We start from the raw sequence: 72,089 nt of genomic DNA on the forward strand, positions 1-72,089 counted from the left end.
GATATGTTTCCTGTAAAATAGTTGGGCATGCTACCGGATAGGGATATTGATTTTGGTATTGATCTAGTGCCGGGCACTCAGCCCATCTCTCTTCCACCGTATCTTATGGCACCAGCAGAGTTGAAGGAATTAAAGGAGCAGCTTCAGGAACTCCTTGATAAGGGGTTCATTCGGCCTAGTGTTCGCCTTGGGGTGCACCTGTTCTATTTGTAAAGAAGAAGGATGGTTCTATGAGGATGTGCATTGATTATAGGCAGTTGAACAAAGTAACAATCAAAAACAAGTATCCTTTACCTCGTATCGATAATTGGTTTGACCAGCTTCAAGGAGCGAGAGTGTTCTCTAAGATTGATCTTCGTTCAGGTTATCACAAATTGAAGATCAGGGACTCGGATATTCTTAAGACACCTTTTAGGACCCGATATGGTCATTATGAATTCTTGGTGATGTCTTTTGGGCTAACCAATGCCCCAACAACGTTCATGCATTTGATGAACAGTGTGTTCCAGCCTTATCTCGACTCGTTCGTCATAGTTTTTATTGATGATATTCTGGTGTATTCGCGTAGTTAGGAGGAGCACGCGGAGCATTTGAGAGTTGTGTTGCAGATATTGAGAGAGGAGAAGCTTTATGCAAAGTTCTCCAAGTGTGAGTTTTAGATCAGTTCAGTGGCTTTCGTGGGGCACGTGGTGTCCAGCGAGGGTATTCAGGTTGATCCGAAGAAGATAGAGGCAGTTCAGAGTTGGCCCAGACCGTCCTCAGCCACAGAAATTCGCAGCTTTCTTGTTTTGGCAGGTTATTACTACTGGTTTGTCTAGGGGTTCTCATCTATCGCATCGCCCTTAACCAAGTTGACTCAAAAGGGTGCTCTATTCAGGTGGTCGGATGAGTGTGAGGAGAGCTTTCAGAAGCTCAAGACTTCCTTGACCACAGCTCCAGCATTAGTTTTGCCATCAGCTTTAGATTCATATACCGTGTATTGTGATGCTTCGAGAGTTGGTATTGGGTGTGTATTGATGCAGGAGGGTAGAGTTATTGCTTATGTTTCTCGTCAGTTGAAGCCCCATGAGAAGAACTACCCTATTCATGATTTGGAGTTGGCTGCCATTGTTCACGCGTTGAAGATTTGGAGGCATTATTTGTATGGTGTGTCTTGTGAGGTGTTTACTGATCATCATAGCCTCCAGCACTTGTTCAAGCAGAGGGATCTCAATTTGAGGCAGCGAAGATGGTTGAAGTTGCTAAAGGATTATGATATTACTATTTTGTACCATCCCGGGAAGGCCAATGCGTGGCCGATGCCTTGAGTGGAAAGGCGGTGAGTATGGGAAGTTTGACATATATTCCAGTTGGGGAGAGGCCTCTTGCAGTTTATGTTCAGGCCTTGGCCAATCGATTCGTGAGGTTAGATATTTCGGAGCCCAGTCGGGTATTGGCTTGTGTGACTTCTCGGCCTTCCTTATATGATCACATCACAGAGCGCCAGTATGATGATCCTCATTTACTTGTCCTTAAGGATAGAGTTCAGTACGATGATGTCAGATATGTGACTATTGGTAATGATGGGGTGTTGAAGATGTAGGGCCAGATATGTGTGCCCAATGTAGATGGGCTTCGGGAGTTGATTCTGGAGGAGGCCCATAGCTCACGGTATTCCATTTATCCGGGTGCCACAAAGATGTATCAGGATGTGAGACAATATTATTGGTGGAGGAGAATGAAGAAGGACATTGTGGGATTTGTAGCTCGGTGTCTCAATTGTCAGCAGGTGAAATATGAGTATCAGAGACCGGGTGGCTTGCTTTAGCAGATGTATATTCCAGAGTGGAAGTGGGAGCAGATCACCATGGACTTTGTAGATGGGCTCCCACAGACTTTGAATAAGTTTGATGCTATTTTGGTGATTGTGGATCAGCTGACAAAGTCCACGCACTTCATTCCTATGTGTCCTACCTATTCTTCAGAGCGGTTGGCAGAGATCTATATCCGGGAGATTGTTTGTTTGCATGGTGTCCTGGTTTCCATCATTTTAGATAGGCGCACTCAGTTTACTTCGTAGTTTTGGAGGTCTGTGCAGCGAGAGTTGGGTACTCAGGCTGAGTTGAGCACAGCTTTACACCCTCAGATAGAAGGGCAGTCCAAGCACACTATTCAGATATTAGAGGACATATTGTGTGCTTGTGTTATTGATTTCGGATGGTCATGGGATCAGTTTATACCGCTCGCAGAGTTTGCTTATAACAACAGCTACCAGTCGAGTATTCAGATGGCTCCATATGAGGCTTTGTATGGGAGGCAGTGTAGATCTCTAGTTGGTTGATTTGAGTCGGGTGAGGCTAGGCTATTGGGGAAAGACTTGGTGCAAGATGCTTTAGAAAAGGTGAATGTAATTCAGGAGAGGCTTCGTACAGCGCAGTCGAGACAAAAGAGTTATGCTGACAGGAAGGTTTGGGATGTGTCCTACATGATTGGTGAGAAGGTTCTGTTGAAGGTTTCGCCCATGAAGGGTGTTATGAGATTTGGGAAGAAACGTAAATTGTGTCCTCGGTTCATTGGGCCTTTTGAGGTGCTTAGGAGGATTGGGGAGGTGGCGTATGAGCTTGCTTTTCCACCCAGCTTGTCGAGTGTGCATCCGGTATTTCATGTTTTTATGATCCGAAAGTATATTGGGATCCATCTCATGTTCTGGATTTCAGCACGGTTCAGTCAGATGATGATTTGACTTTTGATATGGAGCCAGAAGCTATTTTGGAGCATCAGGTTCGAAAGTTGAGGTCAAAGGATATAGCTTCAGTGAAAGTGCAGTAGTGAGGTCGGCCCATGGAGGAGGCTACCTGGAGACCAAGCAGGAGATGTAGAGCAGATATCCTCACCTGTTTGAGGCTTCAGGTATGTTTCTTGACACGTTCGAGGACGAGCGTTTGTTTAAGAGGGGGAGGATGTAACGACCCAGCCGGTCGTTTCATGAGTTACCACTCCGTTTCCCCTATTTCTTCTTCTTATTGCCTTGTTCAGTTGTATTTTGTGTTATTGGGTTGGTTGGCTCGGGTTCAGAGAGGTTTTCATAAGGTTTGAGATACTTAGTCTCTTTTGAGTAAGCTTAAGTTGGAAAAGTCAACCGGATATTGACTTATGTGTTACAGAGCTCGGATGTGAGTTCCGATGGTTCGGATAGCTTCGAGAGGTGATTTGGGACTTAGGAGCATGATCGAAATATGTTTTGGAGGTATAGAGTAGATTTAGGCTTGAATTGGCGAAATTGAAATTTTAGCGTTTTCCGGTTGATAGGTGATATTTTGATATAGGGGTCGGAATGGAATTTCTGGAAGTTGCAGTAGGTCCGTTGTGTCATTTGGGATGTGTGTGCAAAATTTTACGTCATTCGGACAAGGTTTGGTAAACTTTTTGATCGAAAGCGGAATTTGGAAGATTTTGGAATTCTTAGGCTTGAATCCGATGCAAATTTGATGTTTTTGATGTTGTTTTGAGAGTTCCGAAGGATGGAACAAGTTTGAATGATGTTATGGGATATGTTGACATATTTGGTTGAGGTCCCGAGAGCCTCGGGTGAGTTTCGGGTGGTTAAACGGACCAAAATGCATAGTTGAGAAGTTGCAGATTTTTGGCTTCAATTGTTGCAGGCTTTTGGCCTTCGCGTTCGCGAGTGGTCCCTCGCGTTCGCAAAGGGTCGAGATGTGAGGCATGATTTTTGGCCTTCGCATTCGCGAAGGAGATCCCGCATTCGCGAAGGGCTGGGGTCATTGAGCTACGCATTCGCGAGAGGGGAGCCGCGTTCGCGATGGGTTGTGGAGCTGAGCCTTCGCGTTCGCGAGAGGGGAGATGCGTTCGCGAAGAAGGAAAATGTGGTAAACGTCAGGTTGTGCTTCGCGAACGCGAGGCCTTGACCGCGTTCGCGAAGAAGGAATGAAATGTCAGGCCAGAATGTTTTAAAAGCTCATTTCTGCGATTTTTAGCCTAAGTTCCTCCATTTTGGGCGATTTTGAAGCTTTTTGAAGAGGATTGAAGAGGGAATTCTTGGAGGTAAGATTTATGGAATTAATACTCGATTCTAATGTGATTTCTACCGAATTAATCACGGAAATTGTTGAATTTAAGCCTAAATATTGAAGAACTAGGGCTTGTAATTGGAGACCTAAAATTAGGGATTTGAGGGATCATTTGTGGTTGGATTTTGGTGATTTTGATATGAATGAACTTGGGGAATGATAAGGAGTCTATTGATGTAATTTTAATCAAGATCCGAGACGTGGGCCCAGGGGTCGAATTTGGCCAATTTTGGGATTTGTGTTGTAATTTGATTTCTTTTGAGTGAGCTTTGTTCCTTTAGCATATTTTGATGGTTTTGCACTGATTTTGGTTAGATTTGGAGCATCCGGAGGCCGATTCGAGAGGCAAAGGCATCGCGGGCTACAGTTCGGACCGGATAGAGGTGAGTAATGATTGTAAATGTTGTTCTGAGGATATGAAACCCCGGATTCCACATTGTTGTGCTATATTGAGGTGACGCACACGCTAGATGACGAGCGTAGGGTCGTGCACTATTAGGGATTGAGACGTAGTCCATCCCGAATGACTATTTTATTGCGTATTTGATTGAAAACTGGTTGTTATCATCGTGTTTTGGGCTAAATGCCATATTTGAGCCTCGTGCCACCTATTTGGACCCTTAGGGGATTTTTACTACTATTTACTCACTGTTTTTATTTTATATCTTTACTCAGTCATGCTATATTATACTATTTTCATAACTCAACCATGTTTACTCTATTTTAATACTTTAAATGATATTTTGGGTTGAGTATCATATTTTACTGTGCCCGAGTGGCTTTTAGAGATTTCTGACTGAGTAGGGCTGAGGGCATGTGTTGTGAGAATTATTATGGGATCGGGCTGCAAGCCGCAGCAGTGTTGTACTGATTATGATTATGAGGCCGAGGGCCTGAGTTGTACGCCACGAGGTGGCTTGATATGAGGCCAAGAGCCTATTTATTATGCCACGAGATGACCTGATATTGTGCTTGGGCCGTAAGGGGCCCCTTCCGGAGTCTGTACACTCCCAGTGAGCGCGGGTACCCAGTGTGATATGTGAAATAGCCCGAGGGGCTGGTGTTATTCTATGTTATTGTCTGAGGGGCTGATTTTGTTGACATTGTGCCTGAGGGGCAGATTTCATGCGTTTATCTGTTCTTGTTGCTTTTCAATTACTTGTTTAACTGCTAAAAAGGTGTTTTAAAGAAGCTTATACTGAACTAAGGTGTTTTTATAAGATTTCACTGTTTTATTGCATTTTATTGGTTTTACTCTCCCTCTTTATAGCATATTGTTGTGTTTTACATGTTTTCTTATCGCTCAGTCTTCATTAATTTTTATTACTCACTGAGTTGGAGTACTTACTTTATTCCCTGTACCCCGTGTGCAGATTCAGGAGCTTCAGGTCCCGCCAGTGAGGGTTGATTGCTCTCAACAGGCTATTCGGAGTCCACTAGGTAGCTGCTCGGCGTTCGCAGCCCAGTGTTTCTCCCTCCTAACTTACTTTTTGTTTCTAGTTCTGTAATAAACTGTACAAAGTCTTTCAGACTCTTAGACACATGTTTAGATGCTCATGACTAGTGACACCCTGATGTCAGGCTGTGTTTGTTTTGCAAATTGTACTGTTTCACTATTTGTTTTGGGATTTAATCATGTTAATGACTTAAATTGTATTATTTTAATTGTTTAAAATTAATTGGGTGTTGTGTCGGCTGGCCTTGTCTTCACGAGAGGCGCCATCATGACCGAGTTTGGGTTTAGGGTCGTGACAAAGATGATCTCTTTTCGGTGTTTTGAGTGCGAGAGCAGGTTCGTAGCGTATTTTATGATTGAAATGCATATATAGTTTGTATCCCAGAGGTTCTGAATGAGTTTTGGCTGCTAAAACTAAGATTTACAATTGCTGATTTTCTAGTGCAACAATTCTGAAAATACAAGTTATGTCCCTAATATTTTTAGACTACCTTTAAAATATCAAAACACCATATCACCCTTATTTTAAGGTTAAATTTGGTGATTCAAAAGGCTATCTTGGATGTAATCTCTCAGGGATTATTGGGCTTATAAAATATGAGTTTTGGGATCATCTAGAATTTGATTCGGCATGGGATAGCTACTGCATATTTTTTACTTATTTTGGTATTTAGTTAATTTTTTCATAAAGATTTGGAGCTCGGGAAGAGGCAATTTTTGAGGGAGTTTTCATCTACTTCATTGGAGTAAGAAAACCTAACTCAAATTTATGATTATTACATGAATCTATCATTGATTTTGGTTCTAAATCAAGGAATATTAAAAGAAAACAAACAAAGAATTTTTTATTTAAATATAAGAAAGTGTATTTTTGAGGGTTTTGACAAAACTTTTCTAATGTGAAAAATAGAGATAAACCCCGATTTGCAGTTGGTTGTGGATGAAACTTGTATATTTGGGCTCATATTGGAATGGACGTTCAGAATTTATGAGTTTTGTCGGGTTCTGGGGTGTCAGCCCAGGTTGACTTTTTGGTTGACTTTGTTTATTTATATTGAATCTTTATTGTTTGAGGTTATTTCTTATGGCTTTGTTTGATATTATTGATTTGTTTTTGGATAGATTCAAGTCGTTCGGAGGTCAATTTGCGTAGGAATGCATGTTTAGATTATTGATTTGACTTGTTTGAGGTAAGCATCTTGCCAAGCTTTTGTTGAGAGAATTTTTCATAATTGGTATTATTTTCTACATGCAGGGATGATGTATATATAAGGTGAAATGCGTATATACATGTTCCATGGGTATTCATACTTGGGGTAAATTTTATCATGTCCTTGTGCACTTTATTGATGAGTTATGAGGATATGCCTCTCGATAACAATTTATTATATTGCAATGCTCTGATTGTGGTACGAGATTTTTGTCGTGCAATTGCGATAATACTGTGGTACATGTGGATATGTTGAGTAGATTGACAGGGAGAGGGGGGGTGTCAGCACGAAGTCTTTGCCATGCGATTGTGTCTGGTGTTGTACGTGTGGGAGAGTTCTCGGGTTGCCCATATGGCAAAATAAAGGTGATGATATGCGCATGTGAAAAACTAAAGAGGCATTTTTATTATTATGTGCACATACGAAAAATTAAGGGTGGCATTGTGGGCATGTTATGTGATGGCATGGAGGCTATTTTATTGTTTATATTTATGTGGTGGTACGAGAGTGACATTCTTGAATGTGCATGTGACTTCTTTATGTGTGTCATATATTTTTATATGTTTTGTTGCATTGCATATAACATGCTAATCTATACATCTCTCATTATTTGATGATTCGATTGTCAATATGAATTTATCTATATGGAGTTGATATCTCATATTTTATTGATTTGTTAGTAGCATATTGGATTAATGTGATAAGGAAGTTATCATCGTGCATTGATATATTTGATTCTTGAAAAGTTTTGTTGAACGTGTTATTCGATAATTGATACAGAACTTGAAAAGTTCTCTTGAACGTGTTATTTGACAATTGATGCGGAATCGGATCATGTTGGGCACAGGTTTACAGTCATGTGTGATTATTGAGCACACATATTATATGGTGCATACCTCTTTGTGAGCGGGGTTGGTGCAGGTTGTATTTGTGGAACATGTCTAATTGGTAGAGCTTTTAGTACCTTATCCCAGTTTTGCACCTTTACTGTTAATATTTTTTATTTTGTTACTGTCTTTCTGGAATTTTTTCTATGTAATATACTAATTATTGAGTTGTATATGTTTTGCAAAGTGGGTATCTTTTGACTTAAAAATCTCCTCACTATTTCTCTGAGGTTAGTCAAGATACTTACTGAGTACATGTGGTAGATTGTATTATACTGCACTTCTGCACCTTGTGTGCAGTTTCTTGGAGCTGAGCTGACGTAGATGACGAAGGGATGCATTGAAGTTGTAGTTGCGTCCCAGATTCAAGCTACCATTTGTCCATGGTATATTAGGACCTTTTTCTATTTATGTAACCTTCAAATAGATGTTGTATTTTTTTCTTTTAGCAGCTTTATAAATCTAAATCATAGTGACTCATGACTTGTACTATCAGTCCTCGAAATAGTTGTATTGAACTCTTTCGCAGTTTTATTAATAATATTGATGATTCTGCATTATAGTAGTGACTTATACTGTTTGTCTTACCTAGCGGATAAGTTTAGGTGTCATCACGGCTCGGCGAAATTTTGGGTCGTGACATAACCTTTGTACAATAGAAGCTAAAAGATAAATCTAGTAGCTTTCCCAAAACATATTTCTAGCCAGAGACAATCTGTGTAATATAACGATATTTATTTCATCCATTGTCTCAATATGATTTCTATTTCAGCGAATCTTTTTAAAACTCAACAAGTTTCTTTGAGACATGGAGGAGAACAATGCATTATTAATAATAATTTTTGTTCCCTTATCAAAAATATACTGACTTTTCTGAATCCTTCAATCAAATTTGCATTGCCAGAAATTATACTAACATTTTGCATTTCCTTGAAGCAAATACAAAAAATATTTGTCATCTTTGAATAGCATGTGTTTCTGCACTATCAATTAAACAAGTATCTTCGGAATTGGTCTTTGACATATTTGCGAGATACTCTTCAAATACATAAAGAAAACCAACATTATATTGCGTATCATTACCAAAATAAAGTATAACTTACTTTACGTACATACAGACGATCGAAAATTAAAACATGTAAGTTTCTTGACCCATTATATATTATATTATTTATACTTCCTTCAGGTTGCCCTAAGAAATAAGCTACGTCTTAATGCATGCAATCAAATTGACATTCAGGAGTAAAATTTGCTTCAATATTTATCTCTTTATCTTGAAGTGATTGATGATAAAAATCAACCAGATGTTGAGGTAGACGACAGGTACGCGATTAGTGCCCTTTTTTTTCACATCGATAGCAAGGATTTTTTTACACTCCTAGAAATCCGATAAAAAGCGACCAAAGTTGGTCGCTTATAGGCCTAAAAGCGACCAAACATGCCTGGTCGCAATATTGCTGGTTCCTTTATTTTAAGGACCAAAGTTGGTCGCTAATTAGCGACCAATTTTGGTCTCTAAGGTAAAAGGACTAAATATTCTGATTTTGACTTTAGTGACCAACTTTGGTCGCTATATTAATTTAATAATTTAAATTTGGCGACCAAAGTTGGTCTCTACATATGAAATACGTTGTTTTTAATTTATCATTAATCATTAGAAAGCGACCAACTTTGGTCTCTAATCCAAATATTATATTTTAAAATATGGACAATAGAGACCAAAGTTGGTCGCTAAATTCAAGAATTTAATTTTTTTTAAAGATAAGCGACCAACATTGGTCGCTATATTTCCAGAAATTGTATTTTTTTTAATAGAAATCTGGGCAGGTAGCGACCAAGGTTGGTCGCTATTGCCCAGAATTTTTTTTTTTATAGTGAAATGCGACCAAATAGAGACCAAAGTTGGTTGCTTTTCTTGGTATATTTTTGCCAGAAACTGCCTGTTTTGGCAGCTACACCACCTGTCAGCTTACCAAACATCCTAAACAGGCATTTTATGCCAGCAACAACAACAACAACAATTAAAAGCAACAATCAATAGAACTAACACATTAAGCTAACAAAACTAAGTTAACGCTTATTACAAGCCCATTCGAACTAAAAAGAACTAACACAATAGAACTAAATTTTTTTGTCTAGTTCAAAGTATATAAAGTACTCAAGGAGTATTCTTTCAGCATCCTCGTCCGAAAGTTGGATTGTCTCGCCCGATTCATTAGGTGGTTGACTGCGTATGAATTCCCCCACGTCAGTTGCATGTGAAGCGAACCTATATGAAAAATTATATATATTGAATTAGTATTTCAAAATTTATATAAAAGTAAATCAAAATACTTAATGAAAAGTAAAAAACTTACATGTATATAGTCGAGGCTCGACCCTCCTTTCTGAACCAGTCTCTTTCTTCTTCTTTACAATACGAGTTTTATTGAATATCTCATCTTGCTTCATTGGCATCATAAAGCTGTCTGGTGGCTTTGGTGATTATCCTCGTGGTACTATTACTCGGGATGAACTTGGATACAGAGAATAACTTGGATACAGTACCTGACAGGGTGTGTCTTTGATCAATTGTTGATTTCTATAGCTACAATGATAATGAGAAGGCAACGACATGTGTTTCAAAATAGTGATGGTATAGATAGGATTTAACATTTCCTAAGTAGATAAAAAAGGTTATAGAGGAATTCTCTACTTCACTTTCCAAGAGGAAAAGAAGTTTGATTAATAGTGACAACGTTGATGAAGACGGAATGTTTTCCGTTGGTCATAGCAGTTCCCATAAAGCGGGGATCATAAGACTCTATGATGACAAAGATTATAGGAAGTTTTGTTCTAAACTTTCTTCCAAGTCTGATCCGTACAAGCTTAATATGATATTGGTGATATTTCTTCGGATTCAGACAATGATTTGACCGACAAAAGTATGGAAATGCTCTTAAAAAGAATTAAAGGTAAAATGTTTTTCTTGGTAGAGAAGGATGCTGAAAAGATTTTACCTTTAATTCTTTTTAAGAGCATTTCCATACTTTTGTCGGTCAAATCATTGTCTGAATCCGAAGAAATATCACCAATATCACATTAAGCTTGTACGGATCAGACTTGAAAGAAAATTTAGAACAAAACTTCCTATAATCTCTGTCATCATAGAGTCTTATGATCCCCATTCTATGGGAACTGCCATGACCAACGGAACACATTCCGTCTTCATCAACCTTGTCACTCTCAATTAAACTTCTTTTCCTCATGGAAAATGAAGTACAGAATTACTCTATAAGCTCTTCTTTTATCTACTTAGAAAATACTAAATTCCTACCTACACCATCACTATTTGAAACACATGCCATTGTCTTCTCATCATCATTGTCGCTACTGAGAAGAACAATTAAAGTCACACTTTGCCAGGTACTGTGTCTTAGTTATTCTTGGTGGAAGTTCTATTACATGTCTAATAACGTCATCAACCTCTTCTAATAATCCTCCGGCAATCTAAAATTCCAAAACATAAACTAAAAGTTCAATTCATATCCTAAACCTTCAATTCATATCCACAAAAGTTCAAGTCATATCCTAAAGGTTCAACTCATATCGTAAAAAGTTCAAGTCATATCGTAAAATTTCAATTTATATCGTACAAGTTCAATTCACAAGAACAAAACCTAAAAACTAAAAGTTCATCAATTCTTATCCTACGAGTATAAACATAAACTAAAAGTTCATTTTATATCCTAAAGGTTTAATTCATATCCACAAAAGTTCAAGTCATAACCTAAAAATTCTATTTATATCCTAAAAATTCAACTCATATCCTAAAAGTTTCAATTTATATCCTACAAGTTCAATTCACAAGAACAAAACCTAAAAACTAAAAGTTATATTCATATCAAACATAAACTAAAAGTTCAAGTCATATCCTAAAGGTTCAATACATATGCTAAAGGTTCAATTTATTTCCTAAAAGTTCAACTCATATCCTAAAAGTTTTAATTCATATCCTAAAAAGTTCAAGTCATACATAAAAGCTTCAATTTATATCCTACAAGTTCAATTCACAAGAACAAAACCTAAAAACTAAAAGTTATATTCATATCTTACGAGTTTAAACATAAACTAAAACTTCAAGTCATATCATAAAGGTTCAATACATATCCTAAAGGTTCAATTTATTTCCTAAAAGTTCAACTCATATCCTAAAAGTTTCAACTCATATCGTAAAAACTTCAAGTCATACATAAAAGCTTCAATTTATATCGTACAAGTTCAATTCACAAGAACAAAACGTACAAACTAAAAGTTCATCAATTCTTATTCAACGAATTTAAACATAAACTAAAAGTTCAATTTATATCCTAACGGTTCAATTCATATCCACAAAAGTTCAAGTCATATCCTAAAATTTCTATTTATATCCTACAAAAGCAACTCATATCCTAAAAGTTTCAATTCACAAGAACAAAACCTAAAAACTAAAAGTTATATTCATATCCTACGAGTTTAAACATAAACTAAAAGTTCAAGTCATATCCTAAAGGTTCAATACATATGCTAAAGGTTCAATTTATTTCCTAAAAGTTCAACTCATATCCTAAAAGTTTCAATTCATATCCTAAAAATTCAACTCATATCCTAAAAGCTTCAATTTATATCCTACAAGTTCAATTCACAAGAACAAAACCTAAAAACTAAAAGTTATATTCATATCTTACGAGTTTAAACATAAACTAAAACTTCAAGTCGTATCCTAAAGGTTCAATACATATCCTAAATGTTCAATTTATTTCCTAAAAGTTCAACTCATATCCTAAAAGTTTCAACTCATATCGTAAAAAGTTCAAGTCATACATAAAAGCTTCAATTTATATCGTACAAGTTCAATTCACAAGAACAAAACCTAAAAACTAAAAGTTCATCAATTCTTATCCTAAGAGTTTAAACATAAACTAAAAGTTCAATTTATATCCTAAAGGTTCAATTCATATCCACAAAAGTTCAAGTCATATCCTAAAATTTCTATTTATATCCCAAAAATTCAACTCATATCCTAAAAGTTTCAATTCATATCCTAAAAATTCAACTCATATCCTAAAAGTTTCAATTTATATCCTAAATTTCTATAAACCCTAGATTTTTATAAAATGTTAAATAATGATAAATACAACCTAAACCCTAGGTTTCTATAAAATACAATGTTAAATAATCAATTGAAACACTAGTCATTTGAAACTAATTCATAGCTAATAAACAAAACATTATAAGCTTACACAAAAGATATAAATTGTAATTATAACCTAGAATTTTTAGGAGGTGGAGAAGGAGAGAGATGCAGCGGCGGCATAGGCGACGGCGACGGGGCGACGGCAGCTGGGCGGTGGTCGTTGGTGGCGTGGGTGGGGCATCTGGTGCTGGGAGTTGGAAGGGGGGTTGAGTGTGAGAGAGAAAAGAGAGATTTTGGGAAATTTTTAGAAAGAATGGGAGGGGATCCCGGTTTTGACACTCTGGAATTAAAAATAGCGACCACAGTTGGTCGCTATTTTGGTAGGTAAATCAGTTTTGAATTTTTAGAAATAGCGACCAAAGTTGGTCGCTATTTCTAAAAAAATTATATTACTCTTAATTCAATTTAAAATTATACTTAGTGCATAGTATAGCGTAAGTATATATATATATATATATATATATATATATATATATATATATTGTATATATATAAGCTATATTCGATACAGTATGACCTAATACACTTATACGCAGTGCATAGTATAGCGTAAGTATATATATATATTATATATATATAAGCTATATTCGATACAGTACTACTTAATACACTTATACTCAGTGCATAGTATAGGGTAAGTATATATATATATATATATAAGCTATATTCGATACAGTCTTACATAAGTTATATTCGATATAATACTACCTAATACACTTATACTTAGTGCATAGTATAGCGTAAGTATATATAGTATATATATAAGCTATATTCGATACAGTATTACCTAATACACTTATACTTAGTGCATAGTATAGCGTAAGTATATATATTATATATATATAAGCTATATTCGATACAGTATTACCTAATACACTTATACTTAGTGCATAGTATAGCGTAAGTATATATATAAGCTATATTCGATACAGTATTACCTAATACACTTATACTTAGTGCATAGTATAGCGTAAGTATATATATTATATATGTAAGCTATATTCGATATAATATTACCTAATAGACTTATACTCAGTGCATAATATAGCGTAAGTATATATTTTATATATATAGAGAGAGAGAAAGAGAGAGAGAGAGACACGCACGATTCATAGTACTATTCATCCCTTGTATTACAAAAGTATTAACGGCTTATAGTTATATTATTTAGATAGTAAATACAAAAGTGATTTTTAATTTTGACCATTGTTGACCTGAATAGAGACCAACTTTGGTCGCTATTTATTCAAGAATTTAGTTTAGCGACCAAAGTTGGTCGCTATATTTAAATCAGATTTAATTATATTTCATATAATATTTAAATTAATAATATAATTATTAAAATTGTATAACTGGGCCCCATTTAAGCGACCAAAGTTGGTCGGTATCTGCCTACCCTTTAAGTAGCGACCAACGTTGGTCGCCATTTTTATATTATATATATTTATATTTTATAATTTTTTTAAAATAATAATATAATTATTAAAATTTTGTAGGTGAGTCCCACTTTAGCGACCAACATTGGTCACTAATCTCAGTAAATATTTGACCAAGAAAGTCTGACCAGTCCAGTCAACATTTTGACTAATATAGCAACCAAGTAGCGACCAAGGTTTGTTTCTTTTATTTATTTTATTATTTTCGCTAGTTTAGCGACCAACTTTGGTCGCTTTTTCCCACAGACCAATTTTGGTCGCCAAATTTTGGTCGCTTTTTTCCGGATTTCTAGTAGTGTTAATCCTTTTTCCGCACAGTTTCATGCTTTTTACCCATCTTTTTCAACTACTGATGGTGAGGGGGCTTTCTTTAATGTATCATGTTCACCATAATTAGTATTTTTTCCACGACCACGTCCACGACCTCGAGTAGAGTCATGGTATTTTTCATGCTCAGATTGATGAAAATTCATGTCATTCACTTTTGGGAATGGAGTTGAACTTGTAGGTCGACTTTCATGATTTTTCATCAACAACGTATTATATCGTTCATCAACAAGAAGGTGTAAAACTTCTTGTAAAATCCGTTCAGAATATTTTTTGAACCACATCTCTCGATATTGTTACTGCAGGAGCATGTCCGTAGCATAAAAAGTGATGAGCATTTTTTAAGCATATCATAGCCAATACTTTTATCTCCAAACAATTTCAGTTGTGAGGTCATCTAAAACATAGAAGAATTATATTCACTGACAAATTTAAAATCTTATATTCTTAAATGGATCCAATCATGACGTGCTTGTGGAAGTACAATCAATTTCAGGTTGTCGTATCTATCTTTCAAATAACTACACAATATAAGTGGATCTTTGACTGTGAGATATTTAATTTTTAAATTCTCGTCATCTTGACGACGCATTTTCTCACGATTGGGTGGGTGTGAAGTGTACTGAGGTTAAGGTACAATACCGAGCTCAAGATGTTAGAAGGTGCAAAACCAATGGGTGCAGGAGCTGCTATTGAATCCGGTTGAAGGAATAACATCGATTTAGCACGATCCTGATTTGATGCTTTATTATTTTCTTTTACGGTGTCTTCAAGACCCATATCATCAAGGTGGATCTCAACATCCAGCACCAAAGAAAGATAATTTTGCCCGTAATATCAAGGGCTACAAAATTTAGCTTTATAAAATTTGCCATTAATTAGAAAAGCGAGCCGATTGAAGCATACAAGGCTATAGAAAATTTAATTACGATTTCAAAAGACATTTTGGCCACAACTAAATTGAAGTATGAATTCTAGTTAGCAATTTATTTTCTAAATTAGACGATATGGAGGCTATACAAGATAAACGACTAAACGAGGGAGTGCTTACAACAACAATAACCCAGTAGAATTCCACAAGTGGGGTCTGGGAAGGGTAGAGTATACGCAGACCTTACTCCGACATCGAAGGAGTAGAGAGGTTGTTTCCGGGGACCCTCGGCTCAAAAAGACAAGGAGCTTTTACACAAATCTTCTAAAAATAATTTTTTTTATTTATAGCATTATTGGAAGGTTTGCATATACTCTGCCCTTCCCTGCCTCTCTACTCCTACGGGATAAGGGTAAGGTATGCGTACACTCTATCCTCCCCAGACCTCACTTGTGAGATTCTACTGGGTTGTTGTTGCTGTAGTATAACATTTTAGGGAAAACAAAAACAAAACATTAGTTCTACTGCAGTTCGCAAGCTAAACTGTATGGTTGGAACTTTGGAACTAACAGCAATTATTTTGGTAAGAAAAGAAAAGAAAACGAAGAAGGCGCAAAAGATGGGCATTCATGGGAACATATATGTGGCTAAAATGAGTTTACTAAAAGTGATTACAATAATCGGTCCAACACTTAAAAGAAAAATCTTTCCTAATTTTTTTAACGAGCATTGCTCTTCAAGACTATAATATAATGTATTTATCATTGGAAGGACAATTGATGGCAAGTGTGGTTCGTTATGCAGGATCGTGGATTACATACAACATAACATATATACATATATAATAGGGCAGTACTTACAAGACCCATAAACCAAATTAGTAGGCTTCCAGGTACTTGTTGAATCCTCCCTCTGATGCTCGGCTAGTGAGGGCTGGTTTCATTGTAACAATGGCAGACTCATTTGCTCCAGCTCTTAGAGCAGCCCTTCCAGCTTCCAAGAACCTATTGACTGCATCCTCTACGTATCGATTAGCTTCACCAACATTCATGTTCCGTCCAATATCAGGGTAGCTTTTGAGCACATGATCACCATTAAGCTGTGACGCAAGCTGGATCATTTCTATTTGAAATTCAGAGAGTTTTACATCTTCTCTTGGTCCCCATGGTCTTAGATTTGTCTTCACCTCAGGAAGTTTCTCTGCTTAGACATCATACGGATCAAATCATTATGATTATCCAGGTAAATGGGTGATAAAGCTCTTGTTTTATTTGAAGAATTAGGAGACTCCAAAGAAAAATGTGTATTAAGTTATTGCAAACATATAATAAATAACGAAAACAATTCCCCTTGTAACCGTTAAAGTTTGTCAATGACGGTTCACATATTACAACATAGTATTAGAGCAGGCACGAGTCCTCATTTCGAGTTTCATACAGCCTGCCATCACTATAAGTATTTCCCCATGTACTTGGCCTAGCAAACAGAATTAGGCTTGCATGTGCAGGATTGTATGTTGCAAACCTAAAATAATTAAACAAATGTAATTCCTTTCTAACCATCAATTAAGTTTTTATTCACGCAACTCCACACAAGTATAAATCATAGATCCACTCAATTCATCCAAACTGATGGTTATATCAGAGATCCAATCTGTTCTATCAACAACCCAAGCCCACATTGAAGCAATTTTCACAAATAATCAAAGATACAGCACCCCATTCTTCTTCCTCCGACATTCTAAAAGCTGTAAAAGATCAAATCAGTTTTACCATATCACACACCTGAATAAAGGATAACTGCAGCATTCACCGATACCAGAGATGGAAAACACCTCATTGATTTAAATGATGAAAGAGAAACTACAACTCCTGCAGTAGCTAAAGTGGGAAAAAGCTTAAAAGAACACCCTCTTGAAGTCGGGAAAACGAGTTCATGCGGGAGCCCATAGTATTCCATAAGTGTAAAGCAGCTTACCCAGAAAAAAAAAATTGTGTTTGCTTAGCATCATAACAAGTTTGAGGAAAGAAACAGCTTTTACTAGAAATAGTAGTCATAACGCGTTAAAAGTACGAATAAAGTTTTAGTAATAGAGTCTTTACTATATGTGCTTTTGAAGAATTTTAGCAGATATATTTTTACTGTATAGTGTTTCCTAAAGTATTCAACATCTAAAAAACAACCATATATATTCCATGGAACTCCTTACTTTCCGGTCTAAGTGACTATTAGTTAGTCTGTATGAACATAGAATTTTCAGTATTAAGCATGTAGTAATTGGGAAATACGCTAAATAATTGTTCATGGTTTGATGAAGTTGTACCTGGACAATCATCACGGGGAGTCTTACGCATGCGGAAATAGTTCTCAAAGCTCCCAGCCCATGCATCTCGTTTGGTTAAGAAACTCGACTTCAGATTAAAAAGTTTTTTCACAGTTGCTGGTATGGAAGAGTGCTCAAATTGTGAAGATGGGGTTGGACCGTTTGTTTCATGGATCACTGCATCAAACATATTGATAAGGTAAGGTTAAAGATAATTCTGATCCATCTTCACCAAAGAAAGCAAATTATATATGCGCCAGTTTCTTATCATAGAAGAATATATTACATTTTTTCCTCTGCAAGCACATAGGTTACTTGACGTTAGCATCTAATGTACCATCGATTTAATTTCAACAGGAGAATATTTCACTTTAATGGCCTTGCAGAAATATTTCTTATTTTAATAAGCCAAGTAGTAGAACCTGAGGTATATTATACACACAGCCGCTCTAACAGGCTTAAAGTTGCTCAAGTCTAGCGCAGTAAAAACTCTTTGAACTGCCAACACCAAACATTAGCGCAAGAAATTCTTGTAAAGTTGTAATGGCACCTCTTTTGTGTTCAACATGGTTATAACTCATAAGCTTCAACGGCAGGCATATAGCAATACCACGACTAGAAAGTTTCTTAGTTAATTTACAAATTTTTCATCTCAAAGCTGCCGGTAAATTATTTTGGCAAAAAACAACCCCACTGAGTCCTATTCCTATCACCAGCTTTACCACATATATTTCTCCTAATCAAATGATAAGTAGTAAATATCAACCACAAAAAGTACCTTAAACAGTTAAATGATAATGAAATGAAATACAAGTAATTAGTCAATATAAAGCTACTCACCAGTGCCTTTGTCAATCCATGGGGAAATCAAGAAAGCAGGGACACGCACACCCAAGCGGTCAAATCTGAAGTAATATGGAGGAGGCCCTATAATCCCATCAGGATTAGGCACCCCAGATACCGGAGTTGGTACATGATCAAAGAACCCGCCATGTTCATCATACGTAATCAACAGTGCCATTTCTTTCCACTGTGGACTCGCCCTCAGAGTCTCATAAACCTCCTTCACAAATTTCTGTCCAAGTGCTACATCGTGGGATGGATGGTCATCATTAGCCGGGTCAAGTTTAATATCAAAGTATCTCTGCTCAATCACCACGTAATTTGGTAGCTTCCCAAGTTTAGCGTGGAGTTTGAACTTCAATGCATAATCATGAAACTTAAAAATGTGTTTGAGTTTTCTCAGTGACTTGAAAAAAAACGTAGCTGGGATGTTTTGGTAATAAATTCCAAAAGAGAGGCCATTTTCGTCTAAAGAATCGAAGATGGTCTTTTGAGGGAACCCATGGATTAAATCTTTGCGGACATTGCTGGAAGCTCCGTGAGAAGTTGCCGAGTGAACATAAAACCGGTTCGGCTGAGTTGAAGCCGGAACCGACGCGAACCACCGGTCGAACACCCCGAACTCATTCGCTAACTCCCTGTAAACCGGTAACAACTCCGGTTTAAACCCGCTCATCACGGTTTTCTCCATATCAGGGACGCCCATATTGAGAGCCTGCTGCACGAACCCGTTCATGGGAGCCGGGTTAGCAGAAGAATCATTGGACCCGAATATCTGCTCTCGAATAGCTTGAATGGAGTGACCCGGGTCGGAGTCAACGAAGACAGCATCATCGGAGACAAAGATTTTCGGGGAAGAAGGGTCGGAGGCATTGACCCGGTTAAACTCAGAGCCGTTCAGGCCGTCGATATCGGGTCGGGTCTTGTGAAGCCAACCTAGGATGTGATCAAAGGAGCGGTTTTCCATGACCAGAACGACAAGGGTCTTGATGGGTCCATCGATTTTGTGATGCTTGCGCTTGTGAAAGGGGAAGGAAGAGGAAAGGGAAGGGGATAAAAGGAGGTAAACTAAGAAGAATAAAGTTAAGCGGGTCGCCGGGAAAAGCATTTTCCGATGACGCATTTCCGTTCCGGCGACGGCAGGTAAGGATGATAATGAATAATGGATATGTGCCGCTTCGGCAAGAATAGTCAAGTGGAATTGTCAAAAACATATATAATATGTAGTAGTGTTGATGGAAAATGGCATATCCGGTGAGAATTATTTGGTACTCCTCATTTGATAGTGGGTTTACCAAAAATTTTGTGGGACACAGTACTACTTTTGTCTTAGCCAAGTTATATCCGTTCTGAAATTTGGCAGTATTTCTTTGTTTTTGTTTTTTTCTTTCCAACTATGCGCAAATTAGTTCAAAGGAAAAAAGAGGAGAGAGATAATAATAAAAGATGTATACTGCAGATAAATTTAATGACAGCATTCAAAAGAATTAAACCATAAAACAAATAGATGAATTTGTTTGAGTTTTTTCTAAATAAATTGTTGGTAGGTACATGTCATTCTTTATATTCATCAGTCAAATTACTGCTTGAATTGATAAACTCTCCTTGATTGCATTGAATTTAATCTAATTTGTTTTTTGGTTTTTCTGTTTGTTGTTTGCATTGCAAAGTTGCTTGATTAGGGTGGTTTTCACAAGTATCATTTGACTTGGAAGTGATTGAAGTAATTCAAAAATTACCGTGACTATAGAGGTTTGATCAATTTTGGTGATGTAGCTGTTGCAGCTGCTTTTCGTGCATCAACTGCTTTCATTTGACCGTTGGCTCATATCCTGAAGCCAATCACTGGTTCAAATATTCTTTAATATTAAAATTTTCAATAATTGCTTCAAAATTGCTATGTAAAAATCTTTTCATATTTTGATTAGGAGTACTTGTTGTTTCTTCTCTACTTTTCACTTTGACGATATTTATCGTGCACTTCATCGGCTATCATGATTTTCTTGGCAGTGGAGCATGTTATGATTTAATATTCCAAGCCATAGGTATATGTAATTTGAGAAAGAATTAGTCACAAAAGAAATTCCCGGATAGGAACATCAAGATCAAAGCATGCCCATTGAATAGGCTCTTGAATTAGTATCACCAACCATCTTGACATGTGTACGAGCAAGATTAGCCTTTGATAAGGCAGGGCCGAAACATGAATTTAAAATTTATGAGTGCACGTTACCCGGTTATATAAGGTTGCATCCGCCTTTGAGGCAAGGGGTATAGTGGACCTGACGAATCTAGAATATGTAGATGAACAATTAAGGCAATAGGAATGACAGTGTTTGAGTTGAGGTACACAAAAAATAGAATGTATTTGAACATGCTCAAGAACTAATAGTGTATCCGCAACTTGAGTGTAACTCCTATCAAAGCAGTAAAAAGAATAATTAATAGAATAGAAAGTTTGATGGTTTTATAAAATATTCGGTACACAAACCTAATAGTACTTAATTGACCAACCAATCAAATTGACACTCGAACTCTTTCTCCATGACTCATACTAAGGCATTGTATTACTAACAGTATCTTCACACATTTATAAGTAATCTACACAAAAGAAATATAGAATAATATTTTACTACTTGTGAATCTGATTGAGGTACTTTGGCTATTTAAGAAAAAGGTACAAAATTCACCTTCATAATTGTTGTGTTGTACTCAACCAAAAAATGGCACTTCAGCAACGATGGCCAAAAGCGTTATGACCCGATAGGTCATCTTACGAATTTAAATCAAATTCTGTATTTCGAGGCTTTAAAACCTCATTTTATCCATTCTCAATTTGCGTGCGTAGTCCGGACGTGTTTTCGAAAAGCTTTTATGTTGAAAGTTGATAAAATAAGGAATTTTGCTTTAAAATCTCATTTGAGTTGACTTTGGTCAACCTTTTTAGTAAACGGGCCAGCACTCATATTTTAACAATTTCGGTGGGTCCATATTGAAATATGGGACCTGGGCGTATGCCTAGAATCGGATTCGGAGGTCCTTAGCCCGAGTTATGAATTTTTGTTTAAAATTAAAAGTCTGAAAATTTGTTTGTTTTTAAGAAATTAGTGATGTTTGATCTCGTTGGTATCGGGTCCGTATTTTGGTACCGGAGCCCGGTACAGGTTCAATATAATATTTTTGACTTATCTATGAAATTTAGTGGAAAATGGAGTCGGTTTGACTTGATTCGGACGTCCGGCGGTAAAAATAGAGATTTTAAAGCTTTCTTGAAAATTTCATTTGATTTGGTGTTCAATTCGTATTTCTAGCTGTTATTTTGGCGATTTGATCGCGCGCGTGCACACTCGTATGATGTTTTTAGACTAGTGTGCACTTTTGTTTGGAGTCCCGAGGGGCTTGGGTGTCTTTTTGGATCTTTGGTTGAGAGACTAGTAAAGTTAAGAAATTTAGAAGTTTGACTATGGTCAATATCGGGTTAAGACGATCTCTTTTCAGTATTTTGAGTGCGCGAGCATGTCCGTAGTGTGTTTTATGATTGAAATTCATATATGGTTTGTATCCGGGAGATTCCGGATGAGATTTGGGGTGGCTTCGGATCATTTCGGAGAAGTTTGAATTTTGTTGGTTTCTGGTGCGACACTGTTCATTCGCAATTGCGAACCATTTATGACAATTGCGAAAACATTGTTCATTCGCAAATGCGATACCTGCAGCTGAACAAAAGATGACTTAGACGGGATTTTTGATTTACTTCCCAAATTTTCAAAACCTAAACCACAAAAGGCGATTTTTCAAAGAACTTTTTTTCCCCAAATCATTGGTAAGTGATCTTAAACTAATTTCTTTCAATCTTTCACTACTTTTTCATAAGATTCAACCAAAAATCTAAGGTTTTCATGGTAAAATTGGGAGGTTTTGGGTAGAAACTAGGGATTTTGAAATTTGGGAATTTAGACCTCAAATTGAGGTCGGATTCCAAAACTAATTATATATCTAGGCTCGGGCATGAATAGGTAATCGGGTTTTGGTCCGAATTTTGGGTTTGGACCAAGCGAGCTTGAGTGTTGACTTTTGTTGATTTTTTCAAAAATGGCCTAAATTGAATTCTTTTCAATCGTGGATAGATCCTAAGGCTTTATTTGAATCATTTGGTTGATAAATTGCTAGATTCTATTGGTCCAGATGCTTGTGTAAGGGGAAAAACTGTGATTGAGCTGTGAGTTTGGTCGTTAGAGCGAGGTAAGTGTCGTGGTTAACCTTGGCTTGAGGGATTAGGTATTATTTGCCTATTTGCTACGTGTTTAGATTTTGAGTACAACATATAGGTGAGGTGACGAGCACCTATGTGTTGTTGTCGAGTCATAGCATGCGAATGAGTCTTATTCTTGTAATTGTTGTATTCTTGAATCATATTGTTCATGCTTAGACTAGCTATCCGTCATGTTGAGCAACTCTTATCATGTTTTACGAAATTTGGTATTGATTGAGTATTTACTCAAAGTTGAGGTTGGTATTGTGGAACTAAATGTTGAAGTAAGACTGTTCTTGATATTTCTATCTCTCTGTTGTTATTGTTCATTGTTTTTGGTGAGGGAGAGTGTTAAAGCATGAAGGGTGATGTCGTACAATATTTGTGACTGAGAGTTAATGCACGAAGAGTGATGTCGTGCCATGATATGTGAGTGTTAATGCACGAATTGTGATGCCGTGCCATTTATTTTGTTTATATGGTGAGGATGAGAGTTAATACACGAACGGTGATGCTGTGTCATTTCTGTTAATTATTATGGTGAAGTTGAGAGTAAAAGCACGAAGGGTGATTCTGTGCACTTGTCTTTACCGTGTTTAATACTTTCATTGGTGCAAAGCATATTGTCTGATGTGGTTTCTTTACTGTTAAATTTTTCTTTATCTTGTACTCCCATCAGCATGTTTCCCCTCCCGTTAATATCTGTTCAGCTTCTCTTAGTCGTTATTGTGCTCGTTTATTGTTTAACTGCACAGGTTTATGAATGTGTCTTGAGAAAAGTAATTAAAAAACCCTGATATGCGAACCATGGCGATACTACCAAAGTATAAATTGTAGTTCACTCACAGTGTATACTGAACAACCACAAAATATTCCACATCAAGAAAGATGGATATTACCGAAGAAAGAAGACAAATCTACAAAGGATCTGAACCTAATTTTTGTATATATTGTAGTTCTGGAATTCTTTTCCAACGGCACAAGCGAATCGTAGTTTTGATATGCCTGTAGAGAGATATAATTATTTTAGCCAGGGCGCACAAAGATGTGAAAAGCAGATAACATAAATTTATAGCTGAGTTAAGAGGAATATATTTATAAATGTACAATTAATTTGGCCTTGATTATTGTATATTGTAGTTCTAGAAGTCCACTTTCCAAAGGCATAAGCAAATTGTCTATTCGACATGTATGTAGATAGATGTGATTTTTTTAGTCATAATGCTCAAAGATGTGAAAAGTAGAATACCAAAATTCATAATTGAATTAAAAAGCATATCTGTATTAATTTACAAAGAATCTGGACCTTAATTTTTTATATATTGTAGTTCCACAAGTGCTTTTTCTAATGGCACAAGCGGAGCGTGGTTTCGACCTATCAGCAAAGAGATATAACTTTTTTAGTATGGTCGCGCAAAGCTAGAAAAAGTATAATGACAGAAATTCAGAATTGAGTTAAAAAAATATCTATTTAAAAATACAAACAATCTAGACCTGAATTTTTAAGATATTAGTTCTAGATTTCCTTTTTCCAATGACATAAGTGGATCGTGATTCCGATGTGTCTATAGAGAGATTTGATTTTCTTATTCAGGACGTGCAAAGCTGTAAAAAGTATAATATCAGAATACCATAACTAAATTCAAAAGCATATGTGTATAAATCTACAAAAAATGGGGACATTTTTTTGTATACATTACGACTCCAGAAGTTCTCTTTACAATGACAACAGTAGATCGTGGTATCGATGTGTCTTCAAAGATACATTATTATTTTACTCAACGCCTGTTGTTTCTATTAAAGTTTATGATTCATGAGTTTGTAGATATAATTACTTTAAAAAAAGAAGGATCAAGGAAAAGGAAATGCAAAGAACAGAGAATAGGTATGTACCTCTTCTATGTGACCATAGAAACATCAAAGCCATGTTAAGAAGTCTAAATATCATGAAAAATCTTTTGGATATATGAACATATAGTTAAATAGTTCTCCTAAAGTTCAATGTGGTGCTTGCATAGCAAACTTACTTGGTCAATGTGGCTTCTACAAATATCACAACAGACTTAGAAGTGACTAAAGCACTTCAAAATGACTGTTACCGTAGAGATTGATCACTTGTGGTGTTGCAACTCCTTTCCGAGTCTCAGTGATGATAGGCTATAATTACGCATTTTAGTTGCTTATTACATTGTAATTTATTGCACTTTAATTGAGTTTGAGCTTTAATCACTAGTGTTTTGCATTAATTGTGTGTTTTATGCCTTGTAGGAGTGATTCCGATCTATATAGATGTTATGGAATGAATTCAAGCTATTCTGGATCTTTGAAGTCTGAGTTAAAGCCCGAGGAGTAAGTTGTGATCGTGTTCGGGGATCAACGAATAATAGTGCACTTTAAGAACGAAACGAATAATCGAGCAGGCAGGCATACTGTGCATTGTCCAGTAAAATGCACATAATTTTTCCCTGAGAAATCCATTTTGGTCTCCACAATATATAGTTGGAAAGTTATTGAAATGGACTATAACATTCATGTTTTACATTTTTTCAAATTTCCACAGCCGTGTCGCGTGGGGCGGCGCGCCACGGCTGCCCATTTTTGCTGCTGGAAAAAATTGCAATGTCTCTAGCAAACCCCACTACCACACTGCATGGCGGCGTGCCTGTGTATTTTTACAGAGTAACAATCCTATTTCACATAGGAGAAGGTGGTTTCGTCTGGGCCCGACCCTACTTAGTATAAATATATGTAAAAACATTATTTTGAGGAATGAGAGGGTGATATACTTTCGACCAAGGGAGAGCATAGAGCCGCCGTGGAGGCCGGGTTCCATCTTTTCTTCCACCAAACATAGTAATTTTTATGTTTCTTTGTATGATCTGCTCTTTTGCTACCATGTCTATGTGGAGCTAAACTTCACATTCTAGGGTTGTGGTTCTTTCATGATTATTGTTATTCGAATATTGATTTTGATTTCTTAGTTATTATATTGGTTTATTTGTTCAAACTTGCGCTTAATTATTTGATTTCTTAATCACCAATTGAATACTATCTACAAATCTAGAATTGAATTTGAAAGTGAGAATTCTAGATTGCATATAGGATAGAGTAGAGCATGTTCTTGAACCTAGGCATCGGGTAACGGATTCGTGGTTAGGATAGACATATACCTAATTACCTTGCTTGGTTGATGTATAGAAATTATAAATGCGTTTTGGCTAGTTCTAACTCCATAGACATATAGGCGTTAGGTTAGCTTGAATGAGTGGGCAAGAACTCGACATATTCTTATGAGCAATATTAACCGTGTAAACCAATAAGCTAGATGGATTAGTTACTCAATTCAATTGAAGAATACTAGAGGATTGTTAGATAGCCCATAACCGTAGATCGTTTTCACTACATTGATAACATAAAAATATGCTCTATCTTTTTGTTCAAAGTTCATTATTTGTTTTTATTTATTTTAATTAGTTTAGAAACAAATTGAAACGACCCGACTTGTCGTTTTAAGAATTAACGCCTCGTTCAACGACTTAAGATCTCGACCAACTTCGTAATATGTATTATGTCTCGCATGTGAGGTCGAGTTTGGTTTTCAGAAGATTCGGAGTTAAATATAAAGAATATTTTGAGGCTTAAGTTGGAAAAAGTCAACCGGATATTGACTTATGTGTTAGAGGGTTCGGATGTGAATTCTGATGGTTCGGTTAGCTTCGGGAGGTGATTTGTGACTTAGGAGAGTGATTGGAAGTGGTTTTGGAGGTACGGTATAGAATTAGGCTTGAATTGGCGAAGTTAGTATTTTGGCGAATTTCTGTAGCTTCGTTATGTCATTTTGGACTTGTCTGCAAAACTTGAGGTCATTCGGACTAGTTTTCATGTGTTTCGGCATTGGTTGTGAAATTTGAAAATTAAATAAGTTCTTAGGCTTGAATCCATGCATAATTGGTGATTTCGATGATATGTGATGTGATTTGAGGCCTCGACTAAGTCCGTGATGTATTTTTAGACTTGTTAGTGCTTTTGGTTGAGGTCCCGGGGGCCTCGGGTGTGTTTCGGGTGAGTTTTGAGCGAGTACCGACACCCCGGAACTTAGAAAAATGGAGAGGGCAGCAGTGGCGGCGCGGACCGCGCTCCTTCTCGCGCTGGGCGCGCGGCCGCGCAGGGGAAGAATCTGCAGGTCACTGGTCCTACTTCGGAAGCTCATATCTTTTGATCTACAAGGAATGTTGAGGTGATTCAAAAACGAAAGTTGTAGAGCATTGAATCTAGTTTTCAGAAATATATTATAATAGGCATTTGGACATTTGTAGAGAAAGTTACGGCCTAAATAGTGAAGCCTGTCACTGCAGTCAAATTGCTGCGCGGCCGCGACCATTTTTGTGCGGTCAGCACTCCCTGGGCGCGGACCGCGGTCATTTTTGTGCGGTCAGCACTGTCGGAATCCGAGGGGTACTCTATAAATACGAGATTTTGGGTTTTATTTGATATTTTGACCTATAGAGCTCGGATTTTGGCGATTTTTCGAAGGTTTTTCAAGAAATTGGTCGGGGTAAGTGATTCTAACTCAGATTTGGTTAGAGTACATGAATCTATCACTGAATTCATCATTTAATTCGTGATTTGAGATGGAATTTGGGAAGAAAATTTTGGAACCTTTCAAAAATGTAAAATGATGATATGAAGGACCAAATGATATCGGAATTGGATAATTTTGGTATGGTTGGACTCGTGGTTGAATGGGTGTTCATATTTTGCTACTTTCGTCGGATTCTGAGACGTGGGCCCCACGAGCAATTTTGAGTTAAATTTCGGATTTTAATGGAAAATGTAGAAATTCATATGTAATTAATTCTTATAATTTTTATTGACTGGATTGAATTGTTTATGACTAGATTTGAGAATTTCGGACTCGAATTCACGAGGCAAAGGCTTGAGTTGGCCGTGAAAGTTCGAGGTAAGTGTTTGTTCTAACTTTGACTTGAGGGAATAGGATTAGGATGTTATTTGCTACTTGCTAATGTGGAGTACGGTGTATAGGCATGGTGACGGTTATCTATGCACCAGAGTCTAGCATGACCGTGGGTCTTAATTGCTTTTAATTCGAATAATGTGACACAATCTCCTTGTTTACTTGATGAGTTTCATATAATGTGAACGATTGAGGTAGAATTGTGATTGGTGTACTTTTGGAGCGTTATCTCGAACATGAATGGGTTAGTTGAGGAAGAAGTGATTTAAAAAGAGAATGTGTTGTGAGTACTCCCTTGCCGGGATGTGTAGACTGATATATGTACTCTCCCCTGTCGGGATATTTTTGGTTGTTAGCTGTACCCTTGTCGGGTTAAAGGTATTGAGTTGTTATCCTCCCCTGAAGGGGCCTACTATATAAAGTCAGATATTATATATGATATTATGGGATCGCGTGGCACGCCGTCCACTTATATATGATATTATGGGATCGTGTGGCACGCCGTCCACTTATATGTGATATTATGGGATCGTGTGGCACGCCGTCCATTTATATATGATATTATGGGATCGTGTGGCACGCCGTCCACTTATATATGATATTATGGGATCGTGTGGCACGCCGTCCACTTATATATGATATTATGGGATCGTGTGGCACGCCATCCACTTATATATGATATTATGGGATCGTGTGGCACGCCGTCCACTTATATATGATATTATGGGATCGTGTGGCACGCCGTCCACTTATATATGATATTATGGGATCGTGTGGCACGCCGTCCACTTATATATGATATTATGGGATCATGTGGCACGCCGTCCACTTATATATGATATTATGGGATCGTGTGGCACGCCGTCCACTTATATATGATATTATGGGATCGTGCACAAAGGGTGATGACGTGTACTTTCTGTTTGCTGTGTTTACTTGTTATTGACAATTCAAGTGTATTAACTGTTTAGATCACTTTACTGTTGTAATCCGTTGTGTTGGAATCCATAGTGTTTACAATACTTTGCCTTATTATTTTAATATGTTCAATACTTCAAATTTCAAGAATTGTTACATTCTTAGCTCAATTGATTTCTCGACTAAAGTTTCCTTAAACCGTTTGAGGTTGTACTTTACTTAAAAAGGAATTTCTACTATGTTTTGATTTATTAATTTTTCGTATTAAAGGTAATGATTCCTTTGATAATGTACTTTTATTGAAAATGGTATTTTCTTTATCAAATGATTTCTAAAAATAACTTCATCTTTTCTTGTTGATTTCCTAATTGGGTTGGAAGTTGTACTCTACTTTATGTTAAGTGAATGAGGCTCCTTGAACATTCTTAATTGTACTGGGTTATGGAACCTATGAGCTGAGTAACATGAGAATATTGTTGTGCAATGTGAGATAGAAATATGTGGGCACAAGGTGCCGGGGAAAATATTATGGTTTTATTTAATGGCACGTGAGTTGTCCGTGCGGTTGTGACATAAATGTGGGCACGAGGTGCTGTGAAATTTCGAAAGTGGGCTGAGACCTATATTATTTATGATTATGATATGAGGTGTCACAAGGTGACCTTTACTCGAAAGAATTATATTCGAAAGATGCTTATATGAAAGATATCTATTTGAAGGAAATATATTCAAAATATATTTATTGAAAAACATATTATCTTAGAGATTATTACTTGAAGGATTTATAGGCGAAAGATTTATATTTGAAGGACTTGATTAACTGATTGCACTTGTATTTATTATTGGTTGAGAAACATTTATGGTGTTCTTGTTGCCTGCTATTTATCTCATTGGTTGATCATTGTTGCCATCGTTGTTACTTGCTTCCTATTATTTTTGTACGCTATATGGCACAGGTTTATTCGGTAGTCTGGTCCTAGCCTCGTCACTACTTCGCTGAGGTTAGGCTAGGCACTTACCAGCACATGGGGTCGGTTGTGCTGATACTACACTTCTGCACATTTTTTTGTACAGATCCAGGTATTTGATCAATAGTAGCTGTTCGTTGCAGTGGAGACTCGAGATAAACCCACTGCAGCCTTCGCGGTCCTCGGAGTCACCTTCAATTGTACTTATTTCCATATGTTCCTTTTGTTCGGAACAGTGATGTACTTATTGTGTATAACTCTCAGAAAAAAACTTATGACTTGTACTACCGGTTTTGGGAATTGTATTTTGTTCAGAGTAATTTAATTTAAAGTTAGTGAATACCCATATTATTACAGTAAATGTTAGGCTTACCTAGTTTAGAAACTAGGTGCCATCACGACTTTTTTGGAGGGATTTTTGGGTCGTGACACAAATACTTCTAGTTTTTAATTCTTGTTTAGATAGTTAGGATAGTCTAATTTAGTTAGTAGTTAATCACAAGTCCTTTTGGATTCGATATCCGACTTTTAATCATTTTATTACTTGATGGCCGCGTATACTTGCATGTGCATTTGGCCGCAACACTTAGCTGTTTTCATTTGATTGTCGCCTCATATCCTTAAACCAATGAGTGGTTCACATAAAACTTTAAAATGCCAATTTCCAATCACTGGTTCAAATAAACTTCAAATTGCTATGTAAAAGCTCAAACCTATTTCAACCTTTGACAGACCATGACAATTAATATTTTTTTACTCGATCTTTAAATGCCACATTTATGACTCAACAAAATTATAAACCAAATTTGACGAACAATATACCTTAAATGTGAGAATGTACCGTATTCACTTTATTCCAAAGAAGAGACCGATTAGTAAGCATTCGAGGGTCATGAGGTAGCTACTTCCAACCATGTTAGAGAAAAATTTGCATAAAAGATTTGCCACTAAGAAATCTTTCTTATTGATTCAACTATGAATTACCAATTTTCCTTTGTCAGATATATCTGTATACAGTGAAATCGGAGGGACCAATTTCTCGCCACTAAGGTGCATTCGGGGAGTCATATTGGTATCTCGAGGCTGTAGGGTTACGGTCAAGCTCCCACCCCCGAGGTTCGCTCACGACCCAACAAAGATTCCGAGGGTGGGGAACTCCCCAGGCAAGCAACTAGCATCAACAGAGTCTAGTATCGTGCCTATCCGTCCCATACCTGTGCCTTTACATTTAATGCATTCTGTACTATGTTGTATTTCCCCTCCTATATAAAGGGGATCTACGCCACTTTGTAAGGGGATGATGTTGATCCAACTATTCTCCACAAGATCAATAATATCTCTCTCTCTTTCTTCTCTCTAACTTACCCGCTCTTACTCGCTCGAGATCATTCTTAGCATTTATTACTTTCATACTTATTCTTTATTTATTGCTTGATATTGGCCATAAAGAGCCTTCTTTAATTATAGTCTAACTGTTATCCCTCTCCCGGTTACCCCCGATAGCTCCATCTCGAGTCGGATATCGACCCCGAGGCCCCTTATCGACCAGTCCGAATCCCGGGCGGCAAGCCCTTCAGTTTGATTGTTGTTCCATTTTAGCTTGTATCTCTTCGTTAAACTTCATGATCTTAGCATCAACTTCTCTAACAACTAGTATAAAAATAGATCACGTATTTTTAGAGTCCTATTTACAAATTTAATTGTTGTTACCATTTTCACGGTAAACAGTTTGACACCCACCGTTGGGCTAAAAATAATAGTGATTATTTTCTTGCTGGTTTCATTACACAAACACAAGTTATCTTTCATACTTTTTCTTTTCCAAGATCTCTTGATTTTAGGTCGAAATGTCTGGCTCGGTAAACAGGGTTGAGAACGACTACCTCGAAAATCACGATGAAAATGGTGTGGCTGTTCCAATCATTGGCACGTCACTGCAGAACCTTGATAACGCACCTGGACCGATTCCAGTGGACGCAGGTTTGCAAGACGCGCAGCAGGTCGACAAAACGTCACACACCGACGGAAGCATACAACATGGCGACCAATAAGAAGCCCAAAAGACCCCAGCTCGGGAAGCACAAGAAGTTAGTCTTCACGATATTTTTGAAATGTTGAAGACACAGCAGTTGGCTGTCACTGAGTTGCAAAGCCACCCAAAGACTCCCAGTACAGTAGTGCCGGAAACTACTCCCCCAGCCGAACAGGTACCGGAGAGGTCAAGCAACGATGGATCAGTGGCCGATCCTGCCATCGTGAAAATACTAGAGGACCTCACCAAAAGGATCGAGTCAGGCAAGAAAATGATAGCAGCCAATGATAAGAAGGTCGAAACTTACAACTTCAGAGTCGACCAAATCCTGGGTGCGCCTCCGGTCTTGAAAGGTGTAGATTCGAGGAAGTTCTTGCAACGGCCGTTCCCAGATTAAGCGGCTCCGAAACCTATTCCAAATAAGTTCAGAATGCCAGAACTCCCAAAATACAACAGGACCTTGGATCCCAACGAACACGTCACTGCCTATACGTGCGCAATGAAAGGTAATGGCATAAAAAACGATGAGATTGAGTTCGTTTTACTGAAGAAATTTGGAGAAACACTCTCAAAGGGGGCCATGATGTGGTACCACAACCTAGCTCCCAACTCCATAGATTCATTTGTCATGCTAGCAGACTCCTTCATAAGGGCGCACACCGGTGCCATAAAGGTAACAACGAGGAAGTCCGATGTATTCAAGATTAAGCAGAGGGAGAACGAAATGCTACGAGAATTTGTTTCTCATTTCCAGACAGAACGAATGGAACTACCCCCGGTTTTCGATGACTGGGTAGTGCAGGCCTTCACTCAAGGCCTGAATGAACGAAGCTCGGTGGCCTCAAGGTAGTTGAAAGAGAACCTAATCGAGTATCCCGCCGTAACCTGGTCGGACATCCACAATCGATACCAGTCAAAGATCAGGGTCGAGGATGACCAGCTGGGAGCCCCTTCGGGCTCAATATACCCGAGCAGACTCTTAGCGAAGGGGTCAAAATCAAATAAAGAGAGGTACCAGCCCTACCCCGATGATAAGAGAAATGCCCCGAAACGCAATCCGCCTCACAACGACCAATTGGTAAACCGAGGAAATAACCCTCGGGGACCCCTCAATAGAGGTGGATTTGATGGGGACACGGGGCCAACAGGGGCGCTTCGCCTATCGGAGTACAACTTCAACGTTGATGTATCAGACATCGTGTTTGCCATTAGCAAAATCAGGGATGCCAGATGGCCCAGACTCGTACACTAGGATCCTTCTCAAAGGAACTACAACTTGATTTGCAAGTTTCACAACTCACACGGGCACCGAACCTAGGATTGCAGGCAGCTCCGAGAGGAAGTGGCCCGACTGCTCGATAACGGACATCTTCGAGAATTTCTCAGTAGCCAGGCTAAAAACCAGTCCCGAGAAAGAGAAATAGCCAAAAAGAATAATGCAGACGAGCCCCAACACGTTGTCCATACAATTCTTTGATGCTCGCCCCAGAAGTATTCAAATAGAGGACCACATGGCAACCGCCAAACGAATGCCAAAACTCGAAAGCGCCATCGCCACCAAGGTATAATCACCTCTCCTTTTTTCTATCTTTTACTTCACGATAACTCTTACGCAAGCCAGCGACCAAGGCAATCGGGACGCCGCTCCAGCTCAAGGACCCTGAGGTTTCAAATTGTTCGTTGCACTCTTTTCCTTTGATAGTTTTTTTATCCCGAAAAGGGTTTTTGCCGAGGTTTTTAACGAGGCAATGTCCACGCACTTCCCTAGAAGGATTAGATGGGCCCATCGAACGTTTTTTGCAATCAGCTCCGTACCGGGAAAGGACAAACAAGGCCCCGATGGAAAATCATGTACCGGGCCAAACGTTCAAAGGAACCGTGCCCGCGCAGGCCAAGCTCACGACAACTAAACAACATGTATTTAAGCCAAGCAATTAAAGAATATCTTTCAGCATCTCGTACTCCAAAGAAGAATATTTCGGCATGCTCACGACAAGGATTCCCTCCACCGGATATGTCCTAAAGTACTCGAAGACTTAGCCTCAACAATTTGGCACCCGCACAACCTCAGGGTCAGAACTCCGGGCTCATAAGGCCCCAACGAGGCAATTCTGAGCTCACGAATAATGGCCTTCGAGCCTAAACAAACTCGATGACTCGAAGACTATCGTCAAATTACCATATACTGGAAAACCCGAGGTCATAAGACCCCGAACGGGCAGACTCGGTCTAGCTAGATCTATTTTACATAGCAACAAAAAATTGTAAGACCTCAACAGGCATGACAAACTGTAAGACCTTAACATGCATGAAACTCAATCCTGAAGTTTAGGCTAAATGTCGCATTTGTAAGACTCCCGAAAGGGCATACCCTCGATGTAGACACCTAAACTATTACTCGGGATAAAAAATGGCTCTGACCAAACACATATGACTACTGTGAGCACGTGATTTTTGCCCTGTATGAATTACTCCCATAAATTCAACACAAAATAATTTCTTTCAGTGTTTGCAATTTTGTGGATTTTCGTGGCATTTTATGTTAAATGTTTGCATTTGTCTGTACATATTTATTTTATTCAATTAATGAAAAATACAAAAATATGTTGCATTTGCATTTAGAATTTAATTTTGTATTTTAGGATTAATTGACAAATTAGTTGTTTCATAAAAATGGAAAAGCACAAAAATAGTTTATTTTGCACTTTTAATTTTAATTTCGAATTTTGGTAGTTTTTCCTTGAATTTGGGTTTTAATTACTTGTGGTAAAAGTTATTTAGAGTTAATTAACGCAATAGGATAATTTGATTAGTGATTAATTTAGGTTTATTTTAATTTTAATTCAAAAAAGAAAAAAAGAAGAAACTAAAAGAAATTTGAAAAAAAGAAAGGAAAACAAATAAAAAGAAATAGAAGCTGAATTGGGCTGCATTTGATTTCCAAACCCCAGGCCCAAACGTTCCCCCTGAAACCCAGTCAAAACCCGGCCCAGACCCGTCCCTATCCGGTTCCCCCTACTAAACAAAACGACACCGTTTAGTGCAAGATAGATCTAAGCCGTCGAGGTTTGCCTGATCTAACGACTCAGAAGTGAGGGACACCCGACATATACATATGTCCTAACAGCCCCCCCACCCACCTAGTCATCTCTTTCACACCCCCAGAAAGCCCTCACCGTCTCCGTCGTGAGCCGCCCACCGAAAATCGTCTCCGCCGGCGGTGTTGCTCCGATCAATACCCAATTAACACCATAAATTCCCCTCTTTCTCCTCTTTCCAAATTTCAAAATCCCCACTCTCGAATCCCAGCCCAGCCTCTCGAATCTTGGATAGAAGAAAACGACCAAAACTCCAACTCATCCAATCATCCCCAAAATAACACCCCACAACCCCCATGCCCCCTTACACCTAATCTACCTTTGGTTTCCCTCGAATCTGTCCGATGCTTCTCGAATTTAAAATCTAGGGTTCAAGCCCTAGAAGTCATGGCCGAGGTCGTTCAAGCAAGGGTGTTTCTCCAGTCTTCACAAGTGTTCAGGGCCGGTTTTACGATAAAGAACGAGCAGTTGACGTTCGTCGGGGTTTAAATTGAAATATCGGTCACGAGTTCAAGTTTTTGTAGGTGAGTTTTTCCTTCCTTATTCATTTCTGGTGTTATTTCAGTTTCGTTCCTCTTCATCTCTCTTTCTTCTTCTTTGTTCAATTCAATCGAAACTCGACCAAAACTTTCTGGGCGAGAATATATAGTGTTCTTTTATTCCCTTTTAATTTTATTTTTCAAAATCTTGTCCCCGGATTTTCTTGGTAGGTTCAGTTTTTCTTGGTAACAGCATGATTGAAGTTCTGATTTTGTCTCTTGTTTAGTCGCTTATTTAATTTAATTAGGTTTATTTTGATAACTTAGTCAATTTTCTGCTTACTTGTGTTCAATTAGTGTAAGTTTGGTTTCAAAATCATCTAAGTGATTGCCCTCAATTCATTGACTGATTTGATTTGGCTCATTTTGTTTGGGCTTTGAAGCCAAAATCAGAATTTCCCCCAAGGGGTTGATTTAGGCCATTGGGTCGGCATTGAGCCCACGATTTGGCTTAACTACTGGGCAATCCAACCCATGACCCATATCTGTCTGATTTCAGGGGTAATAACATGGTGTTTAAGGGGTAAAATAGGAATTGTAGGTAAGGGAATCATTTGTAACAGCATAAGGAAACTTCTAGGAAGCTGGGGTGGGGACTAATATGAAAATCTGAGTTTTAAGCTAAGGTTATTTGAGCAAAAATAAAAATATCAAAAGGTTTAAAGTGCAAATCTGAATTCCTTTGAGGCTGCCCTAATGCCTTGCCTTTAAAGGAACCTTTACTTGGCATTGAAGGCAGACTTTTGGAAGAGAAAAATTCCCTAAAAACTAAAACGGCTAGCTCAAAAGAAGAACATTGAATTCCCTGCTTTTCTTAGTAAAACTGGTCCAAAATTGAGTCATGATTTCTGTTTTTCTCAGCTCCTTTCGTTTATCTATAATATCTGAAAAGTCACAAGTATTTATCTGGGTCGAAGATGGTCTGATTCTGGGTTTTAAAGCTGGTTTTGAGTTGTTGTGAGTTTATTGTTCCATTGTTACTGTTGGGCACTGTTTTGTTGCTTTTCTACTGCTTCCTCACTTCTTTTTCCTTTCAATTTCCAGGTATATATCTCTGATTCTAGCCATGTAAGATGGTTGATATGATCGTGAAGAAATGAAGGCCTTCTTTTCTTACTAGCTGTCTTTTGTCCTTATTTTTGTTTCACTGGATTTGTTTGGTTTAATTTCTTGGGTGTAGTATGTTTAAAGTAGAGTTACACTTTGAATTTTGATGTTTACATTAAAAATTGTAATTGAACCTCGTTTGGCATGCATTGGTTTTCAGTTTGTTTTAGAGTCAGGTTTCATGAGTTGGATTGAAGGCATGTTGTTCAGTTTTTTTTCTAGTTTTGGCTATACCTTTCGATTTTACATTACGTGATAACAACTTTGTGTAGAGTCAAACATCATGACTAATGCAGGATATGTAGTCTATTGTGATGTGTATTGTCTTGCTCAGAATTAGCTGCACTTTGAAATATGGTCGTAAACTCATGTTGAGAGTAGTGGATTCACCTATTAGTGTTGATTAAATTGAGGCATCAATAAGTTAAAGGTTGATATCTTGTGAAATGAGACTTCAAATCTTGCAAGTTGAGGCATGGTTTATTGTTATGAAGAAAGGGATAAACATATGTTGTTTGCTTTTAAGAAGACTTGATATCGAGTCTTAAACCTCCAGCAATTGACCTCGAAATCTGACTTGGGCCCGTTTGGGCCCAATGTTTATTTTCCTTGTGCTGTGGCCTTGTGAGTCTAAGGCCAACGTGGGTCCAGGGTGCAAACATGATCAGAAAAATGCAATTTTAGTTGCTCTATGTTTAAATAATCAAAGAAGCAAAAATGTTACTTTAATCATGTGCTCAATATAGTTTTAGCTGATTGGTATTCAATAAATTGTGTACGATTCTGAGTTCTTATGTGTGATTTGGCCTTGAAACTTGCAGCTGGGCCCTTAGCATTGGCCCAGTGTCCTTTCGATGCGCTGCCAGTTTCGTTCAAGCTTAGACTTTTATTTCCAACGTGCAAAAATACCAATGTGATTTGGGCCTGCTTTTGATTAGGCTTCATGTCAACGAAACATTGTTCCATTTTGTTGATCCTTAAAGGTTGAGTTATTTGTTTGCCTAGAGGGAATTCAAATCACCTTAGACCTTTAGTTAACTAACTAGACCCTTTAAAATGGGTTGAGGCACGCCCTATTAGCCAAAATGTATAACTGATGGCCTTCAATATTTTTATCAATCTTAGACAGATAGATTGGAGGCGTGCCATGCCAAACAGAACCTTAAGTTGCATGGCCTTAGTTTAATTAATAAGTCCTTAGAAACCGAGGCGTGCCACTTAGCGAATTTTCCATGGCCCTCGCAAAGTTGCAAATGCGTAGCTGCTTTAGGCGTGTATAATAAATTATATTTCTAAACTCGGGTGCACATTTATGTGACCCAAATCCAAAATCTCAACAATGTTAGATAAAATATGTGCGGACCGCGGGTGCATTTATGTGATGTGGTTCAAGACGTGTTTTAAATAACGTTGAAATCTTCGTAAAAAAAATTATTGATAAAAGCGGTTATAAAGTTAAAATTGCACCATAGGCTAAAACATGTACTAAAATCAGATAATTAAGCTGAATGTAAGAGTTAAGCGACCGTGCTAGAACCACGGAACCTGGAAATACCTAACACCTTCTCCCGGGTTAACAGAATTCCTTACCCGGATTTCTGGTTCACGGACTGTTAAACAGAGTCAATTTTTCCTCGATTCGGGATTTAAAACCGGTGACTTGGGACACCATAAATCTCCCAAGTGGGGAATCTGAATATTTAAATAAGTCATTCCCGTTTCGATTGTAACTTTAAGTTGGAAAAAACTCCCTTATACCCTTTCTAGGGGTGTAGGTAAAAAGGAGGTGTGACAGCTCTGGCGACTCTGCTGGGGATCGAACCCAGAATCTCTGGTTCAGGGTTCAGAATTCGAGATTAGATAAATTGTTATATTTGGCTTTATATGATTTTGTTACATGTTTGGGCCTAATGTGCTAAGTGATGCTTTTACCGCTTTGATATTATCCGAACTCTATATAAACTACTACGAAACCCTTCTCTTCTCATCTTCGGGGATGTGCTCACTGGTCGAGACTCTCTGTTCTGTTAGTGTCACACCTTGAAATAAGAAAGAGGCTCGGACAAGTTACTAAGCCGGATGGCCTTTTTGTTCCCGGTACGTAGCCCCTTCCTCGGCTCGAGTTGTCCGCTCGGATACACAGTCTAGAACACATACCCAGATTTTGAACAGAGAATAACTCAGCCTTATGTCGGATCCCTAGTAGGAACGTTTGTTTGCATCATGTGCATTTGACTTTGGAGACTCAACATAGGGGTTGGGTCTGTCTAGGACAGGTGAACCCGAAATATAAAGACCATTATGATGCATCTTACTTGCTACTTGCGCATTCATTTGCTTCAGATTTGTATGTTGACCGACTTACAAGGAAAACTTAGATGGTTGAGAGGTATAAGTGCCTGTTTTGAAAAACCAATATTCCAAACATACCGAAACTCTGCCGAAATTTTGAAAAAAAAGAATTTTGTAGTTTTCAAAGAAAAGAAAAAAAAGTAAATCTTTTGTGTTTTAGAAAGGAAAAATAGTTGGTTTTATTTTGACAAGTTTGCTCGAACTACTCCAGTTTGATTCTCACAGGGTGTGAGATACGTAGGCAACCCCCATCGGGTCCAACTTCCTTTTTGTAAAAATAGACCAAAAGCAAAGATTTTATTTTTATGGTTAAGGTGATGCCATTCTTGTCAAAAATAGCCGATTGTCCCCAAAAGGACGCCAGAAGGCTATTTTTGCAAGAACAGCCTACTTCGGTCTCCTTTTTCAAATTTTAGCCGATTAGTGAGTACAGCCATAAAATCTTTCCCCGGAAGTGCTGAAAGGCCATATTTGCAAAGCTGGGTTTTTACTTTTGAAATAATAATAAAAAAAATCTGGAAAATGTCAGCTTTGTTTTTGGGTCAATTGAATCGTGATTTTTTACTTAACCATCCTAATAAATGTGCAGAATGGGCGCGAATCAGAATTTGCCAATAACAGTCTTGAACAAGATCCCTTTGGAGTTGCATATATGGTGGGATGATTTGGGTAAATCGGGACAAGACACGGTCAATCAATACTTGGGAGGCCTCACTGGGTTGCTGAAGATTAATCCTAGGGGAGACATCATAAAGGCGTTGGTTACATTCTGGGACCCGGCCCACAACGTATTTCATTTCTCAGATTTTGAACTTACCCCAACATTGGAAGAAATAACCGGATATATTGGGGGTCCCAAAGTTCCTCTGAGATACCAGTACCTGATTGCTCCAAGGGCTGTAGCCGTACACATATTCCTAGACTCTTTTAAAATAAGTAGGGGGGTCCACAACCTAGATTTGGCAGCTGGTTTCTTTACTTTGCAGTTTATATACAACAGATATGGTCATATATGGGGGTTCAACAAGCCGAAAAACAAAATCTGCAGCAAAGGAAACCGCCTTAAGTGGGAAGAACATAGATGTTTTGTATTTATGGTGGTCTTTTTGGGACTTTTGGTATTTCCTAGAAAAGATGGGAATATTGACATACTAGTAGCCGAGGTTGTCAGAACTTTGCTTACCCAGGCCAACATCACCCTCGCACCCATGATTGTAGCTGAAATCTTCCGCGCTCTCACAGCCTGCAAAGACGGAGGAGACTTTTTCGAGGGGTGCAACGTGTTGTTGCATATGTGGATGATCGAACACTTACACCATCATCCTCAATTTATGAGTTATGGGTCGACAGAGAAAACATGTATAGAGGAATTATATACGAGGGTTGATGGGATCAGCCTGCCAGAAGGGGTTACAGAGTGGATAGCACGCCTCCGTTCCATCACTGCAAACCAAATAGAGTGGACATTTTGATGGCTTCCTGTGGATGAGATCATATACATGCCATCCACTGGGCCTCATTTCCTCCTAATGGGACTCAGGAGTATCCAGCCTTATGCCCCATATCAGGTTTTGAGGCAGCTGGGAAGATGCCAGATAGTTCCAAGAGATGAAGATCTTAGTGCCCAAGTAGTCGAGATCGGACTTAACGGTCAGTTTCATGAAGCAGCAGTCCGCCAAATTTAGAGTGAATGTCAATACTTAACAGCCAGTACCTGTGTACGTGATCGATCTAAAGGTAAGGTTTCACCAGGGTACCTTGCTTGGTATATGAGAGAAATTGAGTTTGGGAGGCTGGCCAAAAGACCCCATCTTCAGGAATCCGTCGAGGCGTCACAAGAACAATGGGCTTAGTTGGATAAGGAGAATGAGTACAGGGCCACAATAGGAAGGTTGGAAAAACAAGTTAGATAACTTCAATTCGAGAATAGCTTGCAAGCAGCGACAGACGAAGGTGAAAAGAAAAGCTAGCCAAAGAAAATGAAGCCCTTCGAGCCCAAATTCAAAAAAAGTAAATAGAGGCAAAGAACCCCGCCCGAAGTGCCAAAGATGAAAAACTCATAAATAACTTGAGGTAGAAAGTGAGTGACTATAGTTTTGATTTGAACAAAAGAGAAAGTGAGCCAGCCATAGTTCGAAAGCAATTGGCTAAAAACGCGGATGAACGAGCACGCCTGGTTAAGCAGTTGAAAGAAAAGTACGACAATGAGGTCTCGGGATTAAAGAAAAGGGTTATCGCCACGGAAAACAAAATGATCGAACAGTCTAAAGACTTCAAGGTTAAAAGAGAGCATTTTTACACAACATTGGCGCAATTAGAAATAGATTTGCAACAACTTCAGGAGTAGAATCACGTGGCCGAGCAAACTTTGGAAGCCAGGGCCCAGCAGATCGGGCGTTTGTTACAAGAAAAGGGTGTTATAAGAGAGAGAATTAGAAACATCGCCGATTACATTGTTATGAAGTGCCAAGTCTGTGAGGATATGAATCACACCACCTTCTTCACGGTAGTGATGACATTTGTTAAGCAGATAATGAGTGACTTGGACCGACTTCAAAGGGATCTTGCATATAGGTCCGCGGCGAGACCGAAAGATGTCCCGCGGGCACCAGGAGCATTGATGTATTCATGATTTCTCATTTGAGTCTATAATTCCTTTTCCATTAGAGTTTGTCAGTTGTGTTGAGTTTGTATTTTCTTTTTGCTGGAGTCTGTCAATTGTGCTCGAGTCTGTATTTTCTTTTGTTGGAGTATGATAGTTTATTTTTGGAGTCTGTATTTCGTCTCTTCATCAGCGTCTGTTAGTTTCTCTTGGAGTGTGTTAGTTTGAAGTCTTTGTAATCAAAGCATTTGCTTTTATGAAAATTGAAAATCCCAGAAAATGTTTTATTATTTACTTTCACACTTATCTTCCAGAACTATGCTCGGTCTGATTCATGCGGGGTCATGATATATAGGCAATCTCCATAGGATTCGACCATAACCAAAAGAAAAAAAAAGAAAGAACAGAAGAAGAAAAAGAAAAACAAAAAAGAGAGAGGAAAAACAAGAGAGAAAAGAAAAGAAAAGAGAGAAAAATAAGAAAACTAAGAGAAAGAAGCAATGACAAAACCAGAGGGAAATAGGAGGATGAAAACAAAGAAAAGTAAAGGCCAGAATGAAAAAGAGAAAAAGGGAGGAAGTTGCAAATGGAAAAGTCGGGATGACGCAAGCAGCCGATCAAATGCATAATAGAAACGGTTAACTGCTTAGGTGCATTCATTCCCCAAATGTGCGGTTACCAATTTGTTAAAACCCTAATCACTAACAAGGTTGTTGTCAATATATTGAGTCCAGGCAGGTGGTTAGCTGATTGGCATTCTGGCAACTCACTCATACAACACCCGATCAAAAGACAGGCTAAATATGGCCAACCAAGAATTGGAGGCAAGTATTGTTGACCCGTCAAAAGAGGTGGAAGAATTGGATATTAATGCGATGAAGGAAGAGATGTATAAGTTAAAGCAACAAATGGTTGAAATGTACCAAGCTTGGGCAAAGGGGCATCCGCCACCGGTTTATCCCGCTAACCTTGCGTATATCCCACCATCGGCCCAACCTTAGGAGCCTCCCATTGTGAACTTATCTCCAGCCTTTCCCCTCTACCAACAATGCTATGGCGCCACGTCCCATACTTCTCAAGATCCACCAACCAAACAAGGCCTATACCCTCCTGCACCAATCACTCCTATTTTTGTGGCACTTCCACCCGCTGCATTACACCGATCTTCCAGTGAACCTCTATTCCAGACTCACGACAACCAGTATTATCCCCCTGAACCCACCTTCAAAGTCCTGGAACCATGTCCTTACACCCCTCATCTTGATCTCACGGCAGAGACCGAGAAGCCACCCAAAAATCTCGAACATGAGGAGATAATCAGAAAGGTTAAAAGCTTAGAATAATCATTCAGAGATATGAGGGGGTTGAGGGGTCAAGTAATTGTGGCCTATAAAGATTTATGTATGTTCCCAGATGTTCAATTACCAGCAGGGTTCAAAATGCCCATGTTTGATTTGTACGATGGGCATGGTGACCCAGTAGCACACTTAAGAGGATTTTGTAGCAAGATGAGAGGAACGAGCAGAAGAGATGAATTGCTGATGGCATATTTCAGCCAAAGTTTGAGTGGATCGGTATTAGAATGGTATACTAGACAAGATCACAGTAGGTGGTACACATGGGACGATTTGTCCAAGCCTCGCCTTCCATTTTCAGTACAATCTTGAAATTATCCCAGACCGTTTGTCATTAAAAAAGATTGAGAAGAAGCCCGGTGAGAGTTTTAGAGAGTATGGATTCTGTTGGATGGAACAAGCTGCAAGGGTTGACCCTCCGATGAAAGAAAGTGAGATGGATGATTATTTCTTGCAGGCTTTGGAACCCACTTATTTTGGTCATTTGGTGTCAGCAGTGGGCAAGTCCTTTAATGAGGTTGTAAAAATGGGAGGCATGGTTGAGGAGGGACTCAAGTCCAACAAGATCATGAGTTATTCAGCAATCAAAGTGATCACCTAAGCCATTCAAAACGGTACAGGGGGTGTATTCGGGAAGAAGAAGAAAGAGGACGTTGCGACAATTGAGCTGGGAGCTTGGGTCGAATCCAGGAACCTTCCACGTTACTATAACCCGCCTCGACCCTATCACCAAACTTACCCCCAAACTCCATATTGCCCACCACAACACTACTACCCACCACCAGATCCCCATTTTTCTGTCCATCACGCACAAACCTATACCCAACCCCCTGCTCACGTACAATGGCGTGTGCCAGCTCCACAAAATCCATACCCAACTCCCAAAAATACCTATCCACCCCCAAAAGCCTATATAAATCCCCTTGAAACAGATTTTCGGCCCAATCAAGCCTTTAAGAATGAGAGGTTGCAGAAAAAAAGACTTTCATTCCATTGGGAGAATCATATACTAGTCTATTCCATAGATTGAAACAGTTGGGTATGTTGAATCCGATCGAGGCTAAACTGCCAAATCCCCCTCCTAGAAATCTTGACCGCTCGGTGAGTTGTGAGTATTGTTCAGGGACCACGGGTTATGACACAGAGAAATGCTGGAAATTGAAAACAGTTATTCAGGAGCTCATTGATACTAATCGGATTAAGGTCCAAGCCTCGGAGGTACCCAATATCAACCAGAACCTGTTGCCGGCCCATCATGAGACAAATATGATTGAGATTGTGCATAAGGGAGGGGAGCCTAAGAAGCCTTCGCAAACCATCATGATGATTCGGGCTAGTGAAGCCAAGCCGTATGAAAATTCAACAAGTGAGAAGTCTGTGATCAAGTTAAACCAGGCAAATAATGAACCATCTGTGGAGGTCAATAAGGGGTCCTCAAGTGACATTGTAGGAAAACATGAAAGAGCAAAAGTGGTTTTGCCAGGAGTGACGAACAAGCCTATGGTAATTGTGAAGGGCGCCTGCACAGATCCTGTCATTATCATACCGGTAACTCAATTACCGATAGTCAACAACAAGGCAGTCCCATGGAATTATGAGCGAGTGACAGTGACTTACAAGGGGAAAGAGGTTAAAGAAGAAGTGTGTGAGACCCATGGTTTGACTCGATCAGGGAGATGCTTTGCCCCCGAAGAGTTGAGAAAAGATAAGATCTCCAAAGATAACCCAGTGTTGGTGAAGAAAGCCGTGACCGAGGAAGAAGCAGAGGAATTTCTGAGAAAGATGAAAGTACAAGACTATTCCATTGTGGAGCAGTTAAGGAAGACACCGGCTCAGATCTCGCTATTGACATTATTGATCCATTCAGACGAGCACCGCCGAGCTTTGATGAAGATCTTGAATGAAGCCCATGTTCCTGACAAAATCTCAGTAAACAACTTGGAAAAGATAACTAACAAGATATTTGAGGTAAATAGAGTCACCTTTTCTGATGATGAGTTGCCTGTGGAGGGTACTGAACACAATAGAGCCCTCTATCTGACGGTGAAATGTGAAGATTCCATGGTTACTTGGGTACTGGTTGACAATGGTTCCAGTGTAAATATTTTCCCTCTTTCCACTCTGAACAAGTTGAAGGTGGGTGATGAAAGAATTCACAAGAATAATATCTGCGTTCGGGGATTCGACGGTGGAGGGAAAGATTCAGTCGGGGACATAGTGCTCGAGCTTACAATAGGGCCAGTTGAATTTACTATGGAATTCCAGGTGCTCGATGTGGCTGTTTCTTACAATCTGCTGTTAGGTCGAGCCCAGAGTCATGTTGCCAAAGTGGTCCCGTCCACTCTTCATCAAATGGTTAAGTTTGAATGGGATAGATAGGAAATTGTTGTGCATGGCGAAGATAATTTGTGTGTTCCCAGTGATGCCATTGTCCCGTTCATAGAGTTTGAAGACGACGAGGGACCATGGGTTTATCAGGTTTTTGACATGATATCGGTAGATAAAATTCCAGAAGGGAAGTGCATTCCAACTCCAAGGGTAGTTGCCGCATCAGTCATGGTAGCCGTTGAAATGTTGAAAAATGGTTTTGTACCGAGCAAGGGTTTGGGTGCATCTCTGCAAGGTATCGTACAACCGGTTTCTCTTCCTAAAAACTTGGATACATTTGGGCTGGGGTTCAAGCCCACAGTCGCAGATGTGAGAAGAGCCAAAAAAATGAAACAGAGAGCATGGGCCCTTCCAAAGCCAGTCCCGCGTCTTTCCCAATCATTTGTCATGTCCTGGTACTAGAAAGCACCCAGTGACGATGGTTCCCAGTTCGGTGGTTGATGTGGATGGAGATTTGATGGAAAAGTTTGAGAGGATATTCGACGAAGTGAACACGGTGGAAGTTGGAGAGGGTTCTAGCAAGGTGGATGTGCAATTTGTTGGGCCCAGTGCAAAGATTAACAATTGGGAAGCTACTCCTCTCCCCACCAGGAAGGAGTTTTGGTAGTTTGCTTTGATTTTCTTTCAGTTTATCTGGATTATCCCAGGGCTGTAGTTCAGATTCTATATTCCGTCTGTTTGGATGTATAAGCTTGTTATCTCTAATTTCAATGAAAGGCAATTTTCCTTTTCTCCCTTCCTAATAGTTTATTTTTGTTTTTCTTTTCTTCTTTGTACAGTTCTTTTTATGCTGGCTTCAATGATATGACATGCATGCGGAATCTCCGGCCTAGTCTTAAAATCCAATCTAATTATGAAATAGTGATTCAAGAAATAGAGTGTGATTTTGAATCAGAATATGACGAAGATGAAGCCTTTGAAGAGATTAGTAAAGAATTAAGCCATTTTGAAGAAAAACCCAAGCCTAACCTGAGTGATACAGAAGCAATCAATTTAGGGGATCAAGATAATGTCCGGGAAACTAAAATAAGTGTCCATCGTGAACCACAACTCAGAGAGGAGATAATTAAAACACTGTTCGAGTATACAAATGTTTTTGCATGATCCTATGACGACATGACAGGTCTAAGCACTGGCTTGGTGGTTCACAAATTGCCCACTGATCCGGCATTCCCCCCTGTCAAGCAGAAGCTGAGGAAATTTAAAACTGATATGAGTGTGAAAATTAAGGAAGAGGTCACCAAACAGTTTGAGGCCAAAGTCATTCGGGTCACCCAGTATCCCACCTGGTTAGCCAATGTTGTGCCTGTGCCGAAGAAGGATGGTAAGACTAGGGTGTGTGTTGATTATCGAGATCTCAACAAGGCAAGTCCCAAGGATATCCCATTGACGAACATCCATATATTGATCGATAATTGTGCCAAACAAGAAATTGGTTCTTTTGTGGATTGTTATGCGGGTTACCACCAGATCTTAATGGAAGAGGAGGATGCAGAAAAGATAGCATTCATCACGCCATGGGGAACGTACTGTTATTAGGTCATGCCATTCGGTCTGAAAAATGCCTTGGCAACCTACATGAGGGCAATGATGACCATATTCCACGACATGATACACAGGGAGATCGAGGTTTATGTGGATGATGTGATTGTAAAGTCTAGAAAGCAGTTTGACCATGTCAAAGACCTGAGAAAGTTCTTCCAAAGGCTTCGCAGATACAATCTCAAGCTTAATCCTACAAAATGCCCATTCGGTGTTCCATCTGGAAAGTTGTTGGGATTCATAGTCAGCCGCTGAGGTATTGAATTAGACCCGTCACAAATCAAAGCTATCCAGGAGTTGCCACCCAAAGAACAAGACTAAGGTGATGAGTCTGTTGGGGAGATTGAATTACATTAGCCGGTTTATCGCTCAGCTCACGACAACTTGTGATCCTATCTTCAAACTGTTAAAGAAATACGCTGCGGTTAAGTGGACAGATGAATGTCAGGAAGCATTGGATGGGATAAAGGGGTACTTGTCAAACCCACCTGTGTTGGTCCCGCCAGAACTAGGGAGACTTTTGATTCTATATTTGACAGTCTTGGGAAATTCATTTGGATGTGTGTTGGGACAGCATGACATCACTGGCAGGAAGGAGCAGTCCATCTATTATCTCAGCAAAAAGTTCACATATTACGAGGTTAAGTACACTCATCTTGAGAGGACGTGTTGCGCCCTAACTTGGGTAGCCCAGAAGCTGAAACATTATTTGTCATCTTATACTACTTACCTCATCTCTCGCTTGGATCCATTGAAGTATATCTTCCAGAAGCCTATGCCCACGGGAAGGCTCGCAAAGTGGAAGATCTTGCTCACAAAATTCGACATTGTCTACGTGACCCAGACCACGATGAAAGCACAAGCATTGTCCGACCATTTGGCTGAGAATCCTATGGATGAAGAATACGAACCTTTGAATACGTATTTCCCTGATGAAGAGGTAATGCACATTGAAGAGTTTGAATAGAGTGAAAGGCCAAGATGGAAACTTTTCTTTGATAAGGCCTCTAACATGAAAGGCGTCGGGATAGGAGCGGTACTTGTTTCTAAAACAGAGCATCATTACCCTGTTACGGCTCAGCTTCAGTTATACTGTACTAACAACATGGTTGAGTACGAGGCATGCATTTTGGGTTTGAGGATGGCTATGGATATGGGTGTCCAGGAAGTCTTGGTCTTGGGTGACTCGAACCTTCTGGTGCACCAGATTCAGGGAGAGTGGGAAACACAGGATTTAAAACTTATACCGTATTGAGAATGTTTACATGATCTTTGTCAGCGATTCCAATCAATAGAGTTCAGGCATATTCCGAGGATTCATAATGAGGTCGCTGATGCTTTGGCTACTCTGGCGTCAATGTTACATCACCCAGATAAGGCTTATGTGGACCCTTTGCATATTCAAGTACACCATCAGCATGCTTATTGTAATATGGTAGAAGAAGAGCTCGATGGGGAGCCTTGGTTTCACGACATCAAGGAGTACATTAGGATGGGAGTGTATCCAGTACAAGCCACAGGTGATCAAAAGAGAACAATTCGGCGGTTGGCAAGTGGATTTTTCTTCAATGGAGGAGTGTTGTACAAAAAAACCTCCAGATCTTGGATTACTGAGATGCATAGATGCTAGGCAGGCTACAACTATCATGACCGAAGTACATTCTGGAGTCTGTGGACTGCACATGAGTGGGTACGTGTTGGCAAAAAAGATTCTCCGAGTAGGTTATTATTGGCTCACTATGGAGCGAGATTGTATCAGTTTCGTGCGTAAATGTCATCAGTGCCAAGTGCATGGAGATTTGATTCATTCTCCACCATCTGAATTACACACGATGTCTGCACCGTGGCCCTTTGTTGCTTGGGGAATGGATGTCATTGGACCAATTGTGCCAGCAGCGTCCAACGGGCACAGGTTTATTCTGGTGGCCATTGATTATTTCACCAAGTGGGTAGAGGCTAAAACATTCAAGTCTGTAACCAAGAAGGCGGTGGTTGATTTTGCGCACTCAAATATCATTTGCCGGTTTGGGATACCAAAGGTGATCATTACAGACAATGGGGCTAATCTCAACAGTCATCTGATGAAAGAGGTATGTTAGCAGTTCATGATTACCCATCGCAATTCTACCCCGTACCGCCCTACGACAAATAGAGCAGTTGAGGTGGCCAACAAGAATATAAAGAAGATACTTCAGAAAATGGTGGAGGGTTCTAGGCAGTGGCATGAAAAGTTGCCGTTTGTGTTGCTGGGTTATCACACTACTGTCCGTACTTCAGTATGGGCGACTCCTTATTTGTTGGTGTATGGCACTGAAGCAGTGATACCTGTAGAAGTGGAAATTCTATCCCTTCGAATTGTTGTGGAGGTTGAGATCGATGATGATGAGTGGGTCAAAACCCGCTTGGAACAATTGAGTTTGATCGAGAGAAAAGAATGGCAGCACTGTGTCACGGCCAGTTGTATCAACAAAGATTGGCAAGAGCATACAATAAGAAGGTGCGTCCACGGATGTTTGAAGTGGGTCAGTTAGTATTGAAACGCGTTCTTCCACATCAGGTTGAAGCAAAAGGCAAGTTTGCCCCAAACTGGCAGGGGCCGTTGGTTGTAACTAGAGTGTTGTCCAATGGTGCATTTTATTTGGCAGATGTAGAAGGCAAATGTGTAGAAATGGCTATCAACTGTGATGCAGTCAAGAGATACTATGTATGATTTTCTTTGTTTGATTGTACTTATTTGTATTTGGCATGTTTTGAATATTGAAATGACGAAGGCATTTTGTTTTGCTATCTAAACACTTAATCCCTTGTCACCTCCTTTGAGCCTTATTTATTTTCTTTCATACCCCTCTTTCGGAATCAGTAACAAATATCGGAAACACAAGCGTAAAAGATATGTAAAGGAAGGAGAGAAAAAATAGAAAGAAAAGAATGAAAAGAAAAAAAAGAAGAATAAAAACAACAAAAGAGAAAAGAAAGCAAAAGATAAAGCAAAGAAAGAGAAAAAGAAAAATCACAACAACAGAGAAATTCCTATTTCATGAACTACGTTCGACCTGATTCCTTTTAAGGATACGTAGGCAGCCTCACGGTTCGGTCCTATCAAAGTAAAAATACAAAAGCCCCCAAACAAGAAACTGGGGCAGAAGTTGTGGTTGTTATCAGAAATCTGATTCCGAAAGTTGTAATTTTGAACCCATTCGAATTGTTTTGAGCTTTTTATACCCTTTTCTTTCTAAGCCCATCCAAAAGCCACATTACGGTCCAAAGAAAGACCTTCTGATCAGTCTTCGAGAAATGCCAAGTCAAGCAGGTAGAGGTGATTCATATTAGGGGCAACACTCTGGTCCAAATAGGAAAAATAAATCAAAATGAGAGAGTCTTATTGGTGAAAACCCTCGCGGGCACCGTAAGGCGACGAGAGCTGAGAGAAATAAAAATGAGAGTCTTATTGGTAAAAACCTTTACGGGCACCATAAGGCGACGTGAGCTGAGAGAAATCAAAAAATGAGAGAGGCTTGTTAGTGAAAACCCCTAAGGGCACCGCAGGCCGAACAAGGTCAAGGTTTTGGTAAATAAATCAGGTTATGGAAACTCCGAGGCAGCAAAGTATGACGACTAGAAGCTGATTTGGTTGGACCGATTGGGCGGACTAATCTGAAATGCATGTCATGATCATTGGTGCAAGCTGTTCCACTCAGATAAGTCTTTTTTCTTTTTCCCCTTCAGATAGTCTTCCAGTTTTGGATTTTCTTATTCTTAACTCTCTAAGTCATTGCATTTCATTTCTTTGGGTATATTTCTCTAATATGTTCCCAATGTCAGTCTTGTTTAAGCAAATAAGAAGGAATTTCAAAGCTCACTACCAGCCTCAAGATTGCAAAGCACAGTGCGGCCAGAGCATACCAAAAATAACATGATGTGAAGTGGGATAAAGTGCCAGCAAAGTTTCACCGGCAGAATGATTTAGTAATTTCATGAGAGATGCAGAGGTTCAGTTCAAGGGGTCAGAGGTGTGAAACAACGGTTCGGGTACAGAACACTCGGGTCATCCAAAGTCATGGGGTTTTGAAAGTCAGTCGGAAAGTCAAGCGGTTCAGGGCCAGTGCGGGGAAGCCAGTCAAAACAAACAATGCAGCGAAGAGACCTTCAGCAAGAATGCCATCAACTAACCACCACATTTTAAACTGACAAGATTTTTCTTTGATTAAAACAGGGGCAGGAAATTTCGGTTGTTTCAAAGAACCCTACGTGAAGAAAGGCAGTCACAAAACAGGTTTGATTTTTGATTTTCAGGACCCTCCCGGAAAATGGGACCTAGCGTAAAGTTTAGAAATAGCATAATCTAGCAGAAATGTATCCCAAAAGAATATAAGCAGGTTTAGAATTTTGCATGTTCGAGATAAGATTCAATTAGGAGTTTCCAGGACCCTCCTGAATAATGGGACTTAGCTTTAAGATTTCGATTAGATAGAAACATTTAGCGTAAATTCTGCTCTAGGATAGTATAATTCAGCCATAAAAGTTGTCACTCTTAAGATAAAATTTGACATTTGAGTTTCAGGACCCTCCTGGTAATGGGGAGTAGTTTAAAGACCCTTTTAGATAACAAGATTTAGCAAAAGTCGCACCTTTAGAAGATATAACTTAGATTTAAAATTTTCGCTTAGGTAAGAACTATCAGGACCCCCTTGGATAATGGGACCTAGCTTTAAAATTCTTAGTAATATTTGGTAATGTGATTCGTTTCACACTTACATATGTTCCCAGATACCCAAACTGGGGTAGAAAAATTTCCTCTGTTTTTGTCATTTTGTTGAAGTCAGGAGCCCGCCTGAAGAGTAGGGAATACATTCAAGTCAGCAGTCAGGAGTCCACCTGGAGAGCAGTGAGTACATTTCAAGTTAGCAGTCAGGAGCCCGCCTGGAGAGAAGGGAATACATTTTAAGTTAGCAGTCAAGAGCCCGCCTGGAGAGCAGGGAATACATTCAAGTTCAGCAGTCAGGAGCCCGCCTGGAGAATAAGGGAGTACAATTCAAGTTTTTGGTTTTCAAGTTCTTATTGATATTTGGTAATGTTCCCAGATACCCAAACTGGGGCAGAAAAATTTCCTCTGTTTTGTCATTTTGTTGAAGTCAGGAGCCCGCCTGAAGAGTAGGGAATACATTCAAGTCAGCAGTCAGGAGCCCGCCTGGAGAGCAGGGAATACATTTCAAGTTCAGAAGGCAGGCGCCCGCCTGGAGAGCAGGGAATACATTTCAAGTTCAGAAGTCAGTAGCCCGCCTGGAGAGCAAGGAATACATTTCAAGTTCAGCAGTCAGGAGCCCACCTGGAGAACAAGGGAGTACAATTCAAGTTTTTAGTTTTCAAGTTCTTATTGATATTTGGTAACATGATTTAGTTTTACACTCACATCTGTGCCCAGCCACCAAACTGGGGCAGAGAATTTTCTTTGTTTTGTCTATTTTGTTGAAGTCAGGAGCCCACTTAGAGAGCAGGGAATACATTTCAAGTAAGCAGTCAGGCGCTCGCCTAAAGAGCAGGAAATACATTTCAAGTTAGCAATCAGGAGCCCGCCTGAAGAGCAGGGAATACATTTCAAGTATAGTAGTCAGGAGCCCACCTGGAGAGCAGGGAATACATTAAAGTTCAGCAGTCAGGCATCCACCTGGAGAAAAGGAATAACATCTCAGATTATAATTCAAGGCGGCAACAAAGGAATTTCATCAGGAGAATACAAGTTAGCAAGGCAACAACAACTTCAATAGCAAGTTTGAAGATATAGATAGGATTTTGTAATGCACAGATCATAGTCTAGTCTAGTTTCTTTTTATTTTATCATGGTGTAATAAAGGGATGCAGTAAGCAACAGCAGCAACAACAGTGAAATCACAACTTCATGATAGTCCCAGTTACCAGACATTCCTGAACTACACTGACCTGATTCCTTTTCAGCCAAGGATATGTAGGCAACCTCGGAAGTAGGGTGCGGTCAAATCTTTCAAAAAATGCTTCCCACGGAGTATTCGAACGGGCAAAAATCGCTCGTATCCGCTCACTTTATCTTTGTACGAAAACTCTTCGTGTTTCCGGGCAAAGAGGGGTAGCTGTGAGCACGTGATTTTTGCCTTGTATGAATTACTCCCATAAATTCAACACAAAATAATTTCTTTCAGTGTTTGCAATTTTGTGGATTTTCGTGGCATTTTATGTTAAATGTTTGCATTTCTCTGTGTATATTTATTTTATTCAATTAATGAAAAATACAAAAATATGTTGCATTTGCATTTAGGATTTAATTTTGCATTTTAGGATTAACTGACAAATTAGTTGTTTCATAAAAATGGAAAAATCACAAAAATAGTTTATTTTACGCTTTTAATTTTAATTTCAAATTTTGGTAGTTTTTCCTTGAATTTGGTTTTTAATTACTTGTGGTAAAAGTTATTTAGAGTTAATTAACATAATAGGATAATTTGATTAGTGATTAATTTAGGTTTATTTTAATTTTAATTCAAAAAAGAAAAAAAGAAGAAACTAAAAGAAATTTGAAAAAAAAAAGAAAGGAAAACAAATAAAAGGAAATAGAGGCTGAATTGGGCTGCATTTAATTTCCAAACCCCAGGCCCAAACGTTCCCCCTGAAACCTAGTCAAAACCCGGCCTAGACCCGTCCCTATCCCCCCCCCCCCCCCACTAAACAAAACGACGCCGTTTAGTGCAAGATAGATCTGAGCCGTCGAGGTTTGCCTGATCTAACGGCTCAGAAGTGAGGGACACCCGACATATACATATGTCCTAACAGCCCCCCACCTACCTAGTCATCTCTTTCACACCCCCAGAAAGCCCTCACCATCTCCGCCGTGAGCCGCCCGCCGGAAATCGTCTCCGCCGGCGGCGTTGCTCCGGTCAATACCCATTTAACACCATAGATTCCCCTCTTTATCCTCTTTCCAAATCTCCAAATCCCCACTCTCAAATCCCAGCCCATCCTCTCGAGTCTTGGATCGAAGAAAAAGACCAAAACTCCAACTCATCCAATCATCCCCAAAATAACACCACATAACCCCCACGCCCCCCTTGTACCTAATCCACCGTTGGTTTCCCTCGAATCTGTCTGATGCTTCTCGAATTTCAAATCTAGGGTTCAAGCCCTAGAATTCATGGTCGAGGTCGTTCATGCAAGGGTGTTTCTCCAGTCTTCACAAGTGTTCAGGGCCGGTTTTACGACAAAGAACGAGCAGTTGACGTTCGTCGGGGGTTTAAATCGAAATATCGGTCACGAGTTCAAGTTTTGGTCGGTGATTTTTCCTTCCTTATTCATTTCTGGCATTATTTCAGTTTCGTTCCTCTTCATCTCTCTTTCTTCTTCTTTGGTCAATTCAATCGAAACTCGACCAAAACTTTCTGGGCGAGAATATATAGTGTTCTTTTATTCCCTTTTAATTTTATTTTTCAAAATCTTGTCCTCGGATTTTCTTGGTAGGTTTAGTTTTTCTTGGTAACAGCATGATTGGAGTTCCGATTTCGTCTCTCGTTTAGTCGCTTAGCTAATTTAATTAGGTTTATTTTGATAACTTAGTCAATTTCCTGCTTACTTGTGTTCAATTAGTGTAAGTTTGGTTTCAAAATCATTTAAGTGACTGCCCTCAATTCGTTGACTGATTTGATTTCGCTTATTTTGTTTGGGCTTTGAAGCCAAAATCAGAATTTCCCCCAAGGGGTTGACTTAGGCCATTGGGTCAGCATTGAGCCCACGATTTGGCTTAACTATTGGGTCAATCCAACCCATGACCCATATCTGTCTGATGTCTTGGGTAATAACATGGTGTTTAAGGGGTAAAATAGGAATTGTAGGTAAGGGAATCATTTGTAACAGCCTAAGGAAACTTCTAGAAAGCTGGGGTGGGGGCTAATCTGAAAATCTGAGTTTTAATCTAAGGGTATTTGAGCAAAAATGAAAATATCAAAAGGTTTAAAGTGCAAATCTAAATTCCTTTGAGGCTGCCCTAATGCCTTGCCTTTAAAGGCACCTTTACTTGTCATTGAAGGCAGACTTTTGAAAGAGAAAAATTCCCTAAAAACTAAAACGGCTAGCTCAAAAGAAGAACATTGAATTCCCTGCTTTTCTTAGTAAAACTGGTCCAAAATTGAGTCCTGATTTCTGTTTTTCTCAGCTCCTTTCGTTTATCTATAATTTCTGAAAAGTCACAAGTACTTATCTGGGTCGAAGATGGTCTGATTCTGGGTTTTCAAGTTGGTTTTGAGTTGTTGTGAGGTTACTGTTCCATTGTTACTGCTGGGCACTGTTTGCTGCTTTTCTACTGCTTCCTCACTTCTTTTTCTTTCAATTTCCAGGTATATATAGCTGATTCTAGCCCTGTAAGATGGTTGATATGATCGTGAAGAAATGAAGGCCTTCTTTTCTTACTAGCTGTCTTTTGTCCTTATTTTTGTTCCACTGGATTTGTTAGGTTTAATTTCCTGGGTGTAGTAAGTTTAAAGTAGAGTTACACTTTGAATTTTGAGGTTTACATTAAAAATTGTAATTGAACCTCGTTTGGCATGCATTGGTTTTCAGTTTGTTTTAGAGTCAGGTTTCATGAGTTGGATTGAAGGCATATTGTTCAGTTTGTTTTCTAGTTTTGGCTATACATTTCGATTTTACATTACATGATAACAACTTTGTGTAGAATCAAACATCATGACTAATGCATGATATGTAGTCTATTGTGATGTGTATTGTTTTGCTCAAAATTAGCTGCACTTTGAAATATGGTCGTAAACTCATGTTGAGAGTAGTGGATTCGCCTATTAGTGTTGATTAAATTGAGGCATCAATAAGTTAAAGGTTGATATCTTGTGAAATGAGACTTCAAATCTTGCAAGTTGAGGCATGGTTTATTGTTATGGAGAAAGGGTTAAACATATGTTGTTTGCTTCTAAGAAGACTCGATATCGAGTCTTAAGCCTCCAGCAATTGACCTCGAAATCTGACTTGGGCTCATTTGGGCCCAATGTTTATTTTCCTTGTGTTGTGGCCTTGTGAGTCCAAGGCCAATGTGGGTCCAGGGTGCAGACATGACCAGAAAAATGCAATTTTAGTTGCTCTATGTTTAAATAATCAAAGAAGCAAAAATGTTACTTTAATCATGTGCTCAATATAGTTTTAGCTGATTGGTATTCAATAAATTGTGTACAATTCTGAGTTCTTGTGTGTTGAAACTTGCAGCTAGGACCTTAGCATTGGCCCAATGTCCTTTCGATGGGCTGCCAATTTCGTTCAAGCTTAGACTTTTGTTTCCAACGTGCAAAAATGACCAATGTGATTTGGGCCTGCTTTTGATTAGGCTTCATGTTAACGAAACATTGTTCCATTTTGTTGATCCTTAAAGGTTGAGTTATTTGTTTGCCTAGAGGGAATTCAAATCACCTTAGACCTTTAGTTAACTAACTAGACCCTTTAAAATGGGTTGAGGCACGCTATTAGCCAAAAATGTATAACTTATGGCCTTCAATATTTTGATCAATCTTAGACAGATAGATTGGAGGCGTGCCATGCCGAACAGAACCTTAAGTTGCATGGCCTTAGTTTAATTAATAAGTCCTTAGAAACCGAGGCATGCCACTTAGCGAATTTTCCATGGCCCTCGCAAAGTTGCAAACGCATAGCTGCTTTAGGCGCGTTATTTTAATAAATTATGTTCCTAAACTCGGGTGCGCATTTATGTGACCCAAATCCAAAATCTCAACAATGTTAGATAAAATATGTTGCGGACCGCGGGTGCATTTATGTGACGTGGTTCAAGACGTGTTTTAAATAACGTTAAAATAATTGATAAAAGCGGTTATAAAGTTAAAATTGCACCATAGGCTAAAACATATACTAAAATCAGATAATTAAGCCGAATGTAACAGTTAAGCGACCGTTCTAGAACCACAGAACTTGGGAATGCCTAACACCTTCTCCCGGGTTAACAGAATTCCTTACCCAAATTTCTGGTTCGCGGACTATTAAACAGAGTCAATTTTTCCTCGATTCGGGATTTAAAACCAGTAACTTGGGACACCATAAATCTCCCAAGTAGCGACTCTGAATCTTTAAATAAGTCAATCCCGTTTCGATTGTCACATTAAGTTGGAAAAAACTCCCTTATACCCTTTCCAGGGGTGTAGTTAAAAAGGAGGTGTGACAACGACGGTCAAAACAGCTGCACTAGTCAAATTAACGTGACTCGGGGATGCCCGACCATCACTAATGAAATCGTAAGCCATTACTTCGAATCTACTTCGAAAAGAACCGGTTAAAACAGGCTACCCTCAACAGGCAAACGAGCTTTGACCATGTAAGCTCCAAATCACAAGGCTTTAAGCTACTCAGCCTACGTGCTAAACCTTCCGAGGTGCTCGAACATCGCCGCTTACAACTTGAAATCGAGGTTCTTCCCGAACCGACGACGGGTCAGGCAAAATTATTTCAAAAAGACCTTACGAGAGGAAAACATATCCTACAATATGCCAACGGGAAAAAGCGTAAGAGCCATTATCGCCATTCAAATGAGCCTCAGGACTGCACACTAAAAGGTCGCAACGACCAACAGCGTAAGAGCCACTATCGCCAGCTTGAAAATTGAAAACTTGAGGATTAAAATGAGCTCGAGTCGTAACCCCATTCGGAGACCAGATCCAAAATAGTTAACTATACATGCCTAAGGGCACAATGTAAGTGCCATCATCGCCAGCTCCACAAGCCTCAAGGCCACACACATAAAAGGTCGCTCTGACCCAAGGCGTCAGAGCCATTGTCGCCAACCCGTGCGGACGTAAAACTTGAGGGTGAATTGAGCTCGAGTCGGAGCCCAACTCGGAGACTAAACCCCAAAGTGGTTGAATTTCATACACCCAAGGGCAAAAAATAAAATCCGCTGCCATCGGCCTAACAAACATCAGGGCCATATTACAGGTTCAGAGATTTCCACTGATCCAAAGGTCGAATCGACCCGATTGAGATCTTGACAAACAAGAGTGCATAAGATACAAATTGCGGGGTTCCCTCTCTTATTTTTACATACTGGTGGTGAAGCACAATCTCAATCTACAACATATTATAAAAGCTATATACACAAAGAAGAAGGTAGGGAATAAACGTTCCCCCTATTCGATAACTACGGCCCGGTGGCCCCCTCCTCACCGTCTTCAGCATCGGACAGAAAGAACTTGGCATCATACTCCTCCCCTTTGGCTTGCTCAATCTCCCCCGAGAGATCGAAGCCTCTGGCATGAATCTCCTCGAGGATTTCTCTCCGGGATCAGCACATCGCATACTCCTTGCTATTGCTTGCATGATCAAGGGCCCTCTTCAGCTCAGCTTTAGCAACGACAACGCTCTTCGAATAGGCCAACACTTTCTGTCCCACCTTGGTATTACTCATCACAACCTCGACCCGGACATTCACAACCTCGGTTTTTGCCATCGAAAGCTCGGACAAAAGCCTTGCGATCATTTTTTCCCGAGCAGAATCGTTCGCACGAATGGCCTGGATTTGCGCCTAAAGAGCAGAAACCTCGGCCTGAGCCCTATCTTTGGTTGCAAAATGGGCATTCGCATGCACCTGCAGCTTGGAGAATTCGTGGTTGACTCGACCAACCTCGCCCCAGAGTTTTCCCAGCTCATCCGCCATGTCCTTCAAGACACCAAGATAGAAAGGGAGTACGAGCTAGCATGAAATACAGGGTACCTATTTCTCCAGGCGGATCTCATAGATCCGGCTCCGGTCCACCTCATGCCATAAGGAAACGAGCTCGCCTTCCTTTGCCGCACAAAGAAGCCTGAGGGATTTCTCTCTGTCCAGAGCCTCCCGCGACGGGGCCTAGCAACGAAGCAACTCGGATTTAAGCAGGTCAAAGGCCTATGAAAGAAATCCAGATAAAGAAAAAGAAGAGGGGAAAAGGAAAAGCATGGGGCCAGAACAACCTTACAGCAGTCAAAACTCACCATAAGGCCAAAATGTTGAGCCTCGCCGAAGGCCGAAGCAACGTCCGATGGCGTACCACTTCCAGAAGGATTCCAATCGACCAAATCACTTCTCCTTAACCACTGAGGGGGAGTCACCTCACTACAAGCCCTTTCGCATCCCAGAACATCTTTCCTTTTATCAACACTCCTTGATCCCGAGGCCAGCCATCTCTCCTCCTCCCTCCAGGAGACACGGTCTCACTTTGAAAGGACCCACGGCACCTACGATAGTTAAATCAAATAAATTTGCAAGAAAAACACCATTTTTAGGAGTAGAAGCACCGGGAACCTACCATGATGCCTCACCTCCCATCTCCCTTTGGACAGATCTCGCTACCGGCGCCTATCATAAATCGAGCAAGCTGCCAGCTTACGAGACCACTTGGCTTAATCAGGGACCTCACTAGGTGACCAATGAGTTGCTACAAATAAAGAATAAAAAGATATCGTTACGGAGCCAGCCTCCGGTCGAAATGAAGACAGTCCATATGAGGCACTTACATGTGAAGTTCCATTTCTCAATCAATGGCAAAAATTCTCCAGGAATGACGTCGGTCATTCAGATCCAAACGAATCGATTCATCCATCCCCGGTCCTCTTCCTCCTTGCTACCGACTATAGGAGCTTAGGCGGATCGATGCTTAAGAGCAATCTGGCCCAGGTATCGCGATGGCCGTTACAACCTCACGAGATGGTTGAGGGTAAACTCTATCTCGTCTTTGTCGGCAAAATATCTCATCTCCTACACTATTCTCCAAAGGGAGGGATGAACCTATGCCAGTGTTACTTGATATCTCCGACAGAAATTGAACACGACTCGGTCGGGGAACCCGATGCGAAAACATGAGTGTATACGCTCAAAAATCCCTCAGCATATGTCATAATGCTCTCCTTGGGGGAAGGTACTTGCAAAAACACGCCTTCCCCCATCCGCAATCTTTTCTAATCATCTTGAGGTTTTCCTCCCCCACTGATGAAATGATCCTCGATACATGCTCCCGATGGCCCAGAACATTGGGAGGTTTCCCCGGCATGACAACTCTCCTCGAGGTAGGGAATCCCGATCCTCGCTCACCTGACGTCGGAGGCGAGCCGTTGGCGCCAACCAAATGCGAAACGTAGGAGAAACTCCCCTCAACTCGATGATTGGACGTTGATGCAGCAGCCATGGCTACAACAAAGAAGGGAGGGAAAAATAAGGATCTGGGCAAAAAAATTCTGAAATAGGGAAGCGGAAGGACTAGCACAAAGCGCCAGGCTCTGCAGAAGAGACAGACTTTTCAAAACAGCAAATTTGCCACTTGAGAAATAGATGAACAAATATATAGAGGCAAAACAACAACTGCCTGCCTACCCAAGAGAGCCAAAATTAATTCTGGCCGCGTTAACGTCACTCTCTCCTAGGGAAGCATACTGGTGGAATCACCCCGGCCCCCCTTTTTTTATTATTATTATAGGATCATGCGAATATTGTTACCCCACGTAACTCTAAAAATTGCGGGACCTAGGGGAGCCCCCCGAAGTCACGAGCACCAGTCCAAGAGAAGCAGTCAATTTAACCCCGGGACATGGCCAGTTCCAAGGTCCCGGTTGATCCGAGAGTAGGCTCCGAAGGGCTGACGCCGAGAGGCAAAAGCTAAAACACAAAAGCAACGGGGCAAGGAGACTAATAAAAGAGGGGAAGAGAAGGACTGACAAAATGAAAACCCCTTTTTTACATTGTCAAAAGGAAAAAACATCTTTACACAACCCATTCTCTCGGAGGCAGCATACAAGGAGAAAAGGAAGAGATACAAAATGACTCGGAGACTACTCCTCATCGCTATTATCTTCGCCCTCATCAGGGGCAACTAAAAGCGCCAGTTATTCCTCCACTCCATGGGCCGCCTTGAGATCAGCTGACAGGTTGATACCTCTGTCTCCGATTTCCTCTAGAGTCTCTCTCCTCGCCTCTGCCTTAGCATGCTTAATAGCTCTGGTTAGTTTCTGCCTAGCTGCTATTGATATGTCACGAGCTGTTCTATACGTCGTGGATACATCCTCTTAATAAGTGATAGTGTTTCGTTCGACCTCGGACTTAGACACGGCCAAGACATCAATCTCCCTACGAGCATCCTTGAAAAGATCCTGGGATGTCGTCAACTCCCCGGCCACTATTTTATTTCGCTCCCTCAGCCCGGAGATCTCCATATTCAGTTGATTAATCTGTGAGCACTCTGATCGACCTACATAAGAAAGGTGAGCCAATATATATGGAAATACGGAATAAATGTCGGGCACGAGCAAGGCAAAAGTACCTGAGCAGCAAGATTGGCCTTCTCCCGAAGTGCCATTTCCAAAACGGCCCGAAGTTCTCCCAGTTCTTTCCCTCCTCGGGTAGAGCGAGCCTCCGAATCCTGCAGCTTTGAGGTAGCTTCCTTGCACTTCTTTTCATGATAAGAAAGCTCCTCGCGGAGCCAAAGGATGGCGTAATCGTACATATCCTTTCACTACGGCATAGCGAAAAAGTTAGAAAGATGAAGAATGACGTTCGAGGACGAAAGAAATGCACGAAAAATGACTATCACCTGTTACATGAGCTTTTATTCCACTTTGACGGCCCTGGAAATATCAAGATCGGTGCTATCACTAACACCATCAAAGATGTTGGCAATAGAGCCTCCCCCTTGGAGAGGAATCCCCGCTGTGGCGCCGATCATCCCTTGAGCTTCCCGCAGTTCCCCTGACGAGACGGGGAAACACAAAAGGAAGTCGTTCAGATCATCGACTTCTCCAAGTGGAAACCCACGTTCCTAAAAGGCTCCGGTCCCCGACCCCTCAGTATCAATGGCAGCGGTCCCCCAGGCAGAAACTGCATCGTATCTAGTTGCGATTTGAAGCTACATAAATATCCTCTTCGATGGTCCCCGGCTCACGAGGACGACCAGAGCCAGCCGTTTCGGACTCAGCAGCCTTCGGCCGAGGCGCCTGCGAGGCTCTCGCATTTGACCTAGTTCTCCACTCTAGTGGGCATTTGTCGTCATCCCCTCCCTCGGTGTTAGGATTCGCCTCTGAGGCTGAAGCAGAAGTCCCAACAGCAGCTCGATGCTTAAGTGTCCTAGTTTTCTTTACCATTGGAAGAATAACAATTGCCCTGCTTTTCCTCTTCTTACTCGTGTCGGGATCCAAAGCCCCTACTTCGCCACCAGGGGGCGACCTCATCTACATATTCTCTCCAAGACCTGCACCAGCGCAGTTACCGCGAGACGCTTTCACTAAGGGCTTAGAAAGAAACACAAAGTACAAGGCGTAGGCGGTAAAGGAACCTCACCATGATTATTAGCCACCTAACGCTTCTTGTCCAGGCCGGTCCAAGACCGAACACGATATGGGAACTTCTTGTCCAACCACCTGATCCATCCCGACAAATCTGGAACCGCCTTCAGGTACCAAGCAGCGACTGCAGGAAGCACAAAGAGATCACTATTTTGAAAGGAAGAATAATTGAAAAGCGACTAAGGGAAAAGTTGCTTACGTCGAGTATTCTACCTCTCCGGAAAGGGCATCCTCTGGGCTGGGATGATGTCCGAGGTCTTTACCCAAATAAACTTGCTCATCCATCCTCGATCCTTTCCCTCATCGACGCTCGAGAAAAAAGATTTTTTGGACCGATGACGGAGCCTGATTAAACCCCGAAAAAATTGAGGGTTGTACATCCTGATCAGGTGATTGAGGGTAAAGATCTCACCCTCAACCCCTTCGGTGAAATGGCGATGCATCAATACTATCCTAAAAAAAGAAGGGTAGATATGACCAAGCGTCACCTGGTATCGATCGCAAAAATCAAGGATAACCGGGTCTATCTCCAGGGGAGAGGACTCAGTAGAATTATCGGGACCTAGGGTGAATGGGTAGGTGTACACGTGAAGGAAGCTAGCCTTATGGTTTGTTATATTATCATTGCGACCGGGAATCTCCACCTCCACTACCTCGTTCCATCGGCATTCCTTCCTCACCTTGCTAATATCGGTCACGACGCTAACATATCGGGACACATGCTCGCACCGACCCGGTGTAGATGAAGTGGCATCGATGCTAAAATCTACTGACATATCTAGATTAGGTGGGGTACACTATTCCAAAGAGGGAATCGCTCTGGTTTCTTCCTTAGGTGATCAGGATGATGATGCAACGTCGTTTTGCTGGGGAACCATCCTAGAAGTCCTAGCCATGTCAATGGTAAAAATTCTTCTATAAAAAGATGAAAGATTGTCAAATACAAAGGATTCTGACTCGTGTGCTTGGAAATGGGGTGAAAGTGGGAAGTGTCAGGCAAATAATGCATTTATAGAAACCACTTGGGGAGCGAAAAGGACAAGCCAATGGCTGTTCGTGAGTTTCTCGATTATCGCATCTGACGGCGGCCTTGCATAGTTCTCTGGAACATGGAATTTAATGCTCTTAAACAGGTGACATCACAGCAATGATGGCCTCAAGACAATGGTTCAAAATCGTTTCCTATTACTTCGTTCTAGAAAATGCGGAGACTATCTGTATACGGTGAAATTGGAGGGACCGATTTCTCACCACTAAGGTGCGTTCGGGGAGTCATATTGGTATCTTGAGGCTCCCTCAAGATTCCGATGGTGGGGAACTCCCGAGGCAAGCAACTAGCATCAGCAGAGTCTAGTATCGTGCCTAGCCGTCTCATCCCCGTGTCTTTACATTTAATGTATTCTGTACTATGTTGTATTCCCCTCCTATATAAAGGGGATCCACGCCACTATGTAAGGGTATGATGTTGTTCCAACTATTCTCCACAAGATCAATAATATCTCTCTCTCTTTCTTCTCTTTAACTTACCCGCTCTTATTCGCTCGACACCATTCTTAGCATTTATTGCTTTCATACTTGTTCTTCATTTATTGCTTGATATTGGCCATAAAGAGCCTTCTTTAATTATAGTCTAACTGTATCCCTCTCCCGGTTTCCCTCGATAGCTCGAGCTCGAGCCGGATAACAACCCCGAGGCCCTTCATCGACTATTCCTAAGCCCGGCGGCAAGCCCTTCGATTTGATTGCTGTTCCGTTTTAGCTTGTATCTCTTTGTTAAACTTCATACTCTTAGCATCAACTGCTCTAACAACTAGCATAAAGATAGATCACGTATTTTTAGAGTCCCATTTACAAATTTAATTGTTGTTACCATTTTCACGGTAAACAATATCATAAGTCGATGACTAAAAAAATCTGAATGTAAAGTGTATATTAGTTGTTCCATGACAAAAATATTAGATGTTTTCAGAATCAACAAATCTATCGACATGCTTTTCCAATAACACACTATGATGGTGTCATAGCTATGTAAGAATTAAAAGAATAGTTTAATAGAATATATTGTAATTTATTTCAGGAAGACCAGCTCCTAGGAAGGATGTAACGAACAGGCCGGTCGTTTCATGTGTTACCGATCTATTTTCCCCATTTCTACTTCTTATTGTCTTGTTCAGCAGTATTATGTGTTATCGCGTTAGTTGGCTCGGGTTAGGAAAGGTTTTGATAAGATTTGAGACAATTAGCCTCTTTTGAGTAGGCTTAAGTTGAAAAAGTCAACAGGATATTGACTTATGTGAAAAAGGGCTCAGATGCGAATTCTGATGGTTCAGATAGATTCGGTAGATGATTTGGGACTTAAGAGTGTGGTCGGAATGTGTTTTGGAGGTTCATAGTAGATTTAGGGTTGAATTGGCGAAATTGGAATTTTGGCGTTTTTTGGTTGGTAGGTGAGATTTTGATATAGGGGTCAAAATTGAATTCTGGGAGTTGCAGTAGGTCCGTTTTGTCATTTGGAATGTGTGTGCAAAATTTCAGGTCATTCGGATGTGGTTTGATAGGCTTTTTGATCAAAAGCGGAATTCAGAAGATTTTTGGAACCTTAGTCTTGAATTTGATGTGTTTTGGTTGTTTCAATGTTGTTTGAGGTGTTTTGAATATTGGTATAAGTTTGGGTAATGGTATATGACGTGTTTGCACTTTTGGTTGAGGTCCTGGGGGCCTCGGGGTGATTTCGGATGGTTGACGGAAGATTTTGTGTTGAGTTTTGGCAGCTGAAGATTTCCTATTGCTGTCATAATCGCACCTGCGGCTAGGGGACCGTAGGTGCAGGCTCGATGAAGCGCCCAGAGGGTCGCAAATGCAGATTGGCCATGGGAAGCTAGAACTGCAGAAGTGGCTGGGTGAGCGCACCTGCGATAACGCAGGTGCGAATGTTCTATCGCAGGTGCGGAGTTGGGGTTTTAAAGGAAAACCACAGATGCGGTGCGCTCGACCGCAGAAGCGGTAGTGCAGAAGCGGAATTGGGCCACGAGTGCAAAAACCCTGGGCCAGAAAGTATATAAACCCTCCTTCGCGATTTTTAGCCTTTCTTCACCATTTTTAATTCGATTTTGGAGCTTTTTGGGGAATTTTGGAGAAGGAATCAAAGGGAACTTCATTGAGGTAAGATTTTTGATCATAAAACTCATTCCTATGGTGTTATGAAATTTATGGAAAATTTATGATTAGGCTTGAAATTTATGGAAAATTTGTGGGTAAATATTGAAGAAAGTAGGGTTTGAGATTGAAGACCTTTGAGTAAGGGTTTGAGGGGTCATTTGTAGTCGGATTTTGGTACTTTTGATATGGATGAACTCGTGGGAGGATAAGGAGTTTATTGATGTAATTTTTATCGGATTCCGAGACGTGGGTCCGGGGGTCAGGTTTTGGTTAATTTCGGGATTCGTGTTGTAATTTGATTACTTTCAAGTGGGCCTTATTCCCTTAGCATATTTTAATGGTTATGTACCGATTTTGGTTAGATTTGGAGCATCCAGAGGCCGATTCGAGAGGCAAAGACATCGTGAGCTAGAGTTTGGACCGGATAGAGGTGAGTAATGATTGTAAATGTTGTCCTGAGGGTATGAAACCCCGGATTTCACATCGTTGTGCTATTTTGAGGTGACACACACACTAGATGACGAGCGTGGGGTCGTGCACCATTGGGAATTGTGACTTATCCGTTCCGTATGACTTTTTAACTACATATTTGATTGAAAACTGTTTGCTATCATCATGTTTTGGACTGAATGCCATATTTGGGCCTCGTGCCAACTGATTTGGACCCTTAGGGGATTTTTACTACTAGCCCTCACTATTTTGACTTCATATTTGTAATCAGTCATGCTGTATTCTACTATTTTCATAACTCAGTCCTATTTACTCTGTTTCGACATCTTAAATGATATTCTGGGCTTAGCAACATACTTTTTTTTATGCCCGAGTGGATTTTAGAGATTTCTGACTAAGTAGGGTCGATGGCCTATATTGTGAGGTTATTATGGGATCGGGCTGCGCGCCGCAGCGGTATTGTGTTGATTCATGATTATGAGGCCGAGGGCCGAATTGATTATGCCACGAGATGGCTTGATATTTCGCTTAGGCCGTAAGGGGCCCCTCCTGGAGTCTGTATACCCCAGTGAGCGCGAGTACCCAATGTGATATGTGATATAGCCCGAGGGGCTGATACGAGTGATTGTAAGATAGCCCGAGGGGCTGATTCTATTGATATTTTACCCGAGGGGCTGATTTATGTATCTATCTTTTCTCCCTGTTTTCATTCACTCATTTGAACTATTAAAAGATGCTTTAAAGAGGTTTTCACTAAACTAAGGTGTTTTTATGAGTTTTCATTATTTTATTGCATTGTATTGGTTTTATACTGCCTCGTTGTAGCATTTTGCTATGTTTTACGTGTTTTCTTATCACTTAGCTACCTTTAATTTTATTACTCACTGAGTTGGCATACTGATATTACTCCCTGCACACTATGTGCAGATTCAGGAGTCTCGGGTCCCGCTAGCGAGGGCTGATTGCTTCCAGCAAGCTATTCGGAATTCACTAGGTAGCTGCTCGGCATTCGCAGCCTAGTGCTTCTCCCTCTTATCTTACTTTCCTTTGTATTAGTTCTATAATAGACTGCGTAGTCTCTTTCATACTCTTAGATAGATGTTTAGATGCTCATGACTGGTGACACCCTGATGTCGGGCTGTGTTTGTTTCCCATTTCTTCTATTTCACGCTATTTTGGACTTTATCACTTATTAATGGCTTAATTATGAATTAAATAACTGTTAATTGGTATTGGGGTTTGTGTCGGCTGGTCTTGTTTCACGATAGGCGTCATCACGTCCGGATCCGGATTTAGGGTCGTGACAAAGGAGCTCATTAGTGAGTTTGATGTTTTGTAGGGTAATTTGTGGAATGTTTTTTATCTGACTAAGGGTTCATAAGCTCCTATTTCTATATTTACTAGTAGGGTTAGCCCGGGCCCAACGTGAACAATGTTATACCTTTTTGTTATATATTATGTTACCTTATCAACTTGAGGGTAACATTGAGTGGATATGTTTTTTCATTTTAGGTTTTAATAGTAAATATTTCTTTTTGAGAGTAACTCTATTAGTACTAAGCTAAGCTTGCATATTATTTTGTATAGGTATGCGGCTATGATTTCTCTGTTGGATCAGTGTTGTGATCAAATGCTTTGGAGTTTCGGAGGTATGATGAAAACATAAATGTATTTATAAAGGGAGCTACCTGGATTTACCAGAATATTCAAAGAGTGAGTTTGCGTGGCTAATTATACAAAATGTGAAACATTGTACTGCAGTAAATATTTCATGAAAATCTACATAGTTATTTACACAAATGTGGAAGATTGTACTGCAGTAAACACCACCACCAAAATCTGCTTTAAATGCAAGTATTACAACTGTTGTAGGCTATCAAAAAACATTGAGGCGACCTTTGATGCTCTTCAAATCTGATGAAGCATCTGTATGAACAACAAATTGAGAGTTAATGTAAAAGAGTAGTTGAGAATATGTAATTTGAACTAAGAATTGAAAACAGATTGGACATAGATTTTATTTTGAATTGTTCCAAAATTTCAAAGTTGTTTAGAAAAGTTAATAGTTTTGAAAATTTTAAACATTAATTGTTGTCCATTTTTTACCCGGTAAAACTTTTATTATATACGAACTTATTGTTTGCGTTACTAGCTATTTATTAGGTGCATGTTCTTTGATTTGGTTCTTAAACTCAAAGTAACTTAGTTAAAAGCTGTTAAAGAAAAAAGTATGGGCTATCAAATTTTATACAATAATATTCATTATTTTTGTGGAGGACTTGCTGATTGTACATTTGGTTCCTTGCTTGGGTTTGCATCTTGTGTCGATGGACTGCGATCTGCTTCTTCAAAAGTGACAGAGTATACCTTTCTTTTACTTCCCTCACCAATAGTAGCTGATGTTGAAGATTGCGCCAAGTCGAAGACAGTCTGTTTTTACATGTAAGATAAGATGACAAATGTAGCATGTGGTTTATCTGGTGTCCTGAGTAGTGATTTTTGTAAATGAATTTTGAACTTGTCTAGTAGGTGCTCTCTGATATGCACCTCCACAGTGGTAGTTTTTGTATACGGTCAAAATCGGACTTGCCTTTTTCATGCGACTGATAGAGGCTGGAGCATGATAAGTTAAGGATCAGCTTCAATTTAAATCAAATTATGGTGCAGAGTTAGGTTGTCAAGCTCGAGACCCTGAGACCGATTAAGCTCGAGACCTTGAGACTAATTATGATCGAGAACGACCAAAACCGAGACAGACCGAGATTGAGATCGACCAAGATCGAGACCGAATAAAATAGAGTTCGATGGAAGCTTACTTGGTCGAATAATGGAAAGATGAAATATCCGTAATCGGCCGATGATCATGGGGCAAATCCTGGCATGTATCAAGAAGAGGCCAATTAATTAGCCAATTATGGGATTTCTTAATGTATTTAGAATTGTACCAAGAGCAGGATTCCCCTATTATATAAAGGGGTTCTGCTCATTTGTAAAAGATCATCATATTCACGTTACATAAAGCAATATATTCTCTTTCTCTTATGCTCTCAATATTTCAGTTACTTTGTTCATACTTTCCAGCGAAATATTCACTTGATTCGAGGGCAACCTAGCTCAAGGATCAAAGCTATATATTTCATTTGCTTTACTTTATTTCTATTTGCAGTTAATTTCAGTAACAATTTATGTTTTCTATCAGTTTGTGCTAGGTAAATCACATGTCCTACAAACCACAGTGTAAATTCAATTGTTATCCATTTTTAGGGTAAACAGTTTAGCGCCCAGCATGGGGCTAAGGATAATAGTGATTTCTTGGTAAAAATTTACGTAACACACACTATTTTACGCTTATTCTTTGAAGTGTCTTTAATTACAAGATTAAAAAATGTCAAACTCTCAATCAGCACCACAAAACATTGATAATGATCTCAGCCACACGACGAGAATGAGAACATTGCACCAGGAAATGTTGTACCCCATGCTAGCCTCGATGGAATTCTGGCTGTAGATCCAATCGACGACAGCTCGCATGTAGCCATCAATGGAAATTTGGCCGTCGATCTAGCTACTCAGAATACACAGTGCGGTGAAGATGGCGGGATCATCCTGCGGGTAATCTTCGAAATGTTGAAGGCCTAACAAGCAGCAATAGCTCAGCTCAGAATCAGAACCACACACCAAGCAGGGTCGAACTCGAGCTATCCCACGAAGTTGTACACAGGGTTGTGTCGACTTCGAGAAAATCAAATAAGATGGAATCATAGACCAAATCTGCTATTATAAAGATGCTCTAAGAACTAACAAAGTGAATTGAGATAAGGGAAAAGAAGATCGTGGAAAAGGATAAGAAAGTGGAAACCTATAACTCCAAGGTCGACCAAATCTCGGGGGCACCACCAATATTGAAAGGACTAGATTCCAAAAAGTTTGTACAAAAACCTTTCCCCCCAAGTGCAGCTCCAAAGCCAATCCCCAAGAAGTCCAGTATGCCCGAGATTCCTAAATATAACTGGACAACTGATCCAAACGAACACGTTACCTCATACAGGTGTGCCATCAAAGGAAATGACTTTGAAGATGAAGAGAAATTCCAATCAAATATGCAAGTACCATGGCACCCATGGCCATAATATAGAAGATTGCAAGCAGATAAGGGAGGAAGTAGCCTAATTGTTCAACGAGGGGCACCTTCGGGAACTCTTGAGCGATCGGGCCAAGAATCACTTGAAAAACAGAGATTCCAGTTGATAGAACGAGCAAGAATAACCACTACATGTGATTCACATGATTGTTATAGGGGTCGATACTCCTCAAGGACTAGTATTAAAATGCACCAAGATGTCGATCACAAGGGAGAACTGAACTCGGGATTATGTGCCGGAAGGAACCTTATTTTTCAATAACGAGGATGCAGAAGGGATCAAACAACCCCACAACGATGCACAGGTGATATATGTACTTATGAATAAAACTCAAGTTATATGTGTTTTGATTGATCCATTATTCGATCAAGGGTCGTAGAAGTCGCTCGGCTTACAGGATTAGGTTGTACTCGCGGCCTAAGTTCTAGACGGCTTCAATATGGCATGTGAAACCACCAAAGTCGAGATATCTTTACTAGTAAACGTGGTTGGTACCATCCAAGAAATGATGTTCCATGTGATCGAGGGTGATATGAGGTGTAATGCCCTATTCGGGAGACCATGGATCTATAACATGAGGGCATTGCCTTCGACCCTTCACCAGGTTCTAAAGTTCCCAACCCTAGAAGGAGTCAAAATAGTCGACAGGGAGCAACCTGCCGCCAAGGAAATGTTTGCCATCGAGTAAGTGATACCGATATTGGCACTCTCATCAATGAAAGGGTCAAGTTCGAAGGTAAAGCAGGAGGTCAAATAGAAACAACATACACCAGCCTTGAACCAATCATGGAAACAAGGGACTGACGAGGATGATGGCTGTGGGGTTCCTCGATCCTTCATAGTCCTCGATGATTCCGACGCCACCAAGTTAACGGTCCAAGAGTTGGAACAAATCATACCATTCGAACATCAGCACGAGCAAAAGGTAAACCTGGGCACAAGGCTAGCCCACCCGAGCTTAGGATGAAACTTATTCAATTTCTTACAACCAACATGGATTGTTTTGCTTGGTTCCATCTCGATATGACAGGGATCCCACCAAAAATTAGCATCCATAAACTAAGCTTGGACCCAAAATTCCGTCTGGTGTAGCAAAAAAGAAGGCCCCAGTCCGAGGTCAAACATGCTTTCATCAAAGATGAGGTAACCAAACTTCTCAAAATAGGGTCCATCCGGGAAGTAAAATATCCCTAATGGTTAGCGAATGTAGTAGTAGTCCCTAAGAAGGGAAACAAACTTAGAATGTGTGTAGATTACAAAGACCTAAATAAAGCATGCCCCAAGGATTCTTTTCCTTTGCTTAATATCGATCGCATGATTGATGACACGGCCGATAACGAGATCCTCAATTTTCTCAACGCCTATTTGGGGTACAACTAAATATGGATGAACCTGGAAGATCAGGAAAAGACCTCGTTCATAACTCAGTACGGTACATACTGCTATAATGTAATGCCATTCGGATTAAAAAATGCTGGTGCAACCTATCAATGCCTAGTAAATCAAATGTTCGAAGAACAAGTAGGGTGTCACGCCCCAACCTCGGGTGGCGCGACCGGCGCTCAATCGAGTAAACCCAACTAAGAAAGCCTTATCAAACACTTCCTACCCAACTCGATACGAATAAGGAAACCATGCTTTCATTCATTTGCTTAGATGAGGAAAGATAGTGCATTCTACAAAGTTAGTTCATTTTATATCACAACATTAATCCGTAATTAAGTTCCCAAAATTACATACAATTACACTTTAGCAAAACGAGAATTTGAATTACATCATAGTTCGTAGACCCATCCAACGCCCGTACATAACCCACACATATGTCTACGGAGCCTCTACCGATACCCAAGACAGCGATAACAACGCCGATGACAAGGCCCCAATTATACCTCAAAAGAGACATCTATAACAAAAGGCATGTCACAAAACCCCCTGAAGGAGGAAGGGGCTCACCAAGAGTTTTAGAAGAGGATGCTCCGCTACACATGATCGGCACTATCCGCTATGGAGCCACCTACATTCATTTAAAAAATGTAGCAGCCCCCGGCAAAAGGGACGTTAGTACCATGGAATAGTACTAGTATGTATAACTAAACACCATCTACTTAGAAAGAACTTTCATACAAGAATAAGAAATCACAAGTGTAACTCAAAACTTTAAACGATCACCACATTATCAAATAAAAGAATCATACAACTTTCACATCATTTTCCCATAGCTTTTAGTTTGGGGCATTTCACACTATT

The 72,089-nt window shown here is 39.9% G+C and overlaps 1 protein-coding gene across 1 annotated transcript; it reads right to left on the bottom strand.

Moving 5' to 3' along the window:
• Positions 1–16,069: 16,069 nt before the first annotated feature.
• Positions 16,070–19,956, bottom strand: LOC107821175 (non-specific phospholipase C1). The gene is made up of 3 exons (XM_016647594.2): positions 18,634–19,956; positions 17,794–17,970; positions 16,070–16,670 (listed from the first exon to the last, which is right to left on the bottom strand). Exons 1-3 carry the CDS (start codon positions 19,757–19,759, stop codon positions 16,348–16,350), a joined length of 1,626 nt encoding a protein of 541 aa, XP_016503080.2. The 5' UTR covers positions 19,760–19,956; the 3' UTR covers positions 16,070–16,347.
• Positions 19,957–72,089: the final 52,133 nt, after the last annotated feature.

The sequence above is a fragment of the Nicotiana tabacum genome, chromosome 10, assembly GCF_000715075.1.
Source record: "Nicotiana tabacum cultivar K326 chromosome 10, ASM71507v2, whole genome shotgun sequence".
In the NCBI taxonomy this organism is placed as follows: Eukaryota; Viridiplantae; Streptophyta; class Magnoliopsida; order Solanales; family Solanaceae; genus Nicotiana; species Nicotiana tabacum.

Bases quoted from the DNA above. Each gene is read 5' to 3' on its own strand.
- LOC107821175 (XM_016647594.2), bottom strand. From the start codon at position 19,759: ATGCGTCATCGGAAAATGCTTTTCCCGGCGACCCGCTTAACTTTATTC. The intron at 17,971-18,633 runs GTGAGTAGCTTT...TGTTTGATGCAG, and splicing joins ATGGATTGACAAAGGCACTG to TGATCCATGAAACAAACGGT. The intron at 16,671-17,793 runs GTACAACTTCAT...ATGTCTAAGCAG, and splicing joins TCCCCGTGATGATTGTCCAG to AGAAACTTCCTGAGGTGAAG.